We start from the raw sequence: 56,204 nt of genomic DNA on the forward strand, positions 1-56,204 counted from the left end.
TCTAAAAAGGTCAACCAATCAAAGGGTCAAGGCGGAAAGGTTTAGAATGTTGATAACCAAAGATCTCGACGTAATAAATATGAACTTTAATATTCATAGCTAAACCTTTGCAAAACAATGTCAAACTCTACGGTCAAGAGGCCATATTTGTAAACCAAAGAAGGGTATTTTTATAGGAATGAAACATAAAAATTCAAAAACACTAGCACTAACCTGTGGATAATTTTTTATGCCGGTGGACATTAGAGTAAACATACTTAATTTAATCTTAAGTCATAAAAGTTACGTTAAATGGATAATACACCTTAACTTCCTTCCAGTTTGAAATTAAATGAAGTAATTACGATTAATTTTGTGTGCTTTATGTGAAGAAGAATCGAGATAATACAAACCTTTAAAGGGGTTTAAAAAAACAATTCGGTAGGGCACACTAACATTCCATGGTGCACAATAAATTTCAAATAAAATTTCTAGCTATATTCACATGCAATCCCAGTCTTCTTTTAAATAAAAGAAATGTAAATAAAGACTCATCTTGCTATAATCATGATAATATAAACATATTAAAATATTTCTACTTTAAGAATTTCTTTGGGTCTGAATACACTATGATTGTGTCAATATTTGCTTCAAATTGATTCATTTGTTATCTAATTGGAAAGTTAAAAAACCCTGCGATGTTCAAGACTGGATGGTAATAATATAATTCACTTAACAGTTTTAATTGTAAGTACTTCAACTATACCTTCTTACATATAATTTCTTTAATTTCAGGTAAATACCATGATTTGTCACTGGAAGAAAGGAGTTTACTGTACAGTATACTACTAGCAGATAACTTTACTTTGCATGTCAACGACAGATCATTCCTGAACAATTTTAGAAAAAGATTCTTTCCTGAACACATCTCATTTGATGATTCTAGTATGGATAATTTACCTGCTGAAATCTTAAAAACACATGACAGTTTGCAGACCTTCACCTCTGAGAACGTCAGAAATGACGTCATGTACGCATTTGTGACAGAGTGCCTCGTTTTGGACAGGGATATGGATGTGTTCCTTGAAACAGTGTCACGTTCCTTCATATCAGAATTCTGTAGATCCTGGGGATATGAAAGAAGAGAGGGGGAGAGGTGTATATATATTCATCAACCACGGCGAGATAGTCCGGAGAAGAGGTTTGAGCTCTTTATTGACAGGCTAGGAACGGACATTATAGCACACTGTACAATGTCAGATTGGAGCGCCCATAGCAGTGTCGCTAAACGTTGTGAGTGTTTCTTCTTTTAAATACTAGTATATAATTATGAACACTAGAAGCAATTTAATACCTGACACTTTATGATATGGACAAAATTCATGGAGCACAGAATTTACATTGATATCTACTTATCATGAAGAGAGAGTTTCAGTAACCTTAAACTTCATTAACTCAGACCATTCACGGTCAGTAGAGCGCTCGCTCGGTGATCGAATGGTCATGTGTTCATATCTTGACTGCAACTGACGTATGTCGATAAAAAATTGGTAGCAACTGTCCCTTCGCCATGCGTTTTGCACTTGAAGTGAAAGTTGTGGGTCCTTCAGATTGATTGATTGATCGATTGATATTGATTATATATGGTTTAAAGTCCCTCTAGAGAAATTTTCACACATGGAGACACCACCGGTGGAAACCTGCAAACTTTGTCCTATACTTGGCACTCAAGGCCATTCAGCAGGGAGGGAACTTTTTCGTGCCAGCACCTTCTGCGGCATCGGACTTCGGTTTATACGGTCTCATCCGAAGGACCGTCTCCACGTCCCACAGTAAATTCAAACCTGCGACGTATGGATCAACTCCTAAATTCGCTAGTTAAGAGCAGAATCTCTAACCACTGCGCCACTCGGGCGACAGGTCCTTCAGATAACACCTTAAAACCGAGGTCCCGCGTCACAGCATTGGCTCGATAAAGATCCCTCACTGCTCAAAGTCCCTGTCTATGATTGACGGGTAAAGGTCAAGGTTTGAAGCCCTTTCCCGGTATATGATGACTTCTCTACATGAGTAAATAAAAAACCTCGAATAGAACGTAAAACAACATACAGACCCTAAACCGTGCTACTACATGAACCGTACGTTTGCAGAAAAACCGTCGTGAACAAAACGTACCGTTCCGTGCACAAAGCGAACCGTTCCGTGAACAAAGCGTACCGTTCCTTGCACAAAGCGAACCGTTTTGTGCACAAAGCGTACCGTTCCGTGCACAAAGCGTTCCGAACCATTCAATTATTACAATCAATCCATTATTATTACTCATCATTATTAGTTATATTATTTCTATTTTTAAGATATTTCTTAAAATATCTCCTGGAATAATCTCTACAGAAACGTCACAGACTGTTGTTTAAAATTGTATAAACTTATAGGACTGGTGTCCTCGCTCATTATTTCAAACCTAGCTGCTAATGCATATGATATCTTGTGTTTTACTTCAATTACAGTTGAGGTTCCTAGTGAAATATTGAAATGGGATCAGGAGGCGAGAGAGCGGTACTTAGAATATGCCAGACGAGGAACGCAGACGGTGCACCACGCAAGGGGGATGATTGTGGGATGTGCTGGAGCCGGAAAAACCACGTTACTGAAACGCCTGCTGGGGTGTAGTCATGAAGAGATACAGAATGTGACGTCAACAGAGGGACTAGAAGTCCACGAGGAAATATTTGAGATACGAAATGGGAAACTGAAAGGTATGGTAGTATCGTAATTGTAATTGGGATATTTTAGGTGGGAATGATGGAATGGACCTTTGGGTATGCAGATTTATCATCGATTATGTAAAAAAAAGGATGCTTTAGGTGAACTTCATTATATAAAATTTTTGCTATGTATATAGGAAATGTATATAGTTATATTCAATTGTTTAGCAATGAAAGAAGACAACGAAAATAAAAAAGAAGAAACACTGGATGGTATTAAAAAATTAAGTTTCTTCGACTTTGGAGGGCAGTGTGCTTACTATGCCTGTCATCAGATCTACCTGACAAGGAGAGCTTTCTATATAGTGGTCGTGGATGCTTCCAAAAAGATGGAGGAAGAGGTGGACACTAAAGTGTGTGACCAATCCGGCAGTGTTTTCCATGGATGGACCTATGGAGGTAAGCTAAAATGTTGTGATATTTCTGAAACCTCATTTCTGATATAAATGTAAAGCATTTTAAAGAAGAAACGATTTTAGAGGTATATATAGTGTTCAGAATTGTAATTACCGAACCAGTAATTAATCAACAGAGATTGCATTAAGCCAGACACGAAAATTTTGCCAGTATTTTGAAATTTACTTTCAGAGTACTTTGTGTTCTGGATTAAGTCAATACACACCTACTGTGGTAAAGAGAATGAAGGGGACCCCAAACCCGTAGTTCTTATTGTGGCGTCTCACTGGGAAAAGGAGACAAGACAATATGAGGTAGATTGAAAAGTAGTACACATCACATTGTGACGACATTTTAGCGCGAGTTTCCCCTTGTTTATTTCTATGTGTGATGATACACAGAAATGGCATTCTAAAAAATTCATAATTTGGTTAAGTAGAAATACAAAGTACACAACAAATGTACAAAATATACTTATTATAAAGGCAATTAAGATTTATAGGCATTGATTATGGTTCAATATACCTTTAACATTAAATAAAATGTAAACATTATAATTATTTTGATATTATAATTCTAATACATGCACATTCATAATATCAAAAAAAAAAGGAAAATTTCTGGGTAATTTAATTTATCATTTTTAATCATTCCAGAATGAAGACACTTTTATGGAATGTCTACAGAAACAATTTCCTGTCACCTCTAATTTATCGCAGTACGTAGTTGAGGATAACTGTTATTTCGTACAGTTTCCAGTTCTGCTCAATGATCTACAAGAACGTCTTGTCAAAATTGCCTCTGATGAACGATGGTCGGAGATCATTCCAAAAGAATGGGCATACTTTGAAATAGAAATAAATCAGACCAAACATTTATATCGAGTTTTAAACGTTCTGAAATTAGCAACAAAGATTCCGGAGAACCCCAATCAACAGAACACAGAAGACAAACTGAGATCTACTAAGGATATGCTGAGATATTATCATGATGCAGGGAAGGTTCTTTATTTTAATGAAGAAGGACTTGAGAAATCTGTTATCATGGACGTGCAGTGGTTCATTGATGCGTTCAAACACATCATTACGGACAAGTTACACCTAAAAGGTATTGATGCATCTAAACAGGAATGGAATGAATATTACGAAACTGGACATCTGCAAGAAGGTCTATTGGTAGAAATTTGGAAAAATAAAGATGATATCTTACATAAACAGCTAAAAGACAAAGATCCAAATTACAAAATGAAAACTGGATTGTATTTGAAAGATCAACGATACCTACTCCATCATAAAGAATTACTTTTGAAAATTATGCAAAGGCTTGGTTTGCTGGCCATTAGGAAACCATCGTACTACGTTCCGTGTATGAACCGGAAAGAGATGGAGGAAGGCATTCCAGCTCTTATCAATGAGACGAAGAGCAAATCATCAGTTCTTATTTATCATTTCACTTTTTTGCCATATTTCTTGTTTTTTCGTCTTGTTGTTGCTTGTATGCAAGAAGAAGGTTGGAATGTATTGATATCTCGCGATACGCCATGCCTCTACAAAAATGTAGCTTTATTTTCTTCAGATGGTTACAATATTGTTCTCTCGGTCACAGCAGCATCTATACAGCTTCAAATATTTCAATCTGAGGAAGGAAATGATTTGGACAAGACTAAAACTTTCAATATTCAGGACAGGATTGAAGGTGTTTTAAATGATATTACTGGGACGTTTCACAGAAAGATTGCATTTGTTAGAGGATTTAAATGTCAAAAGGAAGAAAAACAAACGATTGCTATGGACATAGAATGACACTTTTTGCCAGAAAATGAAATTCGGAAAGGGGATGATGTATTATGTCCTTTGCACTCCATTACTAATCGACATTCCCTAAACACAAATGAGTTAACTAAATACTGGAGAGTGTAAAGTATCGAGCTTTCCCACTGTTGTGTAAGCATATGAAAACTGTTCTGACTAATAAATGCATTTTGTACTCTTTTGTAAGATTCATATTTAGAGTCTTTTAAAAAAACAATAAAATTTTAGATCACTAGATCAATATTTCTCTGCTGTCTGTTGTCTTCATTGTCGTTGTAAATTTTTCACAATTTTATCATTTTCTCTAAAACTACTGGGCCAATTTCATCCAAATATAGCTCAGAGTATCCTTGAGATAAAGGGATTCATGTTAATTCAAATGAAGGGGACATTTCCTTCTACGAAGTTTTCTCAGCTGGTGTAGATTCAGGTTTGTTCAAATATTGACCCCCGGGAGTAGGGTGAGGCCACAATGGATAATCAAATTTAAACATTTGAGTATTTAGAGAAAATCCTTCAAAATCTTCTTCTAAAGAACGGCAAAGTTATGATTGATCATATTTATGAGAAAGCAAATTCAGGTGTAGTAAATTCAAGTTTGCTAAAATTATGACCCAATGCCAGGTGGTAGGATAGTACCACAATGAACGGTCAGGTCAAAGATTTACATAGCAGTTTTTATACGTAAAAATTTCAGAAATCTTTTCCAGAGTAGCAAATCTATGATGGGTCATATTTATAAGGAAGCATTCTCAGGTGGTATAAATTCGAGTTTGTTCAAACCATGACCCCTTTGGGTAGGTTGGGGCCATCATATTCATATGAAAGCATCAGAAAGTGTACATACATGTTTATTCAAATCATTCCCCGCCCCTCTCCCTTTTAGAAGTTAGTCGTGTCACCATTTAAACATTTAAGCTGTTTAATAATAATAATCTGATTTTTACTTTATTTCTACCCAGGGTGCTCTGGTGAACAATGTGCCCCCCCCCCCCCCCTGGACATCTTGTTATCATCTAAAATGACAATCTAATTTGCCTATTACATTTGTTCTTAATTAGAAAAGCGCTAAAAATTTTACACGGTATATTTGGAACGTGTATGTAGGCAACATTACATGTAGAAGTATATGGAGATAATGAACAGTTTTCAATCTCAAAGTCTATAAACAAAACAAAATAAGAGCAGAGCAAACACGGACCCCCGAAACCTCAGAGGTGGGATCAGGTGCCACGAAGGAGTGAGCATCCCCTTCCGACCGGTCACACCCACCGTGTGCTCCTTGTCATGATCAGGAAATAACCGGAAAAATCCGTCGTCAATTCATTGTATAAATAATGGACTAACAATAGGTATGAAAAACGTCAGTCAGCATTTGACTCAATGATAAACTGTATTTGATGACAAGGTCATTGTATCGACCATAGAACTTACGAAATGATGACTTTCATCAAGACTGCTGATATTCTTGTTTCGTCAACTTGCTTGTCAATAATTTACCTCGTTTTAGAAATTGTTCATATGTAGAGCACGCTCTTGCGTATCGAATCAACTTAGATATATATACTCCGTATGCAGGTGATGAAGGTATATTGCTGCATAAGTAAGGGAAGTTGACGATTGAAAAGTTAAAGTCATCACGTTTATCATATAGCTTGGTAGTTAGATTACCATTGGTGTCTTTTTCAAGTAAAATATCCAAGTATGAAACAGAAGTGTCGGACTCTGCGGTACATTTTATCTCAAGCTCATCAGGATATATCGATTCGACGTAGGACAGGAAATTACCATTATTAAGGATGACGTTTACTCAGGTTTCAGAAATCAGAGAGGAAATTTTATAAAGTATAATATATTCAATCAAGAATTGTTCGAAATGGATAAAATAACTAAGTTTTATCTCAATATCAATTTAAAATTTAAGTATGTAAGTACTTGAAGAAAATATACAGAACCAAAACTCAATGTATGCCTTTGCAGAGGAAATTCGGACTAAATTTTAAATTTTTGTCAAAATTTTTATTTTTTGTAATATTAATCACAAAGTAAAGGTTATATGTATTTTAAGACATCGTTTTGCAAATTTTATATGTGTTTAAGCTTATACAAATAGAATTAAAATATACAGAATGATTAATAAATGTACAAAGAAAAAGCAACAGCAACTGTATAAAATTTATAATTCATATTCAAAAACCTGAGAATAATATTCTTGTATTTACATTAGGCAGTAAAGAACAACTTAACATTGAATTTATATTTAAACAAAATCTTGTGTTATGTAAAATGCCTTCAATGAATGCAAAATCAAAGGCTTGACCTTAACTTCAAACAAACAGCAGTTGCAGACAAAAGTTTTCAGAAATCTTAAAGTGACGGATAAAGAGAAGCCTACTAAATTTTCTGCAGCAGGCTAGATAATTAATCCCAAGGGATTAATTGTACCTCTCTCATCATTTTCTTCTAAAGTTACAATAAGAACTTTTTCAGTATTAATGATAGAATGGGGTTTTTATACAACTACATTAAAAATTAAAAACATTCTTGAATTAATATATTTAAAAAAAAAAAAAGGAAAAAGGTGAAAAAAAGTACCCAGGTAAATCAAAAAATCCTCTTTAAGGCCATCCTTAAAAAATTGTTTGTTTGGAATTGCCGCCTGGAGGGTTTCAGACACAGGAGGGAGGGAGGGAAATTATTTTTTTTTAATTGAAGATAAATTATAAATTTTTTAATAAAAATCTCAGAACAAAAATACCTAATTTTACATAGATGTGGCACTATCTTTCAGTGTTTTGTATGGTGCGTGTGATACATGTAATGGGCAAAAAAAAATTGATTAAATTAAAAAAAAAATCTTCCTACTTTTGGTCAATAAAATTTTTTCAGGAGGGGGGCATTTCAATGAGGCGGGAGGCAATTCCAAACAAACTATAATTTTATTTTGGCCTAATCTATTTCTTTTTTTAGGATTCAATGAAATCATAACTATCAAACAAAAATAAATAATAAAAATTTATATTTAAATCCACATTTCAGAGTGTTCATAGCATTCCAAATTGATTTAACTTCAAAAAAACTTCACAGACAGAGGTGGTAATTAATCTCAATGTGACAGATAAAGATAATGCTCTGGATTTTCTTCAGGAGGAAAGCTAATTAATCCCATGGGACTCCTAGTAGCATTCAGTTTACTGAATGGGAACATCTTCAGCAGTTATCTCTCTTTGCCAATGCATTCTTATATAAAGTTAAGGAATCTACCCCACCAAGCTCCAAACCAAGGGACATAGAGAACCAAACTTAGCATCAAAATATGTATTTTTGCCTACTGAACTACCGTACCAAATTTGATCTTAATTGGGCAACCATAAAAAAAAGTTGCCCGTTCATTCTTATGCATAGTTAAGGAATCTACCCCACCACCCAGCTCCAAACTAGAAGACATAGAGAATCAAACTTAGCATCAAAATATGTATTTCTGCCTATTAAACTACCATACCAAATTTAAACATGATTGGGCAACCATAAAAAAAGTTATTAGAAAAAAACAGAAAATTTGTGGACGGAAGAGTGACAGACGGACAGACAGACAGACAGACAGACAGACGGACGGACAGACAGAGTGATTACTATAGGGCACCCGCAAATCCTTGCGGGGCCCTAATAAAGAAATTCAAAACATGTAAAAAAAACCAATGCAGTCAACAATCTCAATAGTTTGATCATTGACCCCACATAATATTAATACCATGAGAATGAGGGTAACAAATGTAACCTGAGGCTATAAATAATTTAGAGTTCTTATCAGTCAGATTTTTGCAATGCGGGCAAACGCGTCTGGTTTTGACCTGTCCCGGGTCTATGAAAAATGACAAAAACCCTAATAATTGACATTTAATTTCATAATTATTGAACAATTTAACTATTTGAAGTTAATAAACAACCATTAAATGCAAATATCACAAACACTTTCGATGCATTAAGCTTAAAATCACCAAAATGAGTAAACCGGGCTCGCTACCCATTTTAGTCACCTGGAAAAGGACAATCGGCGATAATCATCGAAAATCAAAACATTTTGACTTAAAATTCTCAGCGAAGGCAAAACCTATACTTATAAACTATGTCTGTAAATTTCGTGAAGAAAGAATGAGTATTTATCTCGTAATTATCAAAAACCCGGCTCTCAGTTTTGAAATTCCCGGCCCGGCCTGGGTTTCGCTACCCATTTTAGTCACACTCTATTTCATGTGCTGAAGAGTATATTTCATTTGAATTTCAATATACGAGATTAGAAAAAAATGAGGAAACCCATGAATCTTGCCTTAGAATCAGACACGGATAATTTTCCAATGCAGACGTAAAAGAAGTTAATTCTGCATCGTCACCATAATCAAAACTATGTCTGAACTCTTACTTTATTTACACTGTTCTTTCCTAATATAACAATTTAATAGATAACGGCAAAATATAGACATACTTATTTAAAGTTCTAAATGATGATGTTTTTACTATCATTAAAAAATCCGGGCAGTCGGGGTAACAACAAGATGTTTTAAAAACAGCAATTTACACTGTAAAAACTTACCAATTACCCTGTGATCTCAATCAGAAGAGCTATAAATACCTCCAAATTATTTAAAAACAAAATGTGTAAGAACGCTAAATGAACTTTAAGCAGTGGTTTCATTTCTAAAAAGTGAATTTTAAGAAAATATGTTAAAATTTACACGTGTTTAAATTTTTTCCGACTAACCGATTACAGATTTTCTAACCGATTAGCATCGTTACGACCGATTAATCGATTAACCGGTTAAGAATTGCCATCCCTAATTAAAATCGAGGAAGACAATTTTTTAAAAAACAAAATACAACACTGAAACCCTATATCATTTCTTTATAAAGCACTAATACTTTTCCTTGATTTTATTTTTAAAAACAATCCATGGTATAACATACACCACTCCAATCATCATTATACTGAATTTAAAAAATCCAACTGCGTAGAAAAGTAAAGTCGATGTTGAGAACTTTAAGTTCTCAATGGATAATGTCCATATTAGAGACAGTATGACATGAATAAGTTTTTGTCCCATTCCTACCTCTACTGCCATCTTTTTCCTGTTTTGTAGTAAAATGCCTACTCCAAAACCTACAAACAGAATTTGAAATTATATTGAATACAAAATAATTTTCATTAAATATAGCTATCGTTTAATTTTAAAAAAGGTATTATTGTACACAATGCAATGTCAATTCTGGACGTCAATCAAGAGTTTTGATCTGAAATTTGAAATCTAGCTTATCGATAAGTGTATACAGTTTCAAGGAAAATTTACATAATAAAGTACAAATTTAACATTTCATAAAGTACTTTCATACCCATTAGAGAGGACACATCTCGTACAAAGGCAAAGAATGGAGTGGTATCTGGATGGACCCAGTCTGAGTTAGCACACCATTTTTTGGCGTAAGTGAGGCTCCACAGAGGGTCCAGACCAAGAACAGAGATGGCATAATAGGTGAGGAACACACCTGTGGTTAAAAATAGACCCCAGAATACGTAGTGCTTAATGGTGAGGTTAGAGGTATGTTCGTGTTTAACAACCTCTGCTAGTAATATACCTGCCAGAAAAAAAAACAGTCAAGTTAATACAATCCTAAAATTGTTACAGACAACAACACAATGATTTAATCATAGAGCAAATCTGCACTGTATGAATCAAAGAAAACAATTGTATGACAATATTTATAAACAGATAGTCAATGGTGGCACTGTCTTTAAAATCATTTATATATCGTGACATTATCACTCACCTGTCAATGATCCCGCCACCACCTGATGTGGAAAGTGTGTGGCTATAAATAGCCTGGATACGTTGACAGCTACAAGAACCACAACAAAGGAGATCCAGACCAGTGCTCGCTCTAATGGTCTGAAACAACACAATAAAATGTGAATAATAAGCCAACTAAAAAATACATATAGTCCAATAAATCTAGCATTTTTTTTGCAGTACCTTGTCTGCTTAAGTCCATGTTTGATAAAAGATGTCCCTATGGAGTACAGCACAGCAGATGTGACCATAGCATGCCCTGATGGACTCCCTACAGTAAAATATAAGACATGTTAGTCAAATACAGTACACATTGTATGTACCAGATAATATTTACATCCACTGAATATGTTCTTCTTTATTTCTTAAGAAAACCCATTGCGTTCATCCCTGCATAAACTACATTAGGCATATCAACTGTACAGATTTCTTGATCAGTGGCCGTTCCATCAACTAAACGTACAAAGACGTTCGCATCATTAACACAATAATTAATATTTTTAATCCTTCTTAAAATGATAATTTAAACAGATATAAATATAAACAATAAAATGTCTTTCTTTGTTTGTTGTTACTGGAATGAACGGTCGCAGCTATTGCAGAAAAATTTACATAACCCGCTTACGCGGGTTATGTATTTTTTCTGCAACAGCTGCTTCCGTTCATTCCAGTAACAACAAACAAAGAAAGCATTTTATTGTTTAAATAAACATAATGTTAGTTGTTAGGACTTGTGAGCTCTCCCTTCGTGATATAAAATAACCATACATGTTAACCTATTGTGATGAAAAATAGGGAAATTCAGACCTCAAAAGCGGTAGCATTGTGCGCGTGTTGTTTAATGCTTGGATTATCGATATCTTTCATGTAATATACATGTATATTATAAGCCTTAAATAAAATCAGGTACCTACACTAATTAATCTTATATATCAACAGCAAAGAAGAAGACAGAAACACCTTAAGTTTGACATAAATTGTACAAATTCAAATATTTTTCATGCTCATCATTTTGCTTGGATTGGCTGCTTTACTTAGCCTTTTGAAGAGTGATCTTTGCTGATATAGCCTAGAAGCAATAATTCTGAATGTTCATTCAGTTTTTAAACAAAACAAATGATGACATGGTTTAATCTAGATCTAAAACAAGGTCCTATCTTTCGTTATATAAGTCAGATTTCCCGCGATGATCGAAAACGAAAGTAGAGATGTGCCACATGGCTTGGTCAATCGAGTGATTTCTATTGACTTTATTGATAAAGTTGTGAGCTTCTGTGCTTTTAAAGACGATGTCAAATGTTTTCATCTAATTCTTAAAAGCTGTATCTCCTTTTTCATGGCAGGGATGTTGATTAATTTATCGTAACCAATGTAATCACTGGTAGTCTTGTGTTGTTGTCGTTGTCAAATCCGTGCTTGAAATCTATGTACAAAAAAAGCGTTTGTATGATTCCGAGTCAAATCACGCGATATCTAGCGAGATTTTATGAGAGTGGCTTCAAAAATGGATACCCAAGCGAACCAAAAATACTTTAGACGCAGCTTTTGTAGAAAAGCGGTAGATTTCTGAATTAAATCGGTAGGCGGGAGATGGAGTGAAAAAGCGGTAGACTCCCGCCTAAATCGGGAGAGTTAACATGTATGAAATAACTGACTACCTGGTCCAGTTTCACAAGTAAGGCTGTACTGTTCCAGGGAAGGAATGCTCAGAACATGATCATGAAGTTTGACTTCCTTAACCCACCAATACGGTCGCTCTCCATGTAAAATCCTGAATGTAAACACAGTTGACACAAAAATATTTTCTTGGGCCATCATTAAAATTTTTATTCTATGATGTACTCCAATCAATATTTTAGAGAGGGTAGGTAAAGACAGTTTTCAAGACGTACATGTATCTAACACATTCAATTTTTAAAATAATTGTCAACATAATCCAGGAATTATAAATTTCTATGAATGTTTCATTATAATTCTTACATAGGATACCTAGAGTAGAGAGACTTCATACTTCATTATCTACTGCTGCAAAAAGTCACTGTATTCTAAAAGGCAACTTTGAGGAATGAGAAATCTTAACTATGTTTAAAATGTCATAGACAATCTGATAATGAAATTTTAAAAAAATGAATTAGTAGAGGTGGTTTTGATGGTTCAGATGTAGTTACTGTACATCAAACAAATATTTTTTGTCATAGGCCTCGAGGATATCAGGATTGTTTGTACAATGTACATCACTCATATAATCATGGCACCTCTACATACATTGTAAATCTTTATTCTGAGATCAATATAATGGAATTTAATGTTCCCTATACAACATGCCATTTTAATATTCCATTCAGCCATTCAGATAAACAGGCAATCCACAGCACTCTGGTTCCACTCGATCTGTGGAAACAGTAAGCCAGGGGGAAGTAGATCAGAAATGCGTATCTGGGATCTCCTACTCGAGTCAACATCTGCATCAGGTCCACATGGTGCTTCAGGTGTGCAAAATAAAAAAAAGAAATTGTTTCATTTAAAATATACAGCATAGGCACTCGTTTCGTACAACATCTACATGTAAAAGAGCCCCCTTCTTATTTCTAACAAACTTATAGAATATAGTATTTTGATTGATGAGTTAATAGATTTATCAACATCTCATTAATTTTAGGGACATATTTGTACAGTATAAATGCTTTCCTGTAAGACTTACCCGGAATGTGTGTTGGATTTGATGAATTATCTGGACACCTTGTAGGTGAACGTAATCCATGATCCCGGGCTCCACTCCGTCCATTTCAAGGATTGTCATTTAATTTTATTGGTTTGTTTACTTACAAATGATATAATTAACTTGAAAAATATCGATTACAAAAGATATGTACATCTAGAAGATGCTAAAATCGATTAAAATTAGAGTAAATGTTTCCTTCCACATTGCACTGCATAGCAGGAACTTCAATTACGTTACTAATTGATGAACTCATTCGCACACCAAATATTTTTCCGGATTTTTTTTTTTTTTTTTTTTTTGGTTCATTAAAATTATAGCAGTATATCTTTATTGACATATATATTGCATATATTGCATATTATAGAGACATTTTTTTGCATTCTAGAATTTATTCATAAAACTTATATAAAGACTTTTTTCTGAAAGCTCGGTAAGTGTTGCAAGGGTGCAAGTACATAATATTTTTTTTAATCATAGGAACACTTTTAAAACGCATTTTGAAAAAAAAAGTTGTATAAAACAAAGATTCTGGACTTTGATTTTAATAATCGAGAGAATTAATTTGTTATAATTGTATCTTTCAAAAACCATTTTAAAATACATAGATTGATTTACCCTCATTGAGAACAAGGAGAAAAAGAGTAAATATAGAATGTTACCTTCCCCCAAAAACCTAGGTAAGCTTCAATTTTCAATGCCTATATTATGTACATCTTTGCAAAAAAGTTGGGTGTATACATGTATGTAAATAATATATTTACTTACATAACTGGTTTGACGTTGAAAACTTCAATAATTTTTTTTATTTTAGTTTACATAGTATATATCTTAGCTTAGCCCCCCCCCCCCCCCCCCGCTCCCCTTCTCCCCGGGCCCTTCGCCCGGTAAGGATATCTATACTATACTCAAAACCTTCATATAGTTATGTATTTTCCTAACTGGTATGACGTTGAAAACTTTCAATATTAAATGAGTTAGTTTAATTAAACAGATGAAAACTAAAAATTTTTAAGTACAGTAAACGTATGAGAGTGAAAAAAAATTTCATAGTTTTTGAACAATCAAATTGCCCCCTTTTAATTATGATAAATGCTAAGTTGTTTAAAACTGCCCACTGTTAGTTTCCCCTTTACATCTACTTATCAAAGACCCGAATTAATAAAAAAAGAAACGAATTTATGATCTTAAACAATCGTCACTCTTTTTTTTTCCAAGACCCTTTTCCCTTTTATTTTATCATACAGATTATTTGTAGGAATATTGATCAATCTTTACATTTTTTTCAAAGTGCGTTAATATGGTCGATATTAACGCACTTTGAAAAAAAAATATTTTTTTTCAAAGTGCGTTAGCTTGGTCCCAAATTTAACGCACTTTGAAAATTTTTTTCAAAGTGCGTAATTTTTCAAAGTGCGTTGTAACATCGATATTAACGCACTTTGAAAAGAAAATTTATTTTTTCAAAGTGCGTTGACTTATAGTCCCAAATAAAACTTTGAAATTTTTTTTCAAAGTGTGTTATAACGTACAGAAGCCCGTTCCATCATTCATGTTTTTAATCTAAAGTCTTACGATGTTTCAAATATTATTGAAATTTGACCACAAAAACTGTATACCCAGATAGCATGACTATGTTGGGCCAACACAGGTAAAAGGTTGTAAGGTTGGCGTTGGGGGAACCACGTTGGGCCAACGTTAGACCCATGTTACCATGTCAACCTTCTCGACCATGACATAATTCCTTTATTGGCCCAACGTTTCCAACATAAGCAATTTCCATTCACTTTACTTTCCAAGGAAGGACGGGTGCTGATGTTGGCCCAACTTTGGCCCAATATATATAATACAACCTGAAAGAAAGTGTCTTTTCAAATTGGTAGTTGTATATTGGACCAACGTTGGCCCGATGTTTGTAGTACACCCGTAAAGAATGTGTCAAATCAAGTTGGTAGTAGTATGTTGGCCCAACGTTGGCCCAATGTTTGTAATACACCCGTAAAGAATGTGTCAAATCAAGTTGGTAGTGGTATGTTGGCCCAATGTTTGTAATACACCCGTAAAGAATGTGTCAAATCAAGTTGGTAGTGGTATGTTGGCCCAACATTGGCCCAGTGTTTGTAATACACCCGTAGAGAATTTGTCAAATCAAGTTGGTAGTAGTATGTTGGCCGAACGTTGGTCCAATGTTTGTAATACACCTTTAAAGAAATGTCTTATGAAGTTCGTAAGAGAATGTTGGCCCAACGTTGGCCCGATATTAGCAAGAGTGTTATTTTGTTCAGGTGTTTTAAAGATGGGATATTTATAATGGGCCAACGTTGGTCCAATTATTATACTGCCCACTAAATGATGGTGTCAATTTTATAATTAGCTGCTGAGCTTTACGTTGGGACAGCGTTGGTTCCAAATATTAAATTAGATGCATATTCTGAAATAATTAAGAGGATATTCTATGTCCATGCTTTTCATTGGATGACTGCTTTCGTTTAAATATGATATTTTCAACATTTTGACTTTGAACTTAAGTGATCACAGCACCAAAAAGTGTTTTATTCTATTTTTTGAATTGTGTGCATGGTTATTTATTTTTAATAAAACGCTTAAAATTATGATTTTTTTATGAGCGTTGTATTCATAAGAATTTAGAGAAGACTGAATAATTGTTAGTTAAAAGTTCTCAGGAACAGGATGTGAATCCCAGATAGCAGAACATCGTTGGTCCAATCTTACATTATGTTTGTATTATCGCTGTTTGGTTACATTTAATGGACCAACAAAGGTCCAAAATGGAATATTGATATATGTAGTTGATTATGTATAATGGGGCCAATGTTGGGCTATCTGTGTTATATCATAAAACTACCCGGTATTACATGAGAGAAAATATTTGTTGGGGGATTGGCATCGGCCCCAAGTTGGCCCAATATACCATGAATCTGATTGAGTATCATGGGTAGACACCATCCGGGTTACTTGTAATATCCGCGCCATTTTTAATCTAACACGAGCGGAATGAGACTGATGCCTTGCATATCTGCATCCACTTTGTAAGTATTTATAATATATTTGCTTCGACACAGCTTAATTAATGTTTATAGTTTAAACGATATCTTGTACAAATCTGTGTAAATAAGTGCAGAGGCCAGGTGCTGTCGAGACAACACTGTCCCAGATAGCATGCTAACATTGGGCCAACGTTGGGCCAATGTTACCGGTTACATCGGGCCAATGTTGGCAAATGACATTGGCCCAATGTAAGTTTGCTTATCGGCCCAATGTTGGCCCGATATGTTGTGCCGACGTTTGCCCAATGTAGAATGTTATTTCTACAGATGTTGGCCCAACGTTGCGACAACATTGTCCAATTAAATGAATGCGACACTGGGCCAATTTTGGCCCAACGTCAACAATAACATTGGGCCGATGTTGGCAAATGACGTTGACCCAGTGTCATTTTGCTCATTGGCCCAATGTTGGCCTGATATATTGGACCAACATTGGACCAATGTGAATAATATTTAATTGTTACAAATCTGTATATTAACAAATTCGGTAGTCTCTAAAATCAGAAATAAATCTACCACCAATCCTTCTTGAAAATACAAGTTAGCTAAAATAAATTTACAAGGCTTGTTAAAATTCTTAATATTCATCAAAACAAAATAGATTATCTGTGATTAAATTTATTGTTTCTAACTTTCTATACAAGAAAAATAGATGAAAGTATAAAATAACAAATGTGTTTTGATACAGTTAAAACAATAAATTATTTGCCCCTTATTTAGATTGAAATTTGTGTCTAGTAGAATAAATTTTTACCACTCATTTTACTTGTATACACTTAAAGTCGAGCACATATGACCAAACATGTTGAAAATGTTGAACATGTTAAAGTTAAAACAAAATTTATTCAGTACTAAAGGATAGATGGGGTTCTTTCAGTTAAAATGTGTTCAGTGTACTAACAAATTTTCTATACATGTATTTAACTTTGAATAATGAGTTATATGGCGCAACATTAAATTAAAATCGGTGTAATGGTGATGAAGCGTAGAAATTTTATGCATAAATGCCTTCATCACGCAAGCTAATCGCTTAATCACACCATCAAACAAAAAAGACGGTTATTCTTCAATTGACAGCTTAAAAATATAGTGATATACTTCAGTCCAGTCCAATACGAAAAATCGTAATATTACTAAAATTCGTAATATAAGCAATTTCTAACTCTTCTAAGAGTTACTTCCCTTTTTTCTGATACAACCTGCTTGTTATGTTTCATGAGAGATTACACGTCTCTGGTTTCATCAAATCATCGTGGATATGCATGCTTTTTCTTTGTTTTGATGCATTTGATCCAAGTGCATGCAGAGTCAGAGCCTAGTGAAAGTTGTACAAGTTATATCCCGTAACATCTCGTTGTTGGAGATGAGGGTCTGATTTTTAGGGTAGACTTCGGGAAAAATATAGGGAATTCGGGGATTATAGAACACTATGACAAGATTTAGGATACATTGAAGTTTTATGGAAAATTGTTCCCATCCCTGGGAAAATTCTTATATAAGAATAATAATACAAAATTTTCACTCACCCATTACTATTGTTACTTTCTTCTTGCATTTTCATACTTTTCGATAGACGTCACTGACCAAAATGACCACGTGACACTAGTACCATTGGGGCATAATGTATTTCTGACGTCATACTTTCCTAAACATCATTCAGTTTTTTTCAATGCTTAATTTGTCTTACATTACGAAAATTCGTAATATAGTCTCTCACAACATGCTATATTACGAGTTTTCGTAATTTAACTATATTACGAAAAATAGTAATATAAGAATAATATTACGATATTCTGTAATATTACGATTTTTCGTATTGGACTGGACTGTACTTATAAATTTAATCGTATGTTTACTCTTTACTGAGAAAAGTAAGTAACAAATGTATAAAGTACCAAATACTACAATTTTAGTGGTACTGGAGATTCTAAAAAGACATTGAGAACACAATCAAAGAATGGCTAAAGTATGCAAAGGACAGGGATGGGGAGGAAGAAACGGACAAAGAAGAAAAGAAGGGGGAGGAGACTCTGGAGAGAGAAGAGGATACTTAGGAGAGGGATCAGATTGAACGCGGCAGTGTCTAACTTTTTCCTGTTTGGGCTGTGACATACCTGTATTTCTCTCCTTTTCTGTGTCTGTTTGTCGGTAACAAACATGATGCAGATGTCAGATACATTTTTTTGTGTAAGTAAACAAAATTGCGAGATTCATTTTAGTATTATTTTAAGAAAAGGAGGTCTTTGTTTATTTTTTACACGTGCTTATTGATATCTGCAATTTACTGAACTTGTGCATAAATTTACATCAGAAAGGGAGTATACAATCATTTAACCCTACATGTATCGCTTCAAGTGAGCATCAACTTTTTGTTCTTTATGTTTTCTTCATGCTTTGAGCAATAAAATATTAGTATGTTATAATTTTATTTAATAATATGATTTCTTTTTGCTCAGTTTTTTAATTAATGTAGAGCTACTTACAATGTAATACTTGTTGATGGTAATTCTTTGAGATATTGTGAATATGTATTAAACTATTAATCTAGCATATATAAAGGGCTTTTACCAATAAATAAAGGGCTTTTACCAATAAACTGTACTACAAAACTACGATAACCTTATATAGTTTGTTATTACATTTTGAGGACAAATGGTCAGCAAGTGAAGAGCAAATGAGTTGTTCTGATGGAGAGCCAATAAGATACAAACCAACGTTGGTCCAAAAATTGTGTTTGCCTCATATTGAAAAAATAAGTGGCCCATCAATGGCTGAATGATATCCGTTCGTTGGTCCAACAATAAGCCAACAAGTTGGTCTGATTAAGGGCCGATGAGCAAATTACCGTTGGCCCAACATTAATTGCTTACAATGGCCCAACTGTACAAAAATGACGTTTGCCCAATATTGAAAGAATAAATTGGCCCAACAGTGGCCCAATATTAACTGTTACATTGGCCCAACAATAAGCCCACAAGTTGGATTGATTAAGGGCCGATGAGCAAATTACCGATGGCCCAATGTTGAATGCAAACGGTGGCCCAACATAAGGAGCATTGTTGGCACAACAAAGGTCCAACAGCATCATGCTATCTGGGTAGAAGTTTTTTTTATACCCCACGCAAACAAATTTTGACCTTGAGACCTTGAAGCTTGACCTATTTTTCAAAAACTTTAACCTTGATCATGATTTTTGAATGAGAAGAGATAGAGCCTTCATATCTATGTATTGTTTGTGACATTACCTTTCTAATGCACTATGATTTTTTTATCTTGTGACGTTGACATTTGACCTTCTTTTCAGAAATGATTTTTTTCCTTGATTTTTCATTGTGAAGAGATGTGGCTTTCATATTTGACATATGCATCACCCATGACAAGATATTTCCAAGTATTCTATGATTTCTGACCACCTGACCTTCACATTTGACCTAATTAAAAAAAAATCAACTTTGTTGATAAATTCTGAATTGGATATGATAGGGCATTCATATTTGACACAAAGTGCCATAAATAATGACATCTCATCCACAAAGACCCAGAAGGTTGGGACCACAATTCTTCCTCTGGAGAATTTTCCTCACATTTTATTTAACATCTAGTTTATTAAATCAAAAAGATTTGATACATTACTCAATCTAATTAAAATTAAATTGTACATTACTCAACAAGAGAGAACAGTCAATCTAATAAAAGTAAACTGTGTTTAAAGATTTGTATTTGTTGATTTTAATTTGTGTCTGTTATTGATTTCATTTAAACCTTAAAAAGTAACCTATCTGTGGAAGCTGAAACTAGAAAAAGAATGGACAGGCCTAAAGACTAAGAAACAAAGTTAAAGTTTTCTTCCTTTATTTCAAAAGGTGAATTTTTTTCCACATTATCTCTAAAAGGGGTCAGTATAAAACAAAGCAAGGTAACCCTACATTTATAAACAGTATCAAAACATGAAAGTTTACTCATTACAAGTAAAGATAGAATATATACATCACAGAGTTATATAAATATCTGTGACCAAATACTAGTATGACTTGTGTAAAAAAGAAATGGTAATGCTATTGAAGTGTGACTGAATTACAATTGTGAAAACATGCAATTGCAGAGCATATAAACAACAAAATGCTTATCATAGATAAAATATCATATATACACATATCTAAATGTACATTATTGATTAATATTTTTTTTTGGTTTACAGATGAAAAAAAAATTTAATTCCTGATAACAGATGTTTTGAAGAGCCTCTGACTTAAGTACAAAAGAGCTACAGCAAAAAAAGTACAGAAAGAAAAATGGACAAAATTTGCATTTACAAGTTTAGCTTATAACAAGTACAATGCAAAATCATTATAATTTTTTAAATACTGTTAAATCATAATTTTTTGTGGGGGTTTAATTTTCACTGTTTTCGAGGTATGGATAGACCTATAAAATTCATGTTCTTCACAAAATGTAAAATGTAACATGCATATCTATACTTAACAATTCTTCATCAGCGAAATCCAATCCCCACAAATCAAGAATATTAATTCCTCAAACCACGAAAATTTGACCACACAAAAAAATGTGACTCTGCAGTAAATTTAATTGAAAATAACTGTTTTTTAATTCTATAATTATAGTAAACTATACGTATTAGGGATGTCAAGGAGAACATGTACCCGTTTAACATGGTACCAAATCTACATTCGAGCCCAGCATAGAAAACTAAAATTGTACTCAGTTACTCTGATGTATATATATTTTTCATATAAGTGCATATATTTATTAAAAACTTCTCCAAAAAAATGCAATTTGTTCTATCCGTGTTTATACTGTAATTATTGTCTCCAACACCTGTTAATATTGAACCTACCCTTTATAGCCCGTGGCTGTGTACTCATCTGTTCAGTCAGTACCGTGACCAAATCACCACATATACAGCTGTTATTACTTATCTTTGTCCCTTATTTTGGATAAATTTAATATTTTTTTTTTATTGAACAGTAATTTATATTAACAGTCTATAAAGTAAATAATATAAGTCTATTGATCCTAACAAGTTGCATTTTTTCTTTAAAGATATATCCTCTTTCAACTTTCTTTAATCATTACACATTTGTGTTACAGATTAATTGCCACCCTTCCCTTAATAAGAGCTGTGAAAAAAAAAACATTTGTATTAATTGGTCAGGAATAAAATCTGGTTTACAGTATCAAAAATTGATCAATTCTAACATTCCTAAAATGTAGTTTTCGCAATACAAAATTCAACCATGAATGTCTACACATTTCAAATTTTAAAAGCAAACAAAATTACAATGTTGTAAAAAAGGCATAAAAAAGTACAAAAAGTATACAACAGTAACAAAAGTTAGAGAACCCAAACCCTTATAACTCTGACTGAACCAGTATGGTATAGTATCAAAGTAATTAAATTTACGTTAATTAGCTACTAGAAATGTCCTAGAACCTCTAACTTCCCCCTTGTGATGTCATTCCAGATACTGACGTAGTTTCCACCAAGGGAGCCATATCACCGTTAGCGATGAAATTGTTGTTGTTTTGGGGGTCAGTAATATCCCTGAGGAAGGACGCGTATCCAGGATATTCAAATCTAGCCACGCCCCCTTCCTTCAGGCAAACACCTTTGATTTGGAAGCTTCCGTCATCAGCCGTCATCGTCAGGGGTTCGCAGGGGCAGCTACGGAGATACACGGAGACGTTAGCCATCGGGGCGTTTCCTGCGGTGGCGTCACGTACACTTCCTGTCAACGTGTGGTCCGGACAGGAACATAGATCACTGCAGCATGATGGGATAGTCATCTGGAAATTTTTGTCACATTTAGCTGGAAAGAGAAAGGAAAGTCTCTTAGTTTGCTGCAAATTGAAGGTTAAAAAAAAATCCATAAACAGATATCCAAGTAAAATTAATAGATTATATATTTTCTGAAAACATTACAAAGCAAAACATATTTATAAGCACTTAATACAAAAATAACCCTTTAAACAGAAAAAAATAAAATTTTTTGTTGATACACTGTAATTTTATTTTAAAACAAATTGAACATGGATTCCTTTTCCTTCCTTTTTAAGTGAAATAAAAAGAACATCTTCGGCTGAAAATGAGCAAATTATTTTGGGGCATAATTTTGACTGCCATGGATAAAATTGAAATTATGATTAATAGGATAATACAGGTATATGGTTTTTCTGCATAATAAAAAGTCATATGAAAATGGTGTGAAACAACAAATTTAACATATTACTTTGGCATGTTTGGGGAGTTTAAAAATTATGATCATTTGTCTTACATCTACTTAATTAGTATACAATTAATGTGAATTAAGGCTTGTTTTATAATGCACTGAATTTCCAATAATTATGACTGAATATAAGCAAACTTAAAAGTTGTTTCTTTTTAAAATTCCTTACATTTTAAATACATAAGAAATAAAGATTTTGATCAATACATATCTGATAATGTCAACTATGCACATAATGAAATTTTTTAATTTTTTCAACATAACACACACATTTAAAAAAGCTCTTTTCGGGCTATATTTATATAGATCAATATTTAGTTCATAATTTTCTTATTAATACTGATATTTATGTTGTAGTTTTTTAAGTTAAGTAACTTGTAATCTGTAAATCAGATGCACCCTGTGGTAGGAACTGGATCGTTCAGAACAAGATTTGGCCTGAAGCAGTGCCTGTTGGGATTGTCACGTTAATAACGACAAGATACTTCTACCACTAATATATACAAGAGTTAACAAGGAAGAGCTACTCCACAGCTAGGTAAAATAGCAATTTTTCTTCTGTTTATATTCAAAACATTTAAGAATATCAAATACTTCCAAATATACAATTAGAAAAATGTTAATATTTTACTCATATAACTGTAATTTATACCCCAAGAAATACTTGAAATCTATATTGCAGTATTAATAATAAAAATGTTTATAATATAATGTGCTAGGCTATTGTCATAAGAAAAATCATTGATAAAAGTGTCATTATTACTTGTAGATAAATATTAATTATAATGGCTAAAATATTACAAATGTTAAGAATTTGATTGCCTAATATTGCCCCCAAACAGTAGATTTGGTAATATCTAGAATATTTCAAATATATAGACTTTTATGGACTTGTAGACTCCAGATAAAACTTTCAAAATTACACATTACTGATAAGAAAGTATGAGGAAAATCTAACACAAAATGACATATTTATAGGTCAGTATCTATGTTTCCTATTATTCAGTATTTATTATAAGTTGCTCATTTACAGAGTCTGATCAGCTGGTATCAGCAAAGAAAACAGACAAATTAAGGTGAAGATGGAGAGAGATTCAGAGAGAGGCTGGACAACACTCATCAACTAACTCAACGGCTTCAATAAAAAAGTACCCCCCACTGATCCTGATTACTGAGTGACCAGGCCTCTGCTGTTGTGATGTTAATCCTGGCCGTCATCACGGGGATTATAATATGGCGGGTCATCATCTACTGCCAGCAAGACAAGGAGGAGGAGACTCAGCCGGTCTCCATGAAGAAGAAACTGAAGCAGACGGTAGTCAAGTACAAAATCTACATAGCCATTGGGAGCTTCATCTCTTCCATTATCGGGGGACTCTGGATCTACTTCATGTACATACACCCTCTCCTGGGCCACAAAATTACCTTCCACCTCGAGGCTCGCTGGGAGATCGGCCCACAGGAATCATGGGCTGCCCACTTCGAGATGCTGACCGGTACTGAGAAAGAACCAGAACCCAAACCTTGCCCACATTTCTCCAAGGAAAACTTCATACACATTATAAAAACCTTTAACAATATTTCCTCTGACAAATCCTTACATAAGATACTGGGGAAGATTCAGGTATCCAGGCCAGCTGGTGTGTCTGAAATGTATGACGATAGCAGCAGCTACCCCGTGATAATCTTAGAAACCTCTGTCTATAATTACCAAACTGTCCGGCGATTCATACAGAACAGAGAACAGGTCCTGATACAGAAATTCCCCAACGTGAAGCTCCTGGTGTACGACATGGGGCTGACATTTCAACAGAAGTACAAGCTGTTGAACTGTAGTCAGTGTGAGATCGTGGAGAACCTGCCGGAGATCCGTGCCCACTACTGGACCCCCCTCCTGGTCTACCTCTCCCTCCAGAGGTTTAACTCAGTTGTGTGGTTAGACCCCGCGTCAGACCTCGACAACAAAACCCTACAGAAAATCCTAGAGAAAACCGAAACAGAGGAAATTCAGATTGTGCTCAAAAAGGATCCTCCAAGAAAATGGTCCGAATCACAGATTCTCAAAACTCTGACCAATCAGCAAGACCAATCATTTGACATTTTACTGAAGGAAGATGGGACTGAAAACATAAAAACTTACCGGACAGAAGAATTTCTACCTGAATCTCAAGTGGCCCTTATTCAGGACAAATTGTCTTATAGAAGCAATCAGGCGTGCCTGAATTTAGTGCCAAACATTCACTCTGACCTTATTTCAATCAAGCAGAACAATTTTACAATGGAGGCCATTGTGCGACCTTGGGTGTTCTGTGCTCTGTCAGGTCAGTGTGTAACCCATGACAACTGTCAGCCATTTTATTCTTACAATTACAGGAAACATGGACCCTGTGATCAGACTGATCATATTCTTAAGAGGATCTTACTGTCTCTGTTTAATGATATGTTTGCCAATTTTTACTACAACAATTGAGGATTTAATTGTCTCTGTTTAATGATATGTTTGCCAATTTTTACTACAACAATTGAGGATTTAATTGTCTCTGTTTAATGACATGTTTGCCAATTTTTACTACAACAATTGAGGATTTTATTGTCTCTGTTTCATGAAATATTTGCCAATTTTTACTACAACAGTTGAGGATTTTATTGTCTCTATTTTATGAAATGTTACAAATGGATGTGGTGCAATGTGTGTTTTTGATGTATGTAACTAATATTTATTTATTTATTTCACACATTTTTTTTAATTTGAATTTGCTCTATTATTTAAAAAAAAACCAATTACATAGAAAGATAGATAGTCTCTTTTCCAGTACAAGTTTAGCCACATAAACACAGTTTTGTTTAATTTCTCAATGACGGTTTCTCAAGAACTTCATGTCATCATGAAATTATAATAAACAATAGACAGACAAGATTTATTAGAATGTTAGCAAAAGGAAGGAACTTGATCATCAAAGAAAGTTTGCAATTTCTTAATTTAATTCATCAGAGATTTGATTTATGCATCTTAACACTATAATGAATCCTAAAACAGATTCTATTCCAAGCATCAAATATTTAATTTGTAGCAAATATCCTTAATATATAAAAATTTTAGATACTTCTATATCTCCTGTGTTTAAGTTTGTGCAATTAAAGACCAAACTTCTGTATTTCTTTGTTCCTGATGCTTTAATCTTGTATAGCTCTTTGTGGTTAACTTCAGATACTCATATCTACACTACACAACAGCAGGAAACCATTAGAGAAGAATAAAGAGCCTTGTGGAGGGTTCTCAATTCATAAAAACTTCAAATTTTTCTCAGTACTTGCTACTTAACAAATTTCCATGAACAACAGATTTTTGCAAAGAGTAAAACTACAAAATGAAGTGAATGAACATGATGAAAGAAAAGCAGAAAATAAAGAGAGGATTGAAATAAATTCATGAGCAGGAATACAGTATTTAGAAATGAAAGAGTTAATTTATGTTTTCAGGTTTTGAAGTTGTTATGCAAGTACAATTACTTAGTTTACGTGCTGGTTGTATAAACATACTTTATGTCATCGTCAATGTTTCAAGGCAGCATTGGGGGGAAAATGCTAATTATATAACCATGGTAACTTCAGTGTGGAATGCTAAGCCTTATTCTTCATTTGGCAATCCTAGTACCTTGACTCATACACTTTACTATTATACGGGGCCGTGTCACGGGTTACCCTATAGTTACACAGTCACGACATAACGACGACCTACCCTACCTTGTAGCCGTGCACAGGTAGATATAACTGTACACCTGATTGGTTAATACGTCATGTAATATATAACTAACTCACTTGTCTAGGTGTTATGTACACCTGTCACAGGGTGAACCTATCAATGTGTTCACTTTTCTACTCTATAAACAGTTTTCTTAGTACTAAACAGTATTCTTATGTACCCATCAATGTATCCATATTTATATATGTTGTGAATAAGTAACTTATAGAATTGGACTGAATAGATAATGAGGAATTAACTCATTATGCCATAAATCATTCCTGAATATAATATCCTTTTTAACACTTTTGCAGTTCACTGTTCTTATTTAGACTATCATTCTATCTATATTAAAATAGTACATGTATGAACATGTACTAACCTGTTAGAACTACCAATACTGAAGGCATCTCAATATGAGTAAAAAATTATTGAGAGGGATGTTAAACAACATAATCAACCAACCAGTACTGAATATTCCAGCAAACTACCACCTAGATATTTCGTTTACAGTAGTCAAAATGGAGCTAAGAACTATTTAGACTATAGTCATTCTACAACTATTTTGACTACAATCATTCTAGCTAATTTGACTAAAGTCACTCTATGACTATTTTGACTATAGTCACTCTATAATTATTTTTACTATAGTAACTTTATTACTATTTTGACTATAGTCATTCTATGACTATATTGACTATAGTCACACTATTACTAGGGATGTCAACGAATATTCGAATATTCATTCGATGAGTTGATATTCGAATATAAATATATGATTCGAATATTCGGTTTTTAAGTATACAGACATTTAATAGATAGAAAAATCTGGCAAGTTTTATCTGAAATTGAATCAAGGTTGTACCGTTGACAAGGAATAAGATTTAATTTTTTTTAAAAAAATGAAAGACAGCCCTGTTGGATTACTTAAAAAGTGTGAAGAGTGTAACTATGAAAATTAATTATTCTTTGATCATTTAATTAGTGGTATGACAGTGCCAAGTACTTACAATCAGTTCGTATTGTTGTAAGGTTGTATTGTTGTAAGGGCATACTTTTAAAGAAAACACCTAGATCCCTTGCTTAGGTATGTATCATTAAAATAATTATCAGGAAATTAATCAGCTAAAATTGATTGACTTTAATTTTTCTTCAGTAGATGATTGTTTAGTGTGGTATAAATTTGTAGGAGTAGAAAGTGTAGACTTTGGTAAGATGATCATCAATTAATCTGGAACATATTAAAGAGACTTTTGAATTTTCCGAAAAAATAAAAAAAATCATTACGTTTTGCAATGTTTTGGATGTATACTCTTCCTATATTCTGTAATATTTAAAAAAAATAATTACTTTGAATTTACAAAACTCTACATAAAATTTTATTCCAAAAAAAAAACGACATAAAATGTATACTGCTTGGACAGGAGAGTGAAAATATATATTTTCTATTGCAAAATGTATTTATTTTATTAAATATTCGAATATATTCGAATACTCCTATAGAATATTCAAATATTAATTGTTGACTTTTTTGACATCCCTAACTATTACAATTTAATTATAGTCATTTTATAATTTTTTTGACTATAGTCACTCTATACATATTTTGACTATAGTCGCTCTATGACTATTTAGACTACTGCCACTCTATGACTATTTTGACTAGTTACTCAATGACTATTTTGACTACAGTCACTCTATGACTTACCCCCACAGTAGCCGCAGTGTATAGGACAGTTAATGATAGACCATGCCTTGTACGCCCCCTCACACGACTTTTGTGTGTACTGTGTACAGTTCACATCGGGGTTGTCTTTACAAGCTAAAGCAAAACACAGGGTGTTACAAAAGCAGCAGAGAGGAAAAGACATTAATATATACATAGACAAAATTTCAAACTGCAAGCTAATTTCCTTGAGGCATTGTCTTTGATTTAACAGCCATGTATTGTATTTTATAAGCAAGACATTAGTGTCTAATGGACAATTTAAAATCTAATCTAATTAAATGACAATCAGATTTACATTCATACATGATTCATGAAAACAAAAATTACATCACAGAGCAAATCAGTGGAAAAGAAGCACACACAAAAAAAAAACACTAAAAAATGGCAGCTGCAAAGGGTAATACAAAAACTGCAAAAGTATTCTGCCTATGTGCTTTTATCTATGAATTATAAGCACATAATGATCACAAGCAAAACTTGTACAAAGATACAAAAGTTTGCAGGATCTCAGATTAAATTTACACAACATAGTAAGGGTGTGTGTGTACATAAGGTTACGAGCATGAAAAATAAATCAATGATTGAATCTCCATACTTACCATCACCTGTTGGGATTGGGGGGAAGAGAGTGGGCAGGGTTTTTCCTCCATGTCCATGGGAATCGTGAGGTTTATGGGTATGTGTTGCATGTGGTTTATGTGTGTGGGCGGAATGAGTTTTTCCTCCTAAAATAAATAAATAAAATCCTTAGCAACCATCTGATTTTAAGTCAATTTGCATAAATTTATAAGCTTAAACGCCTAAGATATGGATTAAATAGTGCTTCATTTGATGGATTATTGTTAAGTCTATTTTTTTCCAAATTTCTGCATACTATGGTCACACTCGTAAGTGATCACATTTGCCAGGGAAGACTAACATTTCAAAGTTTTATACTTATAATAAAGATGTCTTGTATCTTAACTTTGTTTTCATAAATTTCAAAAAACACGGAATCTAGCTCACCTGACACTGTGGTGGTTTTGGTTGTCATGGCCTGAGAACCTGCTGGTTTGGTTGGCATGGAGACAAACTCTGAGGACGGTTGTTCTGAGGGGGTCTGGTCCTCTGTAACTGACCCTGACCCCTGACCTTTGGTGGGTACCATCATGGCCTCTGTTGTTCCCATAACAATTGGCTTTGTGGGGACAGCCATTACTTTATAAATAAAGACATTCTTAATTATTAGTCTATATATGCATCATATCAAAAATTAGATATAACATGCAGTTAATTTGAATTTTTATCATTTTGACCAATATGAAATACAGTCAATAAATGTATTAATTACAGACAGTTAGCCACAATCAGCTCTAGCTGTTAACTGTGCAAAATATTTCAATTTACATCAATATTAACACTTTTTTCAATACATATATACCAGTATATACATGTATGACTATTTAAAGACAATTAAAAAATTACATTTTTATCAATTTACATGTAAGACAATTGCAAGTCTTTTGTCATAAGTTCTCACCTGTGCAGAGTTTACAGAATTTGCGGCAGGCCGTATTAGCAATGGCTCTGTAGGTAGGGTCGGTACAGACGGTGTCGGGCAGTTTGTCGCATTCCTCGTAATCCCGGCATTCCTGGACATCCCCTGTATAGCAAAAACCCATAAATAACTCTTACATATTGGAGTTAGAGCTAGGAATCATTTAGTAGAATCAGTCAAAATATGTAACAGTCTACAGGCCAAGAAACACAAGAAGAATTTCCAGAAAACCCATGTAAGAAAAGTTAATATTCAGAAGATATGAAACACTGGTTATGTAATGATTTGAGAAACATATTTTCCAATATGTGTAAGGAAGAAAATAATGTAAGCATTCCTTAAATCTGCTTGTTATTGAATGGCGGTCTTTAATGTATGTTTTTTTTGTTTTACCTGTACAATAGCCACAGGTCCTTGGACAGTTATCGAGGGCCCAATTCTTAAACACGCCAACACAAGCTTCAGAGGATAGTCCCGTGCAGTCTTGTTTGTCTTTACAATCTGTAAAAGTCACATGTTGAAAAGTATTACTGTATACAGGGTTATTTTCGCCCAGTCTTATTTTCTCCCTTTCACACTTGCAAACAAGTTTGCACTGTTTTAAAATCGCCCAGTCATAGTTATGTTTAAGAAATTATACTGTATTCTTTGAATTCGCCCCGTTTTAAACTCGCCAAAATGAGAGTAGGGCGAAAGGGGCGAAAAAAAAATGGGGGCGAAAATTTCCTTGTGTACAGTATTTTGCTTTGGATTTAGTTACTCTATCAGCAGAGCAAGCACCATCTTCAATAACATGAGCCATGCTCATATAAGACATGATTTTCTTCCTGAAAAATCTATAACATGTTGAGAATTGAATTTTTTTCATGTGACCATAATTATAAAATCCATGTTTTCAACAAATTAAATTCACAGAATAAGCTCTGCCAACCAATTCTGCACAGATGAGATGTTATTTTCAGAAAAGGGTTTAATTGTACTAACTGTTATATAGCTTAAAAGTTATCTACCTTGACCTGTGATAGGCCCTCTTGGCAAAAGGCAGTGTTATAAATAAGAGTTCCCTACCTGCCCCTGTGGGTAGGACCCTCTGGGTGGTGGTGGGGGGCATTCCAGTGTTAGGTGTAGATGGCTCCACATCGATGGTGGGGTTGACACCGCCCGGCCTCTGGGAGGGGGTGATGACAGTGGTGGGGGTGGTGGTAGTTACAGGGTAAGGTGGGGTGTTAGGTGTCAGCGACTCTCCTGGGTCTGAAGAAACAAACCAATCATCATTATATAAAAGAAAAGCAATACTGTAAACTAAGTTTTATTTGGGAGAGAGAAATATCCTTGGGTTTTATGGCCTATTTCAACTTGCAAATATTAATTGCTGCGAACCATTCATTTTGCATTGTATTTGTAGAGGTTACAAAATTAATCAAATTGAATTCATATTGTCCACAATGAAGGTCTTCCCCTGATTCTTACATGTACACTCATTGCATCTTTTCCTACAGTTTTCTCTCATGTAGGCTCTGTAAGTTAGGTTGGTACAGGCTGCTTCGGGAAAACCATCACAGCTGGAGTCTTTATCTTCACAAGGTGGTAGAAAATCTGATAAAATGCAATTAAAAAAAAAAATTATGTGGATAAATATATATTTGATAAAACTTTTAGTTTGCTGATATAATGTAGCCCTTTGCAACCTTTTTTATTATCTGATGTTTTCAGTAGAACGGCTCTTCAAAAAAAAAAAAATGTAGCAGGCTTCATTATTGTAACTACAAAACAGTACTGTAAATTCCTAAATATACACATGGAATTGATTATAGCGTAATTTCACAAGAAGCATTATATGCGAAATAAAATTACTCGTCTTTATTATTATGGTGCTGAAATCAATGTAAAATCTCTTGATCAACCATCCCTTGTGAATAATTATTCTCACGATCTGCCGTTGAAGAGCCTATTCGCGATAATAAGTACTCGCAAAAAATTAGGAATCTACAGTATGTATATCATGGAAGAAAAAAGAGCAAAATAACATTATACGAAAACGTTTTGAATAAAAATCTATAATACATAAAATCCAAAGTTTCGTCTACATGTAAGTTTGTTAAAAAAAAATACATATCTGGAATAAAATGTTTGAAATCCTTTTATAATAAAATTCCTGATAATAAAATCACTGAAGACTCTGTACATACCTGGTATGCAGAATCTTGGGATAATTCTGGACCTACCTGGGCAATATCCACATCTGAATGGACAATTCTTCCTAATTCGGGGACCTACCTGGACAATATCCACATCTGAATGGACAGTTCTTCCTAATTCGGGGACCTACCTGGACAGTATCCACATCTGAATGGACAGTTCTTCCTAATTCTGGACCTACCTGGACAGTATCCACATCTTAATGGGCAGTTCTTCCTGGCCCAGTCCTCGTACAGTCCGACACACTTCTCATCAGGGTAATACCAACAGTTGGTCTTGTCCTTACACCATTCAGCAGCTGGAGTTTAAAAAGAAATTTCAATTTTTATTTCATAAACAGGGTAAAACCAACAACTGGACAAGTCTTTGCATCATACAACTGTGATTTAACATTTTAATTTTCATTTCAGAACGTGCAATAAACTTGCATTTAAATTGTATTACATAATACCGCCAGTCACTGGCAGTTATCTAACTTACTACCGCTCTTTTGTGGGGAGTTGAGAAATCTCTAAATCTTGCAAGATTTCTGGGGCACATGACATTGTTTACAGTGGGGCACATGACATTGTTTACAGTAGTGATAATCAAATGATTTGAACAATTTTATGCCGAAAGTACAATATATTGCCAAGGAAGTTTAGAATATTTAATCAGCTATAAAATGTGACAATTTTCAATGAACATTTAATGAGAAGAGTCAGTTAAGTTAAAAATATCGTTGAAAATGTAACATTTTAGGATTAGCTCCTCTCGAAAATTGATGAGGCTGGTTCAGAGATTGTTAGCAAGGTATTCCACCACGATTTTTTTACTTATCTGTCCTTATAATGAATCGATCATGCATTGTATGTAATAGTACATTTGTCCCCATCCAAGAGACGTTTCCTACCTCCATGGCGAAAGAGTTCTGCTAAGTTAAGTAATCGCGATATCAAGTATTAAAACAGCTCCACATAAGACAATACTCAGGATAAGGCCTTGTATATAGGCCTGGCATGTGACCTTGGATCCATTGTTTTATGAAGGTAGTTAGGACCATGGTATCTGCCGTAATGTTCAGCGGACTTATCCTCTAATTGTGGCTGTAAGCTCTGTCAATTATATTGAATTTTGGATTCCTTTGGTGTAAAATCACCTCAGAAAACAGAGAAATATTAATTACCTGGGTTATAAGTTGTTATTTCTGGTGTTGGTTCTGTAAAAGAAATCATAAAAATAAAAATCAGTCCATCTTAAATTAGCAAAAGAAGCAATTTGAAATTATTTATTTCTTATTCAAATGCTTCAATTTCAAATCAAAAAAGCTGTATTTGCACATTTTTGCATTAATGCTCTTTGACCAACTTGTTATTTATTGTCTCTAATTAAGCTGTAAGAGGTGACTTACCTGGGGTAGTAGTAGTGGTGGTACTAGAGACTAGGTAATCTGTTGGAGCTGAAACAGAAATCATCAGGTAACTCACAGGTAACTTACACTGGAATTTACAAGCTTATTTAGCTCAACTCAGGTAATAAATCTTCAGGAGCAAAAAAATATCAGTGCATGTTTTTGGAATCTGAGTGTCAGGGTACAAAAAATGGACTTTTAGTGAACCTGGTTGTCTTTGTCTTTTTTATCTAAAGTGCAACAAATTAAGTGCAAGATTTTGATTATCATGATTATATGTGCATGATTTGATGTACCTCTACAGAAGTTGCAGGTCTTTCTACAGTTCTCTCTCATGTATTGTCCATATACCTCCTGATTACAGACATCAGCCCCAAACTGACTGCAGTAGTTAATGTTGTCTACACAGGGTAGCTTCTCTGTAAAAACACAGTTATAAACTATATATGACAAAATTAGACACAAGGCCTGATTACACACATCAGCCCCAAACTGCCTGCAGCAGTTAATGTTGTCCACACATGGTAACTTCTCTGTAAAAACACACACCATCCAATAATAATAACAGAGTCCCTTGAAAAACATTTTTCATCAACTTAAAAACTATGATGATGACAAAATTAAACTGAAGGCCTGACGAGGTCAATGTCATCATTAATTTCACTATAACAGTTTAAGATATGCAGCTGAACTGATTTAATATTGATGCTTATGTTAGAGTTCAAGGTTCCAACCACTTTTACTCTTATATTTTTCTCATATTATTATTATGTAAGAATTTGACGTACGTGGGCAGTATCCACATCGCAGAGTGCAGTTGGCCCTGGCCCAAGTCTCGTACACACCAACACAGTCTTCATCTTTGTATCGGAAACACTCCCGACCAAGTGCATCGGTACATGCTGTAAAATACACCATAGTAACGTAACAATTCCTATACAAAGTACATTGTAACACTCCAATTCAAACTAAAAGATCTAAAACAAAATTTAACAAGTTCAATCAACTTAACACTGTCAATTACATAATTATTGTATCTTAATTGTTATAACAAGAAGTTTGATATTAAAAGTTTCACATCCTCACTTGTAATACATGATTTGGGGTGGGGGTTGGGGTGGGGGGTTAAAAAACTGAATCCAAAATTCTTAACAAGTCATACAAACTGCACCTTTATCAGCCCATCACTTGTTGTAAATGAATAATTTGATAGAATTATATTGCAATTCATTTGCTTTGATTTAAGATTTTGATCCCCCTCAGCATTAACTTTTGGCCAATTGGGACATATTTAGTGTGAAGCATTGCGCAACTCTTGAAGTGCAGCTGAGATAAGTATATAGATAGCTGACACTAAAAAACAATGAATACTTCTAAAGTCAGATTGACCAAAGGCAACTAACCTTATAGACACTGGGATAAAATATAAAATTATTTGATTAACATGATTAAAATGACAATTTATTTGCTGTGATCCCCCTTTAGTTTAAGTCCTTTTGACACATTCAGTGCAAGGTTTTGTTTGACAGAGTTTTTCTATAACTCTGGAAGTGCAGCTGAGATAACTATAGATAGCTGACACTGCACTTTGTGGGTTACCTGCGACAGGTAAACGATACACGACGACAGAGGAATCCCCCCGAGATTGTGTCGCATCGGATTGTTCCTCCCAATGTTAACGACCGTGTTAATTGCTACATCAAACACAGAATTATCTCTGATACATTAGGGTTATCTCTGTGTCCTACAGTCCCAGACTAGGATGGCATGATCTAGTTCACAGCATTTATGTGTGTAAATGAAGAATCAGAATGTGTATCGACCTGTGTACTGCTGTAGGCCTATTTAATTTGCGAGAATTCTCCTATGTAAATTTTGAAGAAAAAACGTGCAAAAAAAAGAGAGTTTACAGAATTGCTTATAAGAATTTTTCTGAATAACCGCTTGATATTTCTTGACCAAGACCTACCCCCTCCCCTTTCTCCAACCTAAGAGTCAGACCTTACCAGGCGCGGATCCAGGATTTGGAGTTAAAGGGGGCGCCAAAATTAGGCAAGGGGTCTGGGGGCCGCCTTGAGGTCCTCAGTGGGTGCAGGGCAAAGCCCTGTGTGGGGGAATGGGCGAAGCCCCCGGAAGCTCCTGGATTCTAGAGATTTTGAATGGTGAAAATGAGGTCTACCAAGTAGACATATTTGATTAACGCTAACTTTGACAATTTTAGGGGGGGCGCGCGCCGGGTACGCCCCCCCTTAAATTCGCCACTGCTTACATTATTCAAAGTTATTCACACATGATTTTTACTGATCAAACTGAACTCAAAGCAGCTAGATTTAAAAATAACCTTAATTTACGTAGCCAAAGATTATGTTCACAGGTTAATTTGACCTACATCTTCAATAAAAGACTCTTGTGTTTTTCAGCATTCATTTCATTCATTTTTGCCTCCATTGAAATTCTAAAGTTTAAAACGTTAACGGTAGATGAACCTAATTCCGGAAAAATATAATCGTAGCAAAAAGTAAAACCATGTTTTTCCAAACTTCATTATTATTTTTTTCATGGCAAAAACTAGTCTGCAGTAGTTTCATGCCATTTCAGATGTGTTTGATTCTGACGAGTTAATATTAAATTCGTTCCATTCTTTGAATTTTTTAAAATCAATCAGTCGTTTGCTTATACTGATAGTCATGCAAGAATCTATATTTAATGAAGAGGAGGGTATGGATGTGAGTTTTTTTTTCAGATTTGTAATGTAAGAAAAAAAAAGGAAAAGATTACCTTGGACCCATGGGAAATACAAAGAGAGTCATTTATACATAAAAGTACCCCCCTCCCCCTCCTCTGCAGCTCAACCCTTCTGACCAAGCAAGACAAAATTAATATTTAAGTTTTTATTTTACTAATATATTTATTTATCCATAAATTGTGTTATGTACGTTGATATGAACTGCAAAATAATAAGGATATCTAAAAAAAAAAAAATGATTGAGACCCCGAGTAGGAAAATGAAAGCAGAGATAATCTATCTAAGTAAAGAGGTGTTGTATAGGAACATTTTCTTTTTGCCTGCAGCTAGCAAAACATGTACATGTAAAATGACATGGTTGAAATGATACAATTTTCAAAACACAATGTTGTATGGATTGTACATCATAAATAAAAATATTCCTTAACCATTGGAAATTATTATTATAGTATGTCAAGATTTTTAAAAGTTTAAATTGAATTTACAATATTTAAAGAATCATAAAAAGTAACAGTTGATATGACACACCTTCTCACTGATATATTGAAAGGTGCTAATATACAATGCTATCATGTATCCACACAAAAAGTTGCAATTTTTCATACAGAAGTAAAATGTTATAATGAAAAGAAATATTGGGTCTTTTTTTTTTTTTTTTTTTGAAAATTCACCTCTCTTAAATTGGTAACTTTTATCCGCCCCGGATTTTAAAAATGCACAATAAAAAAAATTATAACTGTTACAGAAACTTGCTATCAGTGCTGACCTTTTTCAGTGGTGGGAGCCATGGTGGTGGTGGTGCTCATCTCCATCACAGTGGAGTCCGGTAACCCTGTCGCCACTTCGTCCGTCTGTCCCCCCATATCATCCGTGGCCATGTCCGGCCCCATCCCACTGTCAGTGGTCATCATCATCTGACCAGAGACCAGACCCACCAACAGACAAACCAACAACACAGAGGCCGCCATTGTGTCAAACAATCTGCGGTGTAACAAGAGAGTATATCACCAGATTTCCAGGTTAAGAGTGTTGGTGCCGATGTGCCTGATTTACTTTTATACTGCCCTGGGCACAAAGTCCCCCTCTGTCTCTCCTCTGTACTCGGTGACGTGGGAATGTGTTGGAGTACTCGTACCCCATCACCGGTTTATAGGCCATCAGCGGACACCGTGTATCCTGTTACCCCGGTTATCGTACCTACAAAATCGTCATTGATAATCACAATTGGTTAAGTACTAGCTGTTATTCTGCGTAGATTTTTCTCGTTAAAAAAATGATTATCTAATCTCAATGATGTGCACTAAATGATATCTATCATTATCGAAAACGTTTCCTGTTAAAGCCGCTTAACATTTAAGGAAAAGGAGAAATTGCAATAGACCTCAAGACCATGAACTAAGAACAGTCTTAAGCCTTATTAACTGCATGTATTTTAAAATTTACTTTAAAATCAAACATTGCATATCTTGATTTTTAAAGTTTGTAAAATATTCAAATACAATATATGATATGATTTTTTTTTAAAATTTAAAATAAATTCATACATATATGAAGGTCGTTCTAGTTTGAAAATTTGACGTTAAATTCTTCTCCTTAGTCCATGAATCGAAACTCAAAAACAACAAAATAGAAGTAACATTAAACTATTTTAACATTAACTTAAAAATTAATTTTTGCATGTCTTGATTTTGATGTAATTAAATTTTGAAAAGTTGAAAAATATTCAAATACAAACCTTAGAAGCTGATTTTTTGAGAGAATTCGAAAATAAATTGTATAAGGAAAAGCTTTACTTGAAAAAAAGATAGTTTTTTTTTGAAATTTTAATGAGATTAAAAATTCTTAGTTTTCCGCAAACTTGTTCAAAGTGTCAAGCTATGTCCTCAGAAATGGTAAACTTGCCTTAACAGAAAACAGAAAGTGTGATGCCATTTGCTTGACATGTAACATTTAACCCCTGATATTTTTAATCAATAGAGGATTTTTGTTCAATTGCTGATATAAACAAGAGAAGAAATGTAGGCCTTTTGCGCTAGGGGTAGGTGTTATGAACGATAACTCACTGCTGAAAGACGTGTAGAAAAGGCCGAGGGAATAACTGTTTGCAAGGCTTATTAAGTGTTTCTATCTCTCGTAGAATCCAGTGGTTTTAAAATTTAGCACCAATGTTAAACTTATTTACTGTTTTGATGCAACCGGTTTACTGCATATAATTAAACTTTTTAATTAAATTAAAAAGTGAAATATTTGAACAGTTCTAGAATTTAAATTTTTATACCTTTTTTGGGCTTGACAATAAATGATCAATTGTTGCATTTACTTGTAAAAATATATATATATATACACCCCGAACACAAAAAACAATTTAATTTTCTTCTTCATAATAATGGTAAAGAGCTTAAAACAGAAAAAAGAAAGTGTGAAAGTGTGGTGCCATTTGCTTAAGTTTTAGTGTGCAAAACAATGTTAGATCCCTTTTGTGTATATAACAATATCAATGCTGAAGCAGAGAGAGAGAGAGAGAGAGAGAGAGAGAGAGAGAGAGAGAGAGAGAGAGAGAGAGAGAGAGAAAAGACAGGTATATAAATCTAGTAAGTATCACAATTATACGGACTTTAAATAGTAACCGTTTAAAAAGTATAAAAGAGGCCAATATTCTTAATGTACAATAACTTAGGGTGTTTTCAAATGCTACTTGTTTGCAGTCGTTGAACGGCATTATTAGCCAGAACATCCAACTTTCTAGCAATTACGTGTAAGCACATCGTGCACTTTACAATATCCCTTAACCTGGCCAGTTAACAGTTATAAAATGTCTTCTTAGAAAACGTCCCTGACAGCAGTAGATGAGAAAAACACAAAATGCAATATTTTTGTCTCTATGCCCCCAAAACATCCACAGAGGAGATAAACTTTGTCATTGTTAATCACACTTTATGCCATGTAGCTAAATTGGTCTGCTATGTTTCCAAATATAGCTCCTCCTCGCCCCGAAGACACCTCTAATTTCTTTTTTGGTAAAGAAGCAGACGATCTAGTTTTGGCCATCTTGGAGAGGCGGGAATGTGAACGAATTGTCTGGATATAAAGGGTACACCACACGTCTTATCTCGGTCTCCCGAGACAAGGAAATTAATAGTATGGTATAGAGGTTGTACAAATCATGTACAGATGGAATGGCATCAAGAACACCTTATATGAAGGATACCACCAAGGCGTGCAGTATCAATGACTGAACTCTTTCTGCATCTATAGGAGGTTCACAAAATGTATATTTTATTTCGCTGAAAGACCATGAAACATATGGAGATTACGAATGGTATTCAAGATCAAAAGTCCATAAAACAACACAAAATAGAAGCAGAGTAAACATGGACCTCCAAAGCATCAGAGGTGGGATCATGTGCCATTGAGGAGTGAGCATCTATTGCCGACCAGTCACAACTGCCGTGTGCTCCTTGTTATAATCGGGAAATAACGGAAAATTGCGTCGTCAATTAAGTGTATAAATAATTGACTAACAATAAGTATGAAAAACGACAGTCAGCATTTGACTCAATGCAAATTGTAATTGCTGACAAGGTCATTGTATCGATCATAGAACTTACGAAATGATGACTTAAACGAGAATGCTGATATTATTGTTTCATCAACTTTCTTGTTTGTCAATAATTTACCTCGTTTTAAAAATTGCTCATACGCAAGTCATGCTCTTGCGTATCGAATAAACTGAGATATATGAAATACCTATGCAGGTTTTTTTTTAATCCTTACCAGGCTACTTGCTACAATGTATTTAAATAAAAGTTGAAATTGAAGTGCATGTCATCATTGTCTTTATTTGTGTACGTATACGAAGAGTATCATATTTTAACCTTGAATTTTTTTAATTAAATGGAAACATAATGAATATTTCCAGTCCCAAGAAATCTATAATCAATGCAAGTAAGTAAAGAGGACATAAAGCAGACGAAGTTCTTAGATGGGGTCAGGTGCCAGGGAGGAGTAAGCATCCCCCTACTGACCGGTCACACTCACTGTATATATAGTGATCAGCTAGACATTCACAATAACAATTGGTATGAAACAAGTGAGCCAAAATCTAACCTAGTGATTTTATATTTACTCACAAGGCCATTATAAAGTGTAATGAACATAAAATTCACTATAAATGCCGACTTTGATATAATTAGATTGTTGAAATCCCTGAAACATAAACCTATCAGTTAGTAGCATGCCTTGCTTTAAAGATTGATCGTGTTAGGTCATGGTGTTTGAATTGAGAATAAACAACATAAGCCGGTGATAGTGGAATGTAAATTACATGAAAAAGGAAAGTTGACTGAATTCATATCATGTGTCATACCATTAATTTGTTAATTGGTGTTCGTCTATTGATCAGTAAAACATCGAAATATGAAACAGATGTGGCAGACAGAGTGATTTTCGTCCAGTTCACTGAAATAGATTGAGCCGACGTTCGAATGAAAATAACTTTTATGAAACAAGAATATCAGCAGTCTCGTTTAAAGTCATCATTTCGTAAGTACTATGATCGATACAATAACCTTGTCAGCAAATACAATTTATCATTGAGTCAAATGCTGACTGCCGTTTTTCATACTAATTGTTAATCAATTATTTATACACTGAATTGACGACGGATTTTTCAGTTAAACAACCAAATATAAAAACAATGTGGCACACGGCGTGTGTGACCCGTCAGCAGGGGATGCTCACTTTTCCATGGGACCTGATCCCACCTCTGATGTTTCGGAGGTCCGCTTTTGCTCTGCTCTTATTTTGTATTGTTGAATTGACTTTGATATTGGATACTGTCCGTTATCTCCATATCCTTCTTCTTATTCTTATGTAGATGTTATTTGAAAAAGTCTGCTTCATATGAATATCTTACTTTTCTAAATAGGTCATAACTTTTGAATGGAGCTCAATTAATACCCATCATAATTCCATATTTATTCGTTTTAAAACTTGATCAATGAATACCAAAAATATTGCCTTTTGATCTTGGTTAAGTCAGTGGAAATTTACGTTGCTATAAACAAAAACTATTGTAAAAACTACACCATAATTTTTGATATTCGGCTTTTATACTCAAGTATTTTATGCTTGGAAAAGTATTGGATAGAAAATATTTACCTTTTAAGGTCATTTTAGTCTTTAATTTCTCTATTAAAATAGTTCAATCTGCAACAGAAGTTAGTACAAATTTATCTAATATATAAGTCTAGATTTCCGAGATTGGTCAAATGCTCTATAGTCATCCATGGGATTTTTACTTTTATGCTCAGATCCTTTTTTTTGCACTCTTAAGACAAATTAATCCACATTTGTCACCTTTTCGAACGAATTGCTTGTTAACGGGGGATATTCTAGTTAATTTTTCTTAAAACTGACTTGCACTCGAGAGATCTTTCAATATTTGTCAACAACACTTTAGGTTTACTAAATGACCCTTCTCTAGGTTTAGTAATAAGGATTGTTTGGAAACTATTTTCACCCATGGGATCCTTAAATGATTATCAACAACACCAGTCATTTGCTTGTTTAGTAATGAGGAAATTGTTTTGAATGTTTGGGAATGGGGTCATTAACTATCCTCCTGAAGATTAATGTTTACCCGGTCATTTGGTACTATCTATGATAAGTGACAATCGGTTTGTTGTAAATCAGAGATAAAGAGGACACAATGAAATAGTTCTGTTTGAAGTTTTAAAGCTGTTGTTTACAAAATACCTCCTCAACTCAAGTGCTAGATACGTTTTGATTGAAATGAGTGTGAAAAGCCAGTTTGAGGGTTAATGCTGCTATAGCCTTAGTCCTCTTCGTTCCGGAGCATAGGGCAACTGCGTAAGCTCTACTCCTTATTCTGTTTTGGAATGTTATTTTTGCCTCATTCCAAGGGTTAAACAGGCTCGCCGTTGCTGAACTTGCCTGAAATGAGAGAGACTCTATGAAGCATCACTAAAACACTAGCTCAGTAGCGAGGCAGTATTAGTTCCCTTTATAATGTCCGCTACACCCCCCCCCCTCAGGAAAGCTTCGATCCAAGGCTTAGCATGAATTCTCTCTGAGTGTGTGGACCTTTTAATTCAGTTGCGACAACCAATGCCGGTCCAGGACACAAAGTCCGTACCTGGACACAAAGTCCTAGGTTTTGAGCTTCCTGAAGCAGGTTTGAACCTCTTCAGTTACAGTAACACCTGCCAAGGTCTGTAAATGGTCATTAAGGCATTGAAAAATTAGGGGGGGGGGGCGCACGGGAACAACATATTGTTTGTGAAACACTGATGTCTCCGTATGGCAACTTATAGCGAAGGTTAAACTTTCTCAAATGCAAATCAACTAATGTTGGTATCCAAGGTAAGGTCTTCTGACAAGAAATACACTTGTGAAATATGAAAGCCCTAGCACCATCTATTCAAAAGATATGGCCAAGGCTAAAGTTTTTAAAAAGTAGGTCAAACTCCAAGGTCAAGGTCAAAAGGGTCAAAGTTGTTGGTATCTTAAGAAAGGTCTTGTCAAAAGGATTACATTTGTTAAGTATGAGAGCCCTAGAACCAACCGTTCATAAGTTATGGCCAGAGTTATAGTTGTGTAAAATTTTGCAGAACTGGGTCAGACTCCAAAGTCAATATCAAAAAGTCAAATTTGATGGAATTCAAAGAAAGGTCTTGTCACAAGGGATACACATGTGAAAAATTAAAACCATGGCCTAAAAAAATACTTTTCGGATCAAGACCCTTACTTAAGGCACTCTACCAACCGAAATGATAGTCATTGAAAAACCTTACTGACTTCCTTATATTTCAAATGAAAGTGCAGGCAACCCAATCCTTCATTAATCTGGAAGGTCTTTACCTATCACTATGCTTACTTATCCATGCAACCTGATCCCACCTCTGATGTTTTGGAAGTCCGTATTTGATCTGATACTATTTTGTATTGTTTCATAGACATTTGAGCTTGAATACTGTTCGTTATTTTAAAAGGATTAAGCTTATTTTATTAAGGTAGGTCCGTACTTTCAGAATTTTCTGTCAAACTCTTTATTTTTTTATTTTAATATCTTGAATAAGTCATTATCTAACTAAAACACCCATAAAAACATATCTTTGCAGGTTAATATTCATGCAACCTGTCTCGGAGTATATACCTCTAAAAATGCAACAGCAAAAATTCAACATATAGAATTGTAACATCATATTATATTTAGCTATGTACCAAATCACATCCAATTATTGTTAAAACTTAGGAAAATCATAAATATTCATTTGTCAAGAAAATATTTGAAATTTCTATTTGAAAAAGCTAAAAAATTAATGTTGATTCTGTCAAAATCTTTCAGATCAAATGCTCAAAATATCTTTATTTTAAATATTTTTCAAAATCTTATATGTTAATATGCTATTTTTTCTTCACAATTATTAAGAATTATATCTTGGGTTAGCAAAAAAACATACTTTATTATGGTTGACCAGAAAATTTTTACAAAACAGCCTTTTGAACACCTATACCCCCATTTTTGGAATATCTATTTTTTTCGATCATACTTCGCACAACGTATTAAAAAGTAAATTTAAAAAGATGATATAGGCTAAAAATTAAAGATAAATACATCTCTATTTTGTTTAAAGAAATTAAAAAGCTCTAGGTCCATAAAGGCAATTAAGAATTCTCTGTCTGTGTATATACTAAATTACATTTTGAACCTATGGACAGAGTGCAAAGTGGTTATTCCTATAGATAATGTACATTAAGTGCATTGTGTGCACAATGACACTTTAATGAACAAATATATACTTGCTAAATCATTTTCAATCATCCAAAAAGATTTTTTTTCAATAGATAAGGATAATCAAAATTTTATATTGGTGTGTAAAATTAAAACCGGATCCGTAAAAGAGTGGACCTGCCTTAAACTTTTGTTTTATTAAAAAAATGGTAAACTATCCCAAATTATGTTATATCGTCTAACATATGTTGAAATAAGCTTTATTCCTTATGATATAATTATATTGTAGGCAATGAAACAATTTTTCCTCTTAGAAAAATGCTTCAAATTTAGCCTAGATTGAAAAATAACGTCAAGCGGAGTAATACTTTTTTGATGTAACTCATTGTGATGTAGGCAAGTTATGTTTTACCAAATGGATTTAATCTTTAACACAATCAAATGACGTGTTACAACTAAAATTAAATTACGTCCAAATGTTTTATTCCAGAAGTCATGGCACTGTACCAATTGCAACAGGGAAGGGTATTAAATGCGGCTTACTAAACAGGGATTCAAAATCAGAAAACTAGATGTTGTAACTACTGAACCATCTTACCCCCCTCTACTCAACCTGTCTGACCATTAAACATTTTATATCATTTCCAAACCAACATGCCCAAAATTAACAAGCATGACAATTTTCACCTGATATTTTTTTTTTCAATATGGAAGAAGAAAACTCTTGATAAGATAACTGATATTCAGAATTTTATTTATTTTTTATTTTTTATTTCCCCATCACATGAATATGGTGATCAACAAGTTTACAGCCAAGGTTGAGGAGCTTTGGATTCTGCAAACTAATTTGACAATGTTCTTATATTAAACATTTATCTTGTAACAGGTAAAGTTTTTATATACAAAAAGAGCATTTTACAGAATTGTATATTAACTGAAATGTGCAAAAAAGGTATTGGATGAAAAAATGTCTCACAAGTCTTCACTGCATTGAAAACATCAGTTGATTAGAATATATTTTACATATTTTCGTGACTAGAATTATATATTTTACATATTTTCGAACACTAAGAAACAAACAAAAGTAATTTACCATTTTTTTATTATAATTAGTTACTTTTTACCTACAAAAAATCCATGTGTTGGTTACTAAAAACAATTTCATAACAACATGGAATTGTACAAGAACCTGTATGACTGAAGTCTTTTCAAAATCATAAATATTTAAAGGGTGAAAATTTGTATAATTACTAGTCAAAAAGTTAGAACATACATGTACCTTCCTTTATGGAGATAACAAACAGTATTCAGTATCAAAGTCCATAAAACAATACAAAACAGGAGCAGAGCAAACACGGACCCCCAAAATATCAGAGGTGGGATCAGGTGCCATGGAGGAGTGAGCATCCTCCGCTGACCGTTCACACCCGCCATATGCCCCTTGTCATGATCGGGAAATAACAGAAATTCTGTCGTTTAAATAATGAACTAACAATTAGGCGAAAAACGTCAGTCAGCATTTGTCTCAATGATAAATTGTATTTGCTGACAAGGTCATTGTAGCGACCATAAAATTTATGAAATAATGACTTTAAACGAGGCTGTTGATATTCTTATTTCATCAACTTGCTTGTTAATAATTTACCTCGTTTTAGAAATTGTTCATACGTAAGGCATGCTCTTTCGTATCGAATCAAATGTATATATATATATATATATATATATATATATATATATATATATATATATATATATATATATATATATATATATAGGTATATGAGGTTGTTTGTGGGCATCGATCCTCTAAGCTGGTTTGTGGGATCTCGCATTTCTACATTGCATAGCTATGCCATAGTCATAATTTAGGCGTTATATATGGTCCTTATAAAATATATAATATAATTTTTGAGTTAATATTAAAAATGTTGAATATAATTGTGGGTCAAAACATTTATATATATAGGGCATTGTGGGAAAAACTATATACATCGCACAATCCTCTTCATATATGAATTCTATGACCCGCAATATTATCTTATGCTATATATATTATTTGCTGCAATGCACAATGAAAAGACATAAAAATTAATGTTTGATAAAATATCTATAGATATATACATGCATGGATATTTACTTATGCACAAAATAGAATAAATTATTAAGAACAGTTTCGCTGATTTCAATATAAAATTTTCAATATTACTTTTCAAGTACTTTCGGATCATACTAATAATGATTTACTGCGATACATTATTTATGAGAATCTTAAGATATTCTAGGGATATCCTCTCTCGCAATATAATCTATACAATCAACTTCCCCACAATGTTATATATATAGTGACCCACAAACAGCGATGATCAGTACATTATTATACATAAGAGTGTCCCACAATCATGTATAATCACACACGGTATATTTATCCCACAATTCATTATATACATATAAACAATGACCCACAGTTTTCACCACCTGCAATATATTCATCCCACAATTCATTACGTACAAACGCTGTATATACAGTGACCCACAATCAGTTTTAATCAAGTTCAATGTATTTATCGTAAAATCCGTTACATACATATATACAGTGACCCACAAACTGGTATAATCACTACCTCTTCCCCCTCCCCCCTATTCTTTATATACATACATACAGTGACCCACAATCTGTAATAATCGCGTGCTGTTATTTATGTATTTTTTGTTCTAAATATAAAGTAGAAAACTAGTGCCATTTTTTTTTAAATTGAACAGAATATTCGAAACACAGATCAGATTTCGTTATTAGCATATAATGCAATCCAACTTTTTCTATGTCGGATCTAAATACTTTTATTTTCCTTTTAACTCAATTTCCTAGACAGACCTTAAAATATTTATATTAATCATACATGCATGCAAATGCAATCTTTGTTGTACAGAAAACCGCTATGCGTAGTATTTTGTGTAGCGGTATATATTTCCTTTATTTTTGTTGAAAGTGGCATATAGGTCCGATGGGCTGAGTGTTTGAATATTTGTATTAAATGTTTCTCATATGATTGTACGTGTATTTTATAATAACATATGCCGCTATAATAAACATTTAACTTATCCATCAATTCTTTATTACATATAAACAGTGACCCACAATCAGTTATAATCACGTGCGATAATTTATCCCACAATTCATTTTATATATAAAATATAAATAGTTACTCACAAACAGTTTTAATCAAGCGCAATTTGTTTATTCCACAAAATTTTCAATATCATATTTAAGTACTTTCGGATAATATTAAATAATGATTCACTGCCATACATTATTTATAAGAATCTTAACAAGATATTCTCTCTCGCAATTTAATTCATACTATCATTACTGCCCCACAATATTATTTATATATGTATATATATACATAGTGACCCACAAACAGCGATGATCACTACATTTATTATACATAGAGTGTCCCACAATCATGTATAATCACTTGTGGTATATTTATCCCACAATTCATTACATACATATTTACACTGACCCATGGTTTTAACCACCTGCCCTATATTAATCCCACAATTTATTATGTACATATATACGAGGGGTTATCAAAAAGTTCGTGGACTAGCGCCATAAAATTAAAAACGCTTTAGGTACATTAATGAATTTTAAAATATCTAGTGAGCATTATTTTTTCTATATAAAAAATAAACCATTAATCATAAGTTTTATTTTTTGATAAATTAGAAATGTTTTTGTAAGCAACGGTATCATCAGGCGGCCCAACTTCGAATACGACGTTTTTGCAACTTAAGTGTAACTGAGAAAAATTCTTTTGATATGAACATTTGACATCTAAATATCCCATAAGTTCAGGTTTGTGTTGGGACATAATTGTTTCATACAATATGGTATTTTCACTTCATTCTGCAAGTTCTATGAAATTTTATCCTAAATTTTACATGGAGTGTTCCAACAAATAAGGCCCTGAATGTGACATCAAAATGGCGGACGGGTTTCCTTATCCAACATTTTTATAGTTTTACCCCTGAAAAAAAACTGTTATAGGCACTGTACTTGTCTTTTAATGTCAGAATAGATTCAGAGAGAAAAGGGATGCACAGTTAATGTCAATTTGTAGTCAAGGTGTGAAAAATTAATCACCTCAAATAATCACGTTGTTCATGTGTTGTAGACGTTGAACTCCAAAAAGCTAAATAAGCTGACTCAATCAAGCGAGGAACCTCTGCGAATGTATAAATCCACTTTAATTTTTATATTCCTTGAAAACCGCTGTTCATGGCATTGTTAAGTTCTTACTGAGCTCCACGGAATTTCTTCAAATTAAGTATATGAGGCAGAAAAACCGGACATTAAAAAACAATGACGTTGTCGGACGTCATGAATTTGAACGGAGACAGCGCCGGGTGATCATATGTCATTTTTATTTTATAATAATTTGGCAAATAATGAACGTATCAGGCTAAAATTTTCAACATTTCTTCCATTTTTGTTGTTTTATGTTCCAAAAAAAATTTGAAAGCACAGACTACATAGTGCTAAATTTATAGCCTCAGTCCACGAACATTTTGATAACCCCTCGTACAGTGACCCACAATCAGTGTTAATCAAGTGCAATGTATTTATCGTACAATCCATTATATACTTATATACAGAGTGACCCACAAACTGGTATAATCACTGCATTAACCACCATCCCCCCATCCCCATTCATTATATACATACATACAGTGACCCACAATCAGGTATAATCAGGTGCTGTATATTTATAATTTTTTTTCTAAAGATGAAGCAGAGAATGAGTGCCACTTTTTATTGAATTGTACTGAATACTAGTCCTTGAAATACAGATCAGATTTATTTACAAGCATATAATGCAATCCAACTTTTTCAATGTCGGATCTAAATACTTCTATTTTCCTTTTAACGCATTTTCCTAACGCATTTTTCCAAAATATATATATTAATCATACATGCATATGCAATCTTTGTTGTACAGAAAACCGCTAAGTGTAATAATTTTGTGTAGCGGTATACATAATTCCTTTATTTTTGTTAAAAGTGACATATAGATCCGATGGACCGAGTGCTTGAATATTTGTATTAAATGTTTCTCATATGATTGTTTCGTATGATAACACATGCCGTTATAATAAACAATTTAATTTAATTACTAATTTACTTATCCAACAATTCTTTATAACATATAACCAACAATCAGTTATAATCACATGCGATAAATAATTTTATCCCACAATTTATTTTATATATATGAAGAGTGACTCACAATCAGTTTTAATCACGTTCAATATATTTATCCCACAATTCTTTAAATACGTATATACAGTGACCTACAATTAGTTAAAATCATGCAATATATTTATCCTGCATCCATTATATACATATATACAGGGACCCACAAAGTGGTACAATCACTACAGTAACCTCCCTCTCCTTCAATTCTTTATATGCATAATTATACAGTGGCCCACAATTACTTAAAATCACCTGCAGTATATTTTTCAAACAATTTATTATACATGTATATACATATATACAGTGATCAACAATTTATTCAGTTAAAATCATGTGCAATACTGAATGGAAAAAGAAACGCAGGGATGCATAATGTTCGAAAAAAGTTTGACCACATGACCGAAAATTACAAAATTTGGTCATAGGAGAAATTTAGTAACTGCGCACCAAAATCAGTATTCAGAGTTACTCAACCGTAAAATTTTTGACATCACGTAGGGAAAACGCTAAAAAGCACAAAACACGTGCAATTTGATAACGACGAGTTTGTCAACAAATCTTGTTGCATTATTTGATGCATATGAGGTATGAACATCGTTTTTCAATATTAAGAGACATTATGAATTTCTTTCAAACTGGCGCAGTTTATGGAAGTTCAATGGGGTCTTGTTTTCGAAATGCCTAACTTATGAAAAAGGCAACAACGGTTTACTAAGCAGTTTCTTGTTAATTACCCCATAAAACTTGTTACCTATTGTTAGAAAGGGTCTGGAATGGTTATCAAACAACTGTGACGACGACTGACGTTAACGCTAAACAGAGCCATATTAAGAGCGGGTTATTCGTCCTGCCATCATTTGAATCGCCACCTTACTAACACAAAACAGTCATCTATACAGTAGACTATTATAATCATTCCATTCATACGAAATTTGAAAAAAAAACTATTCCGCAATTTGGTTTTTTGAGCCAGTCAACTGTTGTATTCCTCTCACTGGCGCATGCGTGCGCCGTTTGACTTATTTTTTTGCGTGGTTACCCATACCAAATATAGCCATGGTTTGAAAGATAAACACTCTGATGAAATTCCATGCAAAGGAGAAATAAGGGTCTGACAGATGCACGGGAGAGACATTGAAGATAATGAGAGTTTTCGATTTTCCATTTTGGGGGTATCGTCATTTGAGCTTCAATAACTCATGAATTATTAGACAAAATCAAATGGGCATTTGGTTATATCTTTTTGAAAGATGATTTTAAAGGTTAGATAGGGAAAATAAAAAAAAACAAGATGTGTTTGTGAAACACTATGCGCCCGGCGGCAACAAATTAAAAAAAAGAATATTTTTAGCATAAATGTCACAGTGAAGGTCACAAGGCCATTGATCTTGATGTCATTTGAAAGATCTTGATTAGTGATGTATGCATACGAAATATGAAGTCTTTATCTTTCATGGTTCAAAAGTTATGGTGAAGGTTCAAAAAAGCTATTTTTAGCATATGACATTCAAGGTCACAAGGTCATCGATCTTGGTGTCATTTGAAAGATCTTTATTAGTTAAGTATGCATACTAAATATGAAGTCTCTATCTTCCATGGTTCAAAAGTTATGGTGAAGGTTCAAAAAAGCTATTTTTAGCATGAGACACAGTCAAGGTCAAAAGGTCACTGATCATGGTGTCATTTGAAAGAGCTTTATTAGTGGAGTATGTTTGCCAAATATTAAGTCTCTATCTGTTATGGTTCAAAAGTTATGACAAAGGTTGAAGTTTGCATTAAAATCTCTATTTTGAGCATATAGGTCACAGTCAAGGTCACAAGGTCATTGACCTTGGTGTCATTTGAAAGAGCTTTATTAGTAGAGTAAGCATACCAAATATGAAGTCTCTGTCATTCATGGTTCAAAAGTTATGGCGAAGGTTAAAGTTTGCAGACAAACAGACAAACAGACAGACAGACAGACAGACAGACAGGACAAAAACAATATACGCCTCGGATCTTTCGATCCGGGCACATAAAAATTTTAGGAAAAACATATTTCATTCACCTCAAGAGTTTACCCTACGTTTCTTTTTCCTTACAGTATATGTATATCCCATAGTTCAGTATATACATATATATAGTGACCCACAAACAATAGATTTTTACAGCATGCGCATTTAAGATTTGAATCTCAGAGTGGCACATATATACATGTAAACTCACTTTATTTATCCCATAATATATTGTATATTCATATGTACAGTGACCTACATGTATAGTGACCATAGTTACATGTGTATCCCACAATTCGACATATACATTATACATGTAGTGTGTACATATAAACAGTCATCCAGAAATCGGTATTCTATTAATTAATTCATTCATCCTCTAATGTTTATCCCATACCATGATAGTTATAATAATGTTAATCTAACAACACGCAAAGATAGGACAAAAGGTTGATATAAAGTCTGGATACAGAACTGATCTCTCAATTATTGAATTTCATATTTTATTTTCAGAGATTAAGATGGGTAAAGGGTTCTGGAAGTTTAATAACTCTCTCTTAAAAGATAAAAGTTATTATATAAGTTTAGTTAAAGACACAATAAATAGAATTAAACTTCAGTATCCAGTTACAACGTTTAATCGTGTAATGATTAAGGACATAGAAAACACAGAAATTAATTTTATAACTGATGACCAATTATTCCTAGAAATGCTACTACTTGAGATACATGTAGGAGGAAACACTATAAAGTATTGTTCTAGAAAGGAATAGGAAAGAGACCGAGAAGAAAATCTGTTAGAAGAAGATAAATACAAGAATTAGAAATCATCAGAAATTTAAATGATTCTCATGAAACTGATGAAAAACTTTCTATTGCGACATCTGAATTGGAAGAACTTCATAGGCGAAAATACTCGATTTATCTATGATGTTCCACATATTACAAAAGAAAAACAAATCCCAAGGATGATGTTACTTATAGATTTTAACACTATTTTCTTAAGATTTATGTACAAGACTTTAGAATATTTTAAATTTGGCTGTGATTATTAGATGAATTTAAGTATTACATAAAAATGCCACATTATGTGTTTTGCAGAATGGTATTTTTTCCCAAAGTCTTTTGAATAGGTAGATGGTGTCGTAAAGGAGACCCTGTCTCATCATATACTTCCAATTTTTGTGTCGAGATAATGGGTCGCCTTATTAGACAAAATAAAAATATAAAGGGTTAAAAAATTGGTATAGAAACAGTCTGTTTATTACAATATGCAGATGATACCGTGATATTTTTGGATGGGTCTGAAAAGAGGTTTGAAGAGTGCACTAGATCTTTTTTTTCCAGTTTGCTAAATTTTCAGGTTTAAAGCCTTATCTTTGTACCTTTGTACGGATCCATGTCATAAAGATTCTGTGAAAGTTTCATTAAATTTCACTCAGTGATATAAGAGGAGTTGCGGATAAGAGATGGGTACCCCAAAGCGTAACAGACAGATGGACGGATGGACATACAGACGTACAGACATACCGATTACAGTATACCCCCCTACTTTTCAAACGGGGGGGGGGGTATAACTACCTGAATAAAAAGCTAAATTCCATTTAAACTGTAATATTCAGAATTTGAATTCAACACAACTGAAAATCCTGTGTCAACTCTTTGAGATATATATATATTGGAGGTTCTTTTGTTTGGAAGCTGGGTTTTTCATGAATATCTAGAAATTTAAAGACTGTTTTTATCCTTTTGAAAAATTAATCTTTGTGTTAGGCACAATGCATGCAATTACAATATTCAGTGGCGGATATAAGGGGGATGCATCCGCCCCCACCCCTAAAATTGTCATAGTTAGCGTTAATCATAGTTTCGTCGAGAAAGGGTAAAAATGTCTACTCGGTAGACCTCAATTTTACCTACAAAATCTCTAGAATACAGGAGCTTCCGGGGGCTTCCCTCTGACCCCCTGCCTACTTTTGGTGCCCTTCTAAACTTTAATTCCTGGATCCGCGCATGGGATTTATAGAGCGTTGGAGTGATATCAACTCATTATACAAAGGAAACTAAAAATTATGAAATTTTGATGTAAAATATTTTTTAAAAATAAAACTGCATTTTAAATTCTTCATACAAATACATTTCATATGATGCGGAGAATTGGTCAGGAACGAGTATTAACTGGGAGAGTGATGTAAATCTTAAATTATTTAGATAGGTATGGGAGAGTTATGTTCTGAATAAATTAAATAATAAATAAATAATTAAAACAATTATGTTTGAACGGGAAATTAAAAAAAAAAAAAACTTGCAGAATATATTTTAAATCAAAAATATGACAGTAGCATTTAATAAATTCTGAAAGGGAAAAGAGGGAAAAAAATTTAATTTAAAATTAAATTTGAACGACATTTAGATAAACATGTAAATCTTTTCTATTGTGTGTTAAAGGTTCTCCAAATTGTTTGTGAAATATTAAAGCTCTATCTCCTTTTCTGTCTCTTTTTTCTCTCCCTAAGATTCTCTATCCCCCCTCTCTCTCTCTCTCTCTCTCTCTCTCTCTCTCTCTCGTGTGAAACATTTAATCCCCCCGCTTTCGCGAAAGCGAGGAGTCTAATCAAATTAAATCTTATTCGTAGATATGTCTTTTTGTCAGTCAGACTGTAAATTTGTCCGTATGTCACAAAATTTAACCTTGGTCATATCTTTTGAATTAGAACAGAGAAAAGATTTTTATATTATTCATGTGTTTTAACTGTGACAAGACCTTTCTAAATACACTATAATTTTTTACCCCATTACCATGAGCTTGAAGTTAGTCCTACTTTTCAAATACTTGAACCTTGGTTATAACTGGTGAATGAGAAAAGATACAAAATCACGAGCCACGATGGGATCGTACATTTTAGTCGTGGTTTGTGACGATGGAAAAGATAGGGCTTTCACATTTCATATGTAAATGACCATTTCTAAATAAACTATGGATTTTGACCTTGTGACCTTGAACCTTCACGTTTAAGATATTTTACAAAAAAGTTATTTTTCCCTTATAACTTTTGATTTAGAAGAGATCAGGCTTTCATTTTTGACCTGTTCATTACGTGTCAAAATATTTTAACACATGCTAAAATTCCTGACCCCCTCGAGCTTGACCTTTGTGTTTGACCTAATTTTCAAATAAATCAACTTTGGTTATAACTTTTGAATGACATACGATAGGGCGTTCATATTTGGCACAATATGCCATAAATAATGACATATCACCCACAAAGACACAAACAGCCGGTAAAACAAATAAACATTTTGTATTGTACATCTGTACATGCAGCACTAAGTTTACTTTAAAGAATTCAATGAGCATGCAATTTTTTCATAACCATGTATGTTCACTAAATTAGATGTCAATGACTCGACCGAAGTTTTGTCCAAGACATTTGATATATATATACTTTTATTTATTCTTATTACGTAAATGAAATTTTTCATAAGTGAATTCTTCAATCCTGTTTTAATAACCAAAAAAGTACAATCTGAAAAGAGCGCGAGTCAGAAACGAAAATTTGAAAATGTCAGAAATGAAAACTAAAACATGTCGGGCATGAAAAGTTGAAAATATAGAAAAATTCCTAATCGGCAATCTTCGGCTGACTCCGCTACGCTCCATTCAAACATTCGAGGTGCGATGCATGAGCCATCCGAGAAGCTCTTTTAGGGAAAAATTCCGGAAATGAAATGCAGCTGTGGGACCACAATTTTAATATGCTTATTTAAATATTTATTCAAGACCTCTTTGAAGCATCTGTAATATTATTTTGTCGATTTGATTTTTACTACCTTTCCATCTACCCATCCATATATGTTCATACCCTACATAGCGTAAGAACTGGGGGTTGGGGGTCTAGGGCGCTTTAGTCATAAATTCTGTATTGAAAACTTTGTGAATTCTTGTTCAGAGATAGCTGCAGAACTGTAGCTCTCCGAAAATAATATATTGGCAGACCGGAGAGCTACAGTACAAGCCATTGGAAAAACAATATATTTATTGCGCACGAAAGAGTGCACGTTTTTCGATTTACGAATTTCTCCATGTTTTTAAAATGTCCCTCAAAATAATTTTAACCGTGTGTTCCAAACATATTCCCTCACTCTTTCCTCAACAAAGCAATCCTTAAAACTGTTGTTAAGGAGGAATGCCACACCAACTTTTTACTTTGTAGATTTCTGAGTCAACCTTTTTAATCAATGTTTTTTTTTTTTTTTTTTTTTTAATTACAAAAAAAGAAGATGCATGGGCGAATAAAGCGAACAGAATGCCTTTAGCGCGACAGATAAGAAGTGAAAAATTTAATCTCAATTATATCCAAATTTTATTTCATGTTTCATTTAATATTAAAGTATACTTAATGTAAAATCTCTAAAATTTACAAAAAAAACTCACAAAGAGTGAAAATATTTGCCTATGAAAAAGCATACACAGACTTAAAAGAACAAAAACGATCATTTTTTCATACTTTAAAACAAATGTTTTCAACATGAGTGGGTCTTCCTCCATTTTTTCAAAGATAATCTTAAAAGTTAAAAAAAAAAAAATTTTTGGTTTACAAAAAATGGAGCGAAGACCCACTATACCTTAAAAGTACACGTTCGCATCTTTCCAAGAAATACTTCAAGTCCTATGGAACGCCATCACTTCCTTATAGCATACAACTATGCATTTATTATCTCAATTTATCATTACGTGATGTGAACATATCTTTACGTTATGTCCTTTTTTATGAGATGATATGAAAATATCTTAACATCATGTCAATGCTGCATTACATGAAGTAAATACATTCTTTTATTATGTCAGCTCTTCATAACTTGAAGTAAAAAATCCATTTTGTGCAGTGATTATATGTGTTTATATTGTGTTAAAACTTTATTACGTGAAATGAATGTTTCTTTACATCATTTCATTTTTTTAATATGCGAGGTCAAAATTGCGTTACGTCAAGCAAATTGTGTTTTATAATTAATCTTATTATTAGA

At 33.6% G+C, this 56,204-nt stretch overlaps 4 protein-coding genes across 7 annotated transcripts; 2 read left to right on the forward strand and 2 right to left on the reverse strand.

Annotated features, from left to right (window-relative positions):
- Positions 1 to 777: 777 nt before the first annotated feature.
- On the forward strand, positions 778 to 5,100 carry LOC134238427 (probable serine/threonine-protein kinase pats1). 2 transcript variants are annotated; one of them, XM_062720557.1, is made up of 6 exons: positions 778 to 1,272; positions 2,487 to 2,735; positions 2,913 to 3,143; positions 3,333 to 3,454; positions 3,797 to 4,247; positions 4,716 to 5,100. In XM_062720557.1, exons 1-6 carry the CDS (start codon positions 927 to 929, stop codon positions 4,940 to 4,942), a joined length of 1,626 nt encoding a protein of 541 aa, XP_062576541.1. In that variant the 5' UTR covers positions 778 to 926; the 3' UTR covers positions 4,943 to 5,100. The 2 variants fall into 2 exon arrangements, with proteins under 2 accessions (XP_062576541.1, XP_062576540.1); XM_062720556.1 differs by having other exon boundaries at positions 3,797 to 5,100.
- Positions 5,101 to 9,846: 4,746 nt separating this feature from the next.
- On the reverse strand, positions 9,847 to 13,746 carry LOC134238428 (glucose-6-phosphatase 2-like). The gene is made up of 7 exons (XM_062720558.1): positions 13,493 to 13,746; positions 13,117 to 13,274; positions 12,450 to 12,562; positions 10,975 to 11,062; positions 10,772 to 10,890; positions 10,337 to 10,579; positions 9,847 to 10,106 (listed from the first exon to the last, which is right to left on the reverse strand). The coding sequence occupies exons 1-7, from the start codon at positions 13,589 to 13,591 to the stop codon at positions 9,862 to 9,864; spliced, it is 1,065 nt and encodes a 354-aa protein (XP_062576542.1). The 5' UTR covers positions 13,592 to 13,746; the 3' UTR covers positions 9,847 to 9,861.
- A 6,667-nt stretch (positions 13,747 to 20,413) lies between these two features.
- Positions 20,414 to 37,214, reverse strand: LOC134238430 (uncharacterized). 3 transcript variants are annotated; one of them, XM_062720561.1, is made up of 15 exons: positions 36,933 to 37,214; positions 34,209 to 34,322; positions 33,717 to 33,839; positions 33,421 to 33,468; positions 33,196 to 33,228; positions 32,238 to 32,328; positions 32,057 to 32,082; positions 31,302 to 31,427; positions 30,900 to 31,082; positions 30,225 to 30,332; positions 29,814 to 29,936; positions 29,300 to 29,491; positions 28,894 to 29,019; positions 28,274 to 28,387; positions 20,414 to 22,406 (listed from the first exon to the last, which is right to left on the reverse strand). In XM_062720561.1, the coding sequence occupies exons 1-15, from the start codon at positions 37,132 to 37,134 to the stop codon at positions 22,033 to 22,035; spliced, it is 1,983 nt and encodes a 660-aa protein (XP_062576545.1). In that variant the 5' UTR covers positions 37,135 to 37,214; the 3' UTR covers positions 20,414 to 22,032. The 3 variants fall into 3 exon arrangements, with proteins under 3 accessions (XP_062576545.1, XP_062576544.1, XP_062576546.1); XM_062720560.1 differs by lacking the exon at positions 32,057 to 32,082 and having other exon boundaries at positions 32,212 to 32,328; XM_062720562.1 differs by lacking the exons at positions 28,274 to 28,387; positions 32,057 to 32,082 and having other exon boundaries at positions 32,212 to 32,328; positions 36,933 to 37,213.
- Positions 23,155 to 25,916, forward strand: LOC134238429 (uncharacterized). Its single transcript, XM_062720559.1, has 2 exons — positions 23,155 to 23,361; positions 23,857 to 25,916. The coding sequence occupies exon 2, from the start codon at positions 24,022 to 24,024 to the stop codon at positions 25,291 to 25,293; it is 1,272 nt and encodes a 423-aa protein (XP_062576543.1). The 5' UTR covers positions 23,155 to 23,361; positions 23,857 to 24,021; the 3' UTR covers positions 25,294 to 25,916.
- Positions 37,215 to 56,204: the final 18,990 nt, after the last annotated feature.

This window comes from Saccostrea cucullata, unplaced genomic scaffold (assembly GCF_032062105.1).
Source record: "Saccostrea cucullata isolate Sc308-1 unplaced genomic scaffold, CSIRO_AGI_Scuc_v1 ctg3321, whole genome shotgun sequence".
Lineage (NCBI taxonomy): Eukaryota > Metazoa > Mollusca > Bivalvia > Ostreida > Ostreidae > Saccostrea > Saccostrea cuccullata.

Bases quoted from the DNA above. Each gene is read 5' to 3' on its own strand.
- LOC134238427 (XM_062720556.1), top strand. From the start codon at position 927: ATGGATAATTTACCTGCTGAAATCTTAAAAACACATGACAGTTTGCAG. The intron at 1,273-2,486 runs GTGAGTGTTTCT...CTTCAATTACAG, and splicing joins TAGCAGTGTCGCTAAACGTT to TTGAGGTTCCTAGTGAAATA. The intron at 3,455-3,796 runs GTAGATTGAAAA...TAATCATTCCAG, and splicing joins AGGAGACAAGACAATATGAG to AATGAAGACACTTTTATGGA.
- LOC134238430 (XM_062720561.1), bottom strand. From the start codon at position 37,134: ATGGCGGCCTCTGTGTTGTTGGTTTGTCTGTTGGTGGGTCTGGTCTCT. The intron at 32,329-33,195 runs GTAATTAATATT...TTTAAACTCCAG, and splicing joins AATAACAACTTATAACCCAG to CTGCTGAATGGTGTAAGGAC. The intron at 29,937-30,224 runs GTAAAACAAAAA...TTTGCTATACAG, and splicing joins GACCTGTGGCTATTGTACAG to GGGATGTCCAGGAATGCCGG.
- LOC134238429 (XM_062720559.1), top strand. From the start codon at position 24,022: ATGTTAATCCTGGCCGTCATCACGGGGATTATAATATGGCGGGTCATC.
- LOC134238428 (XM_062720558.1), bottom strand. From the start codon at position 13,591: ATGACAATCCTTGAAATGGACGGAGTGGAGCCCGGGATCATGGATTAC. The intron at 10,891-10,974 runs GTACTGCAAAAA...GTGTTGTTTCAG, and splicing joins CATGGACTTAAGCAGACAAG to ACCATTAGAGCGAGCACTGG. The intron at 10,107-10,336 runs GTATGAAAGTAC...TTCTGTTTGTAG, and splicing joins AGATGTGTCCTCTCTAATGG to GTTTTGGAGTAGGCATTTTA.